General features: G+C 37.9%; 3 protein-coding genes, 1 long non-coding RNA gene and 2 other non-coding genes across 9 annotated transcripts in view; 3 read left to right on the top strand and 3 right to left on the bottom strand.

Annotated features, from left to right (window-relative positions):
* Positions 1-6,634: 6,634 nt before the first annotated feature.
* On the bottom strand, positions 6,635-18,150 carry LOC107104444. The gene is made up of 4 exons (XR_001482255.1): positions 17,997-18,150; positions 16,780-16,962; positions 14,086-14,338; positions 6,635-7,073 (listed from the first exon to the last, which is right to left on the bottom strand). It is a non-coding gene; the product is annotated as an uncharacterized LOC107104444 (long non-coding RNA).
* A 3,450-nt stretch (positions 18,151-21,600) lies between these two features.
* Positions 21,601-21,673, bottom strand: trnar-ucg. Its single transcript has one exon. It is a non-coding gene; the product is annotated as a tRNA-Arg (tRNA).
* A 212-nt stretch (positions 21,674-21,885) lies between these two features.
* polg (polymerase (DNA directed), gamma) lies at positions 21,886-33,229 on the top strand. Of its 3 annotated transcripts, none has more exons than XM_015404236.1 (23): positions 21,886-21,986; positions 22,774-23,368; positions 23,605-23,800; positions 23,894-24,061; positions 24,189-24,335; positions 24,420-24,499; positions 25,122-25,304; positions 25,723-25,862; positions 25,941-26,064; positions 26,140-26,361; positions 27,402-27,513; positions 27,677-27,757; positions 27,840-27,956; positions 28,040-28,200; positions 28,286-28,339; positions 28,410-28,527; positions 29,619-29,754; positions 29,849-30,095; positions 30,168-30,290; positions 30,384-30,552; positions 30,968-31,176; positions 32,307-32,467; positions 33,032-33,096. In XM_015404236.1, exons 2-23 carry the CDS (start codon positions 22,800-22,802, stop codon positions 33,094-33,096), a joined length of 3,582 nt encoding a protein of 1,193 aa, XP_015259722.1. In that variant the 5' UTR covers positions 21,886-21,986; positions 22,774-22,799. The 3 variants fall into 3 exon arrangements, with proteins under 3 accessions (XP_015259722.1, XP_015259726.1, XP_015259714.1); XM_015404240.1 differs by having other exon boundaries at positions 21,911-21,976; XM_015404228.1 differs by lacking the exon at positions 21,886-21,986 and having other exon boundaries at positions 22,800-23,368; positions 33,032-33,229.
* fanci (Fanconi anemia complementation group I) lies at positions 32,540-44,925 on the bottom strand. Its single transcript, XM_015404250.1, has 37 exons — positions 44,631-44,925; positions 44,448-44,520; positions 44,204-44,334; positions 43,356-43,509; positions 43,213-43,270; positions 43,079-43,120; positions 42,556-42,679; positions 42,043-42,128; positions 41,836-41,968; positions 41,677-41,754; positions 41,450-41,586; positions 41,131-41,311; positions 40,686-40,773; positions 40,464-40,594; positions 40,299-40,369; positions 40,101-40,215; positions 39,898-40,020; positions 39,692-39,760; positions 38,572-38,673; positions 38,302-38,487; positions 38,098-38,219; positions 37,648-37,809; positions 36,303-36,482; positions 36,061-36,227; positions 35,910-35,980; positions 35,699-35,815; positions 35,570-35,621; positions 35,352-35,479; positions 34,694-34,759; positions 34,525-34,621; positions 34,243-34,427; positions 34,106-34,162; positions 33,971-34,030; positions 33,828-33,896; positions 33,571-33,666; positions 33,364-33,465; positions 32,540-33,233 (listed from the first exon to the last, which is right to left on the bottom strand). The coding sequence occupies exons 1-37, from the start codon at positions 44,721-44,723 to the stop codon at positions 33,171-33,173; spliced, it is 3,969 nt and encodes a 1,322-aa protein (XP_015259736.1). The 5' UTR covers positions 44,724-44,925; the 3' UTR covers positions 32,540-33,170.
* Positions 44,926-45,387: 462 nt separating this feature from the next.
* Positions 45,388-45,460, top strand: trnar-acg. The gene has a single exon. It is a non-coding gene; the product is annotated as a tRNA-Arg (tRNA).
* A 5,037-nt stretch (positions 45,461-50,497) lies between these two features.
* The window catches only part of LOC107103788 (liver carboxylesterase 2-like), a 17,417-nt gene continuing 2,597 nt past the window's right edge, over positions 50,498-65,317 (top strand). The window contains exons 1-21 of one of the 2 annotated variants that reach the window (XM_015403616.1): positions 50,498-50,636; positions 53,344-53,536; positions 53,618-53,759; positions 54,042-54,175; positions 54,278-54,431; positions 54,511-54,615; positions 54,685-54,783; positions 54,884-55,027; positions 55,108-55,185; positions 57,371-57,518; positions 57,622-57,771; positions 57,992-58,064; positions 58,134-58,309; positions 63,001-63,193; positions 63,276-63,417; positions 63,697-63,830; positions 64,052-64,205; positions 64,287-64,391; positions 64,457-64,555; positions 64,651-64,794; positions 64,893-64,970. In XM_015403616.1, coding sequence (XP_015259102.1) covers positions 50,555-50,636; positions 53,344-53,536; positions 53,618-53,759; positions 54,042-54,175; positions 54,278-54,431; positions 54,511-54,615; positions 54,685-54,783; positions 54,884-55,027; positions 55,108-55,185; positions 57,371-57,518; positions 57,622-57,771; positions 57,992-58,064; positions 58,134-58,309; positions 63,001-63,193; positions 63,276-63,417; positions 63,697-63,830; positions 64,052-64,205; positions 64,287-64,391; positions 64,457-64,555; positions 64,651-64,794; positions 64,893-64,970 — 2,727 coding nt within the window. In that variant the 5' untranslated portion in view covers positions 50,498-50,554. The remainder of the gene's footprint in view (positions 50,637-53,343; positions 53,537-53,617; positions 53,760-54,041; positions 54,176-54,277; positions 54,432-54,510; positions 54,616-54,684; positions 54,784-54,883; positions 55,028-55,107; positions 55,186-57,370; positions 57,519-57,621; positions 57,772-57,991; positions 58,065-58,133; positions 58,310-63,000; positions 63,194-63,275; positions 63,418-63,696; positions 63,831-64,051; positions 64,206-64,286; positions 64,392-64,456; positions 64,556-64,650; positions 64,795-64,892; positions 64,971-65,317) is intronic. The other variant, XM_015403624.1, reaches the window with a different exon arrangement.

Raw genomic sequence — 65,317 nt, 5'->3', positions numbered from 1 at the left:
TGTATATATTTGTACATCTTGCTGCTATTTCTGAATATCCATTAATAGAAAATACTGGTTATTAACTCTCCAGGTGCACAATTTTGTTAAACACTTAACAGTACAGTATTTTATTGTTTATCTTTTAACTCTTCACTATTATGTTAATCTTATATACTTTTCTAAGGTCCATATTTGTGTGACCATTTTTTCTATTATCCTTTTGTTGCTGGAAAGACCAGAATTTCCCCATTGTTGGACAATAAATGTATTTTCTATTCTATTCTATTCCTTTATAATGTAAAGTGCATCACAGACAAAATGTATTATTATTATTATTATTATTAGAAATAAATGTATTTGCGCTTGGCTAAACCGTTTAAAATTATACAATATGAAAGAATAAGAACTACAGTCAGTAACTGCAAGACCTGCAGGAACAGTAATGATACAGTGAAACCTAAAGGCTGAGCTTCACACTGAGGCAGTTGATAAAACATTGTCGATTCAATAAGGTTTGATGCCTTCATCAAAAGTCAAGTTTTACTTCTACTTCTTTTTAAAGTGACAGGAAACAATGGCGGTATCCAACTATATCATAGGGGAACAGAGACTTCAACAATTAAGTTGGACTTAAGGAGAAAAACCAATTCAAATAACAATATTGTAATAGAAATAGGCCTAAATAATCTTAAGTAATTCATGGGATAGACATTTATAAAAACTTTTAATTTAACTAACTTCTAAAAGCTTTTTTACTCTGAAAACACTAAACTCATAAAACGCGTGCAAACAGTGAAACATGTTTTATTTGTTAAACTCAAAATGAATAATTTGCATTAATAAAATATAAACCAATTAATGGAAATAAATTAAAACAACAGAATACAATATCATATATTCTTTAATCTAATAATATATAGCCCACAAAGATTGTATTAGAAATGTGTGAAACACAAATATGGGTTAGATTATTCTTTTAATATTTGCCAGCAGAACATTTGATCATTCACATAGAAAATGTATATTTCATAAAAAAAAAAAAAAAAAAAATACTGGTGTGGAATGGAAAGACAATTTATGCATGATAAAATGTTATTCTTAGCATATAAGAGGAATACACATTTTACTTGGGTAAGAATATCTAATCATTTCCAAACTGCCTTTCTTGTAAAATTGTACAAGTTTATTGGATCAATATTGTAAAACTATCTAAAAGTTTCTATGACTAAAAAGAAAAAAAAACATGCAGTATTTACATGGATTTGAATTACAACAAATGTCACCTGAAGGCCGTTTACAAGATAAACTGGTCCAACTATCATCGAATTATCATGATTACAAATTCAACTTAATTCAATGCAATTCATAGCAGTACAATCAATCATACATTCAGATTCAGATGATATTCACAAAGTCCATTTTTTTGTTGATGTTGAGTTTTATCCACAAAGTGCAAAGATCCTCAGAGTTCTGGTCCCATTCTGCAGAAGAAAGATGAAAGGAATATTTAGATTGGGATTCAAACTTAATTCCCTAATCTCTTTCACTATGCATGATAGAAATTATGCCTCCGATTCGTAGCAGACTGAAAAAAAAGCAGATACAAATGGGAAGAGATAGCACTAAAATAAAATTTTTAGAGCACTCGTTTAAGAAGGTATTTATAAAAGGCAACAGGAATAATGCATAACCATAAAAGTTATAGAAAAACTGCTTTTATGGGGAACAAAATGCAGAGTCAATGATGGTCAAACTGAAGCTCTTTGGTTTTACAAAACTGTCACAAGTCTGTTTTGGCAACAGCAAATTTAATATTGTGCTCATGTTTTTTATTTTCCACATCAAACAGTGGAGGAAGTGTTTCAAGGGAAAAAAAAACCATCCTTTTCATGCACTGTAAAATGAAAGCCTCCTTAGCTCTGCATGTTGTTCTTCTCCTCCATTTTCAGGCAGTAGCGCTTAATGCTTTTATCCCCGCAGGGAATCAGCACAAACTCTTTCTCTGCCAATTTTCACCCACTCCCCAATTCAGATGAGTCCTTTCTCCCACCATGCCCACAATGAAGGATTTGTCCTCGATCTCTTTGTCCACCTCTGATATCTTTTTTTTTTTCCTTCTTAAGGGTGGTGGTGGTGGAGGGGTGCTCCTTCTCTGCAGACAGCATGCAGCGTATGCAAATACGCCTTCTTTTATTTGCCGTACCCCTTCCTTGAAAGAACACCACCTTAAATGAGGCCACACTCGCAGACGTTTGCGGAGGGGCTGTGGAACGTACACGCATTACGATCCGTGGATTTTCATGCCCACTCTGACACGCAATGAGTCAAACAACGATTGCCGAGCGGCTACTGTGTGCAGACACAGAAAAAAAAAAATGCTTCCCAGCTGTAACATCATTGTTTTAAATTGATTTGAGGCAAAACTGTAGGCTAAAATGTGGCTTTTTATCAACAACATGGAGCTTTATTATGTTAATTACCCCTTTAATGTGCACACTTTATATCAAGACAGAAAAACACCTTGAAAATAATTTTTATTTGTGAAGATTGTTGAGATTTTTTATTTAAACAGGTCCAATTAATGTTTTACCAAAGTAACTTGCACCCAGAAAACTGAATGCATCAAGGAAGGGCTACAGCGTTTGCAACTGGATGAATTATGGCAGCGTCTGATGAGCATAAAGCATTTTCTCTCTTCCTCTCATGCAGCTAACATTCCCAAGCTGGCCCGTGCCATCTGTGAGTAGGTGTGAATGGGTTTTAGTTTGTGTGTTTTGCAGAGGAGGTGGCGGGTGGTTGGTTGGAGGGGGGGTTGACGTCTGCTGGACAGCTCTGACAATTTGGCCTTTTCAATCTTTCATTGCTGAACTGAGCGGCCTCTATCCCATAGCAACCCTAAAAGAGGTCAAAGGCTATGTACTCTTCCACACACCACCTCCTCCTCCTCCTCATTCTTGTCTTCCTTACTTTCAGGGTGGTCACAGACGCTCCCAACTCTCCGCAGACAGAGAGATGCATCCATGAACTTGAACTTGACCCAATTCTCGGTATAGTTTCTGCAAACTTGTGTGCAGTGAAAACCAAATAGAAAGAGGGGGAAAAAAAGGTCACATAAAGGATTTCTTGGCCATCTTTTACCACAAGACCTCCTTCTGCATGCTATGATTACGAAGGGATGTTGCATTAAAGGCTCAGTCACCTAATTCTTCTCTCCTTCCAAAGCAAAGAGGACCCCCCCTGAAAAGCCATCCTCTCCTGATATACTTAATACTCAGCTTCGTCCTAGATTATTCTCAGCCAAAGTTGCATTAAAGACAACCAGTGAGCCTCGCTTGACCCACATCAGGGTCTCATCTAAAACTAAGGCCAGCCTATGAACTACACATTATGTCTATGCATGTGTTGCTATATATATATATATATATATATATATATATATATATATATATATTCAGTGAATGGGGCTTTTCAAACATTAATACTGTCCACACGTATAGAAAAGGTAGCCCAGGAGCAACGTGGTATTAACATTTTATCGCTACTATGGCTACACAGCTGCACCCACACAGAATGGGTAGTGTGCAGCGGCTGCTGTCACTTCATCATGTCATACATTATAATTTCCACTGCAGTGAAAATCCAATGTAGAAGAGGTAATACATAGTTAATAATGGATAACACAGGTAGAAAAGAGGAAAGGAGAGGTAATCTTATGTCCCATTGTGTCCCTTTCTTTAGGGGATATGCCTTTTTAAGTCAAATTTAAAGGTATGCACACACAGCGATGGATTTTGTGGTGTTAGCGTTCTAAATCCTTTTTGACTCTATGTCAGACTTGCTGACCTCGCTCCCCCCAGCCGCTGTGGTTTCAGACCGTCTTGATTTAAGAGCTCTTTGTTGAGGAGCAGATTAAGAACCGATCTGCAGAGCAGTGTTAGCCAGTGTGAAAAAAAGGGACATCAGAATCAATATGAATTTATGCTATAATTTTAGTCATTTCAACTCTGACTTTACTCCATGCATTTATTAGATAACAGAAAAGGGGACTATAGATGCATATGCCTCCTTAAGATATACCCAATCTGTGCTGCAACCATTCAAAAAATTGCTAAATGGTTCTGCTCTTTTCAGCTGCTAAATGTTGCAGCACCGCACACCAACATGGCTGCCCACATGTTCTACCATCTCTTTTTTTCTGCCATCTTTCAACCTTTCCTAAGGGGGATTAATATACAGTCTTATCATTCAAAACCGAACTGTTTCTGCTCCTCTGCATTTTCAGACATTTTCAGAACGCTATGCTCTCAGCTACCTTTCCCTTTTTTTTCACTCGAAATGGCCTCGAGCAATAATGCTGTACCTCACAGATGAGCTACTCAAATGCAATTATAGAGACAGCTTAGAGTCCTTTTCTGTGAATAAAGACAGGAAATAATATGATGACATGTGGGCTGCTCATGCTTTACAAACCGTGTGGAAGTGCATATACAGTGTGGGGTACCATTAATAACTACTATCCGCAGGTTACATCACTTAGCTCCTTCAGGCACAACCAGCACCTTAGCTGAGTCAGTCATAGTGAAACAGGTGCCACCAAGTGTCTTTTGGAATTTGGTGTGAAAATAGGAAATTCATTTATTCAAATTTTAAAGAAATGTATAGTTAAGTTAGTAAAGAGAAGGTTTAAAAATGTTACATTTTGATTTATGTCATCTATTAATTCTGTCTGTGTAGAAATCCCACCTAATCATGGAATTAAAATTAAGTGACTTTTTTTTTTAACCAAATCTCAGGTGTTCTGTTCATTCTGTTATATGAAATCTGAAGTGAGTTTTGACTATTATTTTACCACCTTAGATTTTACTTTTTGAAGAAAAAAAGCGCTAATAAGATTAATTATTTATTTTTTTTAAGTTCTGCTGGATGTATTATTTTTGAAGTAATGCTATTCTTAAATGAGAAGTATTTCAGGTTACTCTACCTACCTCGAGTTAATTTACTGAACAGAAAAGGATTATGCACATAAATATATTTTTTTCCGTATGATTATCATTTTCACAAATTATTATGTCATTTTCTGGATGACTGTTTTTTAACTTGAGTAAAATCTATTGAAGTAACAGGAATGTGCTTTTTCCAATAACCTATCAACCTCTGCAGCTTTGTTAAAGTTAATAAAATTGAGGTTGGGAGTTTGTCAGTTGAAGCAAGAAATAAAGTTTGTATCAAGCTTTGATTAGCTTAGCCACAGCACTAACACTATAGTTAAGCTTGCACGCCATAGTTGTCAGGGAAATGGCTTAAATAAATCTAAACGGTGAATGTATGGTTTACAGAACATAAATGTCTTTGCTGGAGTACATTTAAAAGGTCATTATTTCAGTGACATATTATGCCTTAATCTTGGGTCTTTCTGACATTAAGGGCAAACCACTGTATTAAAGAGAAATTTAGACATTCTCTGAATACAATTTAAGGCCAAACATATTAAGATCTTTAATCAAATTAGTTTATTTCTAAAACATTTTTATAAAAGAATTGAAAGAAGTCAAACTGAAAATGTTGGTCTGGCCAACTGTTATTGTAATTTTATTGATATTAAGGATGTGCAATGTTGTCTTTTAAGAAAATATATCAACTTAACAAAAGTTAATTTGATCTGAATATGGAAGTTAGTGTGTAGGAACTCTGATGGTGCACACAATGCAATTTCTGTCAAGGACTTGCAGTCTATGTTTGCTAGATGAAATTATAATTAAGGCCGGATGAACCTGTCTTGATATTTGATTGCAATGTTTTGAATTTGATGCGACTACCAGGAGCGTCCACGGTTGCACCAATAGGATCCGGCAGGTGCTGCAGTGGAACAAATAGACAATCCTGCTGTACAGCCTGCTTAAGATTTGGACTACAACTCTTTGTGCTCAAATGTAAAGATTTCACATAAGCAGAAGTCATAAATGGGATTAAAGTATGGAGGGCCAAAACTGCCACATATTCATTAAATAAAAAAATGGTAGAATTTCTATTTATAAATGTAAAAATGTCAATGTTACTTATTCTAAATGAATAATCTGTTTTAGTAATATTAAAGAAAAGGTTACTTGGGTTACTTCTATGAATGGGCCCCCAACCATCGAGTCATAAGTATTAATCAGCTGACCTGTACTGTAACTTAACTCCCATATGACCTGTGGTTGAGAAACTCTCTGTTTTTGAGCTAGAATGTGACTTCTATCGGATTTTACTAGTTTAATGGGATTGCTAATGCTAAAGTCAAACATGCTCGCAAAATGACCTTAACCGTGAAGTAGTCATGGCCAGTCACCTGAAGCTCATAAGCTGTGTTTGCAAACATATTGGAAAATGTTGCCTAACATTACTTTTCATGGCTTAATCACTGTGCAGTTCTCATTTTTCTGTTTTGTTGTTTCTTTTAGATAAGGATGACTACATAGACGAAAGAAGGTGTTTTTGCATGACGATTCTACTACAAAGGAAGACCTAAAAATGTCTGTGTAGAAAGCTTGGTGTGCACAAGAGCTATGAACCGCGATCCCAATTAAACACAAAATTATTTGACATCAACTAGTCTGATGTAGGTTTTAAATATAGATTGAAACGATAATTCAAAAAAATCTCATNAAAAAAAAAAAAAAAAACTGGGGTGGAATGGAAAGACAATTTATGCATGATAAAATGTTATTCTTAGCATATAAGAGGAATACACATTTTACTTGGGTAAGAATATCTAATCATTTCCAAACTGCCTTTCTTGTAAAATTGTACAAGTTTATTGGATCAATATTGTAAAACTATCTAAAAGTTTCTATGACTAAAAAGAAAAAAAAACATGCAGTATTTACATGGATTTGAATTACAACAAATGTCACCTGAAGGCCGTTTACAAGATAAACTGGTCCAACTATCATCGAATTATCATGATTACAAATTCAACTTAATTCAATGCAATTCATAGCAGTACAATCAATCATACATTCAGATTCAGATGATATTCACAAAGTCCATTTTTTTGTTGATGTTGAGTTTTATCCACAAAGTGCAAAGATCCTCAGAGTTCTGGTCCCATTCTGCAGAAGAAAGATGAAAGGAATATTTAGATTGGGATTCAAACTTAATTCCCTAATCTCTTTCACTATGCATGATAGAAATTATGCCTCCGATTCGTAGCAGACTGAAAAAAAAGCAGATACAAATGGGAAGAGATAGCACTAAAATAAAATTTTTAGAGCACTCGTTTAAGAAGGTATTTATAAAAGGCAACAGGAATAATGCATAACCATAAAAGTTATAGAAAAACTGCTTTTATGGGGAACAAAATGCAGAGTCAATGATGGTCAAACTGAAGCTCTTTGGTTTTACAAAACTGTCACAAGTCTGTTTTGGCAACAGCAAATTTAATATTGTGCTCATGTTTTTTATTTTCCACATCAAACAGTGGAGGAAGTGTTTCAAGGGAAAAAAAAACCATCCTTTTCATGCACTGTAAAATGAAAGCCTCCTTAGCTCTGCATGTTGTTCTTCTCCTCCATTTTCAGGCAGTAGCGCTTAATGCTTTTATCCCCGCAGGGAATCAGCACAAACTCTTTCTCTGCCAATTTTCACCCACTCCCCAATTCAGATGAGTCCTTTCTCCCACCATGCCCACAATGAAGGATTTGTCCTCGATCTCTTTGTCCACCTCTGATATCTTTTTTTTTTTCCTTCTTAAGGGTGGTGGTGGTGGAGGGGTGCTCCTTCTCTGCAGACAGCATGCAGCGTATGCAAATACGCCTTCTTTTATTTGCCGTACCCCTTCCTTGAAAGAACACCACCTTAAATGAGGCCACACTCGCAGACGTTTGCGGAGGGGCTGTGGAACGTACACGCATTACGATCCGTGGATTTTCATGCCCACTCTGACACGCAATGAGTCAAACAACGATTGCCGAGCGGCTACTGTGTGCAGACACAGAAAAAAAAAAATGCTTCCCAGCTGTAACATCATTGTTTTAAATTGATTTGAGGCAAAACTGTAGGCTAAAATGTGGCTTTTTATCAACAACATGGAGCTTTATTATGTTAATTACCCCTTTAATGTGCACACTTTATATCAAGACAGAAAAACACCTTGAAAATAATTTTTATTTGTGAAGATTGTTGAGATTTTTTATTTAAACAGGTCCAATTAATGTTTTACCAAAGTAACTTGCACCCAGAAAACTGAATGCATCAAGGAAGGGCTACAGCGTTTGCAACTGGATGAATTATGGCAGCGTCTGATGAGCATAAAGCATTTTCTCTCTTCCTCTCATGCAGCTAACATTCCCAAGCTGGCCCGTGCCATCTGTGAGTAGGTGTGAATGGGTTTTAGTTTGTGTGTTTTGCAGAGGAGGTGGCGGGTGGTTGGTTGGAGGGGGGGTTGACGTCTGCTGGACAGCTCTGACAATTTGGCCTTTTCAATCTTTCATTGCTGAACTGAGCGGCCTCTATCCCATAGCAACCCTAAAAGAGGTCAAAGGCTATGTACTCTTCTACACACCACCTCCTCCTTCTCCTCATTCTTGTCTTCCTTACTTTCAGGGTGGTCACAGACGCTCCCAACTCTCCGCAGACAGAGAGATGCACCCATGAACTTGAACTTGACCCAATTTTCGGTATAGTTTCTGCAAACTTGTGTGCAGTGAAAACCAAATAATAAGAGGGGAAAAAAAGGTCACATAAAGGATTTCTTGGCCATCTTTTACCACAAGACCTCCTTCTGCATGCTATGATTACGAAGGGATGTTGCATTAAAGGCTCAGTCACCTAATTCTTCTCTCCTTCCAAAGCAAAGAGGACCCCCCCTGAAAAGCCATCCTCTCCTGATATACTTAATACTCAGCTTCGTCCTAGATTATTCTCAGCCAAAGTTGCATTAAAGACAACCAGTGAGCCTCGCTTGACCCACATCAGGGTCTCATCTAAAACTAAGGCCAGCCTATGAACTACACATTATGTCTATGCATGTGTTGCTATATATATATATATATATATATATATATATATATATATATATATTCAGTGAATGGGGCTTTTCAAACATTAATACTGTCCACACGTATAGAAAAGGTAGCCCAGGAGCAACGTGGTATTAACATTTTATCGCTACTATGGCTACACAGCTGCACCCACACAGAATGGGTAGTGTGCAGCGGCTGCTGTCACTTCATCATGTCATACATTATAATTTCCACTGCAGTGAAAATCCAATGTAGAAGAGGTAATACATAGTTAATAATGGATAACACAGGTAGAAAAGAGGAAAGGAGAGGTAATCTTATGTCCCATTGTGTCCCTTTCTTTAGGGGATATGCCTTTTTAAGTCAAATTTAAAGGTATGCACACACAGCGATGGATTTTGTGGTGTTAGCGTTCTAAATCCTTTTTGACTCTATGTCAGACTTGCTGACCTCGCTCCCCCCAGCCGCTGTGGTTTCAGACCGTCTTGATTTAAGAGCTCTTTGTTGAGGAGCAGATTAAGAACCGATCTGCAGAGCAGTGTTAGCCAGTGTGAAAAAAAGGGACATCAGAATCAATATGAATTTATGCTATAATTTTAGTCATTTCAACTCTGACTTTACTCCATGCATTTATTAGATAACAGAAAAGGGGACTATAGATGCATATGCCTCCTTAAGATATACCCAATCTGTGCTGCAACCATTCAAAAAATTGCTAAATGGTTCTGCTCTTTTCAGCTGCTAAATGTTGCAGCACCGCACACCAACATGGCTGCCCACATGTTCTACCATCTCTTTTTTTCTGCCATCTTTCAACCTTTCCTAAGGGGGATTAATATACAGTCTTATCATTCAAACCCGAACTGTTTCTGCTCCTCTGCATTTTCAGACATTTTCAGAACGCTATGCTCTCAGCTACCTTTCCCTTTTTTTTCACTCGAAATGGCCTCGAGCAATAATGCTGTACCTAACAGATGAGCTACTCAAATGCAATTATAGAGACAGCTTAGAGTCCTTTTCTGTGAATAAAGACAGGAAATAATATGATGACATGTGGGCTGCTCATGCTTTACAAACCGTGTGGAAGTGCATATACAGTGTGGGGTACCATTAATAACTACTATCCGCAGGTTACATCACTTAGCTCCTTCAGGCACAACCAGCACCTCAGCTGAGTCAGTCATAGTGAAACAGGTGCCACCAAGTGTCTTTTGGAATTTGGTGTGAAAATAGGAAATTCATTTATTCAAATTTTAAAGAAATGTATAGTTAAGTTAGTAAAGAGAAGGTTTAAAAATGTTACATTTTGATTTATGTCATCTATTAATTCTGTCTGTGTAAAAATCCCACCTCATCATTGAATTAAAATTAAGTGACTTTTTTTAACCAAATCTCAGGTGTTCTGTTCATTCTGTTATATGAAATCTGAAGTGAGTTTTGACTATTATTTTACCACCTTAGATTTTACTTTTTGAAGAAAAAAAGCGCTAATAAGATTATTTATTTATTTTTTTTAAGTTCTGCTGGATGAATCATTTTTGAAGTAATGCTATTCTTAAATGAGAAGTATTTCAGGTTACTCTACCTACCTCGAGTTAATTTACTGAACAGAAAAGGATTATGCACATAAATATATTTTTTTCCGTATGATTATCATTTTCACAAATTATTATGTCATTTTCTGGATGACTGTTTTTTAACTTGAGTAAAATCTATTGAAGTAACAGGAATGTGCTTTTTCCAATAACCTATCAACCTCTGCAGCTTTGTTAAAGTTAATAAAATTGAGGTTGGGAGTTTGTCAGTTGAAGCAAGAAATAAAGTTTGTATCAAGCTTTGATTAGCTTAGCCACAGCACTAACACTATAGTTAAGCTTGCACGCCATAGTTGTCAGGGAAATGGCTTAAATAAATCTAAACGGTGAATGTATGGTTTACAGAACATAAATGTCTTTGCTGGAGTACATTTAAAAGGTCATTATTTCAGTGACATATTATGCCTTAATCTTGGGTCTTTCTGACATTAAGGGCAAACCACTGTATTAAAGAGAAATTTAGACATTCTCTGAATACAATTTAAGGCCAAACATATTAAGATCTTTAATCAAATTAGTTTATTTCTAAAACATTTTTATAAAAGAATTGAAAGAAGTCAAACTGAAAATGTTGGTCTGGCCAACTGTTATTGTAATTTTATTGATATTAAGGATGTGCAATGTTGTCTTTTAAGAAAATATATCAACTTAACAAAAGTTAATTTGATCTGAATATGGAAGTTAGTGTGTAGGAACTCTGATGGTGCACATAATGCAATTTCTGTCAAGGACTTGCAGTCTATGTTTGCTAGATGAAATTATAATTAAGGCCGGATGAACCTGTCTTGATATTTGATTGCAATGTTTTGAATTTGATGCGACTACCAGGAGCGTCCACGGTTGCACCAATAGGATCCGGCAGGTGCTGCAGTGGAACAAATAGACAATCCTGCTGTACAGCCTGCTTAAGATTTGGACTACAACTCTTTGTGCTCAAATGTAAAGATTTCACATAAGCAGAAGTCATAAATGGGATTAAAGTATGGAGGGCCAAAACTGCCACATATTCATTAAATAAAAAAATGGTAGAATTTCTATTTATAAATGTAAAAATGTCAATGTTACTTATTCTAAATGAATAATCTGTTTTAGTAATATTAAAGAAAAGGTTACTTGGGTTACTTCTATGAATGGGCCCCCAACCATCGAGTCATAAGTATTAATCAGCTGACCTGTACTGTAACTTAACTCCCATATGACCTGTGGTTGAGAAACTCTCTGTTTTTGAGCTAGAATGTGACTTCTATCGGATTTTACTAGTTTAATGGGATTGCTAATGCTAAAGTCAAACATGCTCGCAAAATGACCTTAACCGTGAAGTAGTCATGGCCAGTCACCTGAAGCTCATAAGCTGTGTTTGCAAACATATTGGAAAATGTTGCCTAACATTACTTTTCATGGCTTAATCACTGTGCAGTTCTCATTTTTCTGTTTTGTTGTTTCTTTTAGATAAGGATGACTACATAGACGAAAGAAGGTGTTTTTGCATGACGATTCTACTACAAAGGAAGACCTAAAAATGTCTGTGTAGAAGGCTTGGTGTGCACAAGAGCTATGAACCGCGATCCCAATTAAACACAAAATTATTTGACATCAACTAGTCTGATGTAGGTTTTAAATCTAGATTGAAACGATAATTCAAAAAAATCTCATGCTATTATGTTATAAATGATGTGCAGGTCTTTTATTCTTAAATTTTAAAATCTTACATTTAAAAGATGAAGCTTGTGTCAATTGAGATAACAGTTTCAATCAAAATGATGTTTTTAAGTTGTTGAATGATTTAAAATAATTCTAAATAAAATTATTTGAAAAATTGAAGCAATTTATGTTCAGTGTGGTCAATTTATATGTTGTTATTTTTTAGTGGGCAAACCTTAGAGATTTCTACACTTATATACTGATAAAATCTATGTTTATACACTGTTTGTTTGATTGGTGTCTGATAACTTTCTTTTTATAACCTGACACAAGCATTCAGGTTATGTTTTAAATACATTAAGAAACATTTAGCAAGCAAAAACGTATCATAGATTATAATTGGAAATTGTATAATTGTTGTTGCATAGAACTCTTTGAATGAAATGCATTTCACTATGTGTGTGTGTGTGTGTGTGTGTGTGTGTGTGTGTGTGTGTGTGTGTGTGTGTGTGTGTGTATTATGTCTGAATGCATGATTAATTCCTAGGAAATTCCTCTCATTTAGCAGAAGATGTGCCATCTCCATGTTTTTTAGACATGCAGAGTAGTCTGAATAGACTAATGAACAGTCAGGTGGCACTCCAGGGTCTGGACCAATCCCCTCCCCAACCCCCTTTCCCATCACCATCACACACATATCAAACACACATACACTTGCCCACACATTAAAACTCAGCGCCTCGTCCGACCTGGTGATCCGCACAACGGTCTAATGTCTCAGGCATCTGCTCATGTCTAGTCTGGAGGGTCTTTCCCACCCTGCCCCCCATCCCAGGCCCGCCGCACCACCAGTTCCCACAATGGTGAGAAAGCAGGCTTTTTGCGAAGGGGATGGGGGGTAGGGGGGGGCGTCAAGCGAGCAGCTATTGAGGTAGGAGAGTACGGAGCTGAATGATAATGTGAAAATGCATGCCGCTGTTCATTAACACACAAGCTTTGCAGCTGCACATGTTGGCCCCTGACAAACATGCTCATGTGTTTCACTTTTTCACCTCCGGATGATGCCAGTCTCTACAGGCCAGCTAGACGGCTTGATAGCGAGAGCTTGGCAAGTAAATGTGGGCACGAAGTTAAAGCCGTCAGGCTGGTCAAAATCTAAAGCCTTGATATTTGTTTGAAAAACATTTAGCATTGGACTGGTTTGTCATTTTTTTACTTACTGTAGCCATGCTTATGTACAATTACACTTTTTGGCAAAGAGCTCACTTCTATTTATAAAGGCTAAGATATGTTGTCAGAAGATCCACTGGGAAATATTTGGATTATATGTGTGCAGATGCAACCAGTGCATTACAAGTGTGTATGCTAACATGCAGCTGCAAATGCAGCAATTAAACATTTCTTATTGATGTTAAACTCAAGAAACTGCTTTATATAAATATTTTTTTCATCATAAATTATTTTTTTTTGCTTTTTTTATTTGATAAAAAGCCCAGTTTTGGCATGCATTACTGCGATGTTTATCAGGTGGAAACACGGCGTGCTGAACTGCTTGGTGTGCTGCGGGGAATAAAGAAGCACCATGACAAGAGAGGATGGCAGGTTTCCTTCAACCTGTGCCAGCTCATTAATTTTGTTGCTACCCACTACCCCCACCACCAACACCAACCATCCTCACCCGCAAACCCCCCCACATAACTGCTAATTAGCAGAAGCAGAGCACAGCAGACAAGAAAGAGGCCATGTGTGACTGTGGAGGAAATGGGGAGGAAACTCTTCTTCTCTTCCTCTTCTATAAGTCAACCCCCACCCTGAAACCCTCTGACCATCCTTTGTACCCGACAGCTAACCATGATGCAGCTCACCTTATGTGCCAGTCCAGCCATTTTAGATGTCTCAATGAAACATCTCCCAAGATGGCTTCTCTTTGCATGCTCCTGGGATCTTGGGGTGGTTCTTTGTCTGTCTCCTGGCACAGCAGAGCGTCCCCGCCGGCTGTACAGATGGCATCGGGGGGTTCTGGGTAAAAGACAGCCGAGGTTGTCGGAGAAGGAGGCAAATCTTGGGCCGACCATTTCCTTCTCTTTTTTTGTTTGCTGATGGCTCTGTTAAAGAATCCTGCATGTTTTCAACAGAAAAGGGAGGAAAGATGTATTCGTTTAGGGAAATCCATGTAACAGAATTTTAATGAAGGTTTTAACAATTTCCCCTTAAAACCAACTTTGCATAGTATAGGACAGTTTTTAAATCTCTGGGAAGATACAAAACTCTGTTAATTTTCAGGATGTGAGTGTATATTCTGCAGCAATTAAAGACACTGAAAAAAAGAAACAAAAAAAAACTCATTATACAGGTACAAAGGTAAAAATCAAGGATGCCTTGATTCCATACATCAGCCTCAAGTGTTTTTTTTATTCCCTTGCTGAAAGAGGTAGACCAGGTTCACACACTATCTATAAGAGAGGAAAGCTCCAGAAAGGACTCAGGCCGCAGCCTTTTCACATATCCAATATCTGACTGTGAAACGAAGCAATTAGTCCGGGTTGACAGCGAGCTCCGCTGCAACAGCTAGTTACCAGAATGAATGAAAACTCATCTCACTTTGGTGCTCTTTAGGCTTTAGTGGCATTCTCTAAACCGAGTGCATGCAACACGCAAAGAGCTGAAGTACCAAGTTGAGAAGTTCAGCTCCTGTCTGTACGACGGCCCCAGGCTTCTCATTGAGCCAACGCACAATGTATCCCAAAGGACTTGAGATTTTAAATACAGACGCCAAGTGTTTTTTTTAACCCTGTGCTTCACCACTCAGGGGCTTTATAGGAGGTCCTACAAGCTCTGGACAAAGCATTGGCTTTTCTTTTCTTTTAACCAAACAAAGTTGGAATTGAGGCAGTGTTTTCTTTGCAAAGTAAAGAGTAAAAAAAAAAAAAAAAATCAATATAAGCTCAAGCAAGGTTGGCGGGAAGTGTGTTATGAGTCGACACTGTTTGGTTGGTATTAAAGGATAACTGTAGAAAATGACGGAACTACTAAAATTTATTGCAATATCGCTTCTTCTGTTCAAAGTCCTGTTCTTGTTTTTATTGCAGCATTGCTGCCCCTCCCCTATCTGTTGCTCTGAGCTGCTGGTCAGCTGGCTTAAAGAGTGGTCCTAAATCTCCTCTGGCCTCCAAGCAAAACCAACGTAGCAGGTTTAAGAATGTATTTGTGGAATACATTGTCGGGTGTGGTGTGTCAATTGAAATAAAGCACCACTTATCTTTGATTGGTGTATATATATATATATATATATATATATATATATATATATATATATATATATATATATATATATATATATATATTAATGTGTGTGTGTGTCAGTTAAGCTCCTGAATGCAGGCTGGCTATACATGCAGAAAGCAATTCCTTCACCTTTACCCTATAGATATGGAGGTATAGACACCAACCAGTCTAGTTTTACACTTGATTGGACCAGTGATTGGCAGGTCACATGCTCATAAAAACAAAACATATTTTTAAATGCCTCAAAATAAAAACACAGATTGTTTTGGACCACTGATGCATAAAAAGAGACTTTGGTATGACAATCAGATCATAACTACCACTTTAATATTCTGTGTAAGTTGAGCTTAATTGTGTGTTTTTTTTTATATAAAAAAGGTTTTTGTATGTTTGAGGGGGGTGTAAAGTAGTTGGAAAATCTGAGACGCCCTAGAATTAGGTTTCTTTCTTTAAATTAGAAAAATAAGGGCCGACTAAAAAAAGGAACAATTGGCCATAAAAATGCCTTATCACATGACAGGGGGGTAAAATGATGCATTAAATTGATCTATTTTACATGGGAACTAAAATGAATCTGTATATCTACTATATTTTCACGCCAATTCAACAAACAACCCTAATTTATAAATCCACTGGTCTTTACATGTAATCACATTGTGGAAAGATAAACAACAAGAAAAACAATGAAAATAAAACAAGAGAAAATTTGAAAGAATAAATGCATAAATATATTTAAAATATATATATAAATCAGTTGATTGGTCCTCAAAGAAATACAAAAACTTCCACCAGCCTGTAAAATCTTAATTTGTACACTTAATATCAATCAGCTTGAATTCAAAATGGAATTATGTACTTCAGGACTATTAAGGAAAAACCATTTCTTTGTTTTGTTTGAGTATATTTGATTTGAACAGATAACAGACTAAACTAAAATGAGGTCAAGCTGACAGTTGGTAGGCCTAAACCAATTAAAAAAATCTAAATCAAAAATAAAAAAGACAATGTTTTTAATTATAAAGTACCTCAAAATCATATCTAATAAAACAAAAAATTGTTAAAAGTCCAAAGTCTTACTTCTTTATCTCACGTGCACATATAGAAAATATGTGCACAATTTTTCTGATGGTTGAATTAGTTTAACTTTTAAATAATTTCTCATCAAATATATTGTTTCTGTGAAACTCATGCCACGAATCATTTTTTAAAATATATTTTTTTTAATCTAACATCAATGACCAGTCAGACACAGGATAGCCACAGCTGTTTCTTACCTTTTTCATGTGAGAATCCTGAACATGCAGCTAATGGAAGCCATTTCTACTTTCGGTTATCTAGCTTTATGACAGGTATTTAAAACTCATACAGCTAGATAACCAAAGACAGAGACGGACCCCCCCTCCTCACTTTAGACATGACTGTCTGTCATCAGGATCAGGATGAAGCTGCATTTTATTCTGAAAGATTAAGAACACACATCCAGCTAATTGAGCATCAATAATAAAGAAAGAAAAATATCAACAATCTTAATAATAGAAAAAAAAATTATAAACAACTATTATTATTTTTGTTTAGGAAGTTTTTGAAACGATTATATTACTGTTTGTTTTCTCGCGATATCTTCAGTGAAGGCCTAATGACATTCCTCATATCAATTAAACATATTTCCTATTTAGACGTCTTAGAAATATAGGCTGTGACAACACTTTATGTTCATTTGTAATCACTAAAAATAAAAACAAAAGGATAATAACAGGTAAACATCTCAGGTGTACTAGAACATGCATCTTCTCATTATCACTTATTTTATTCTTATTTCCGACGTTTGCAATAACTTAGTACCGATTCAGTCCTTTTAAAGTAAAGTCTTCATTTAATTTATTTTGATAATTTTGTTCAAGGATGCCATTTTGGCCCATGATGCTTTAAGAGTGCATTTCGCCTCACTGATGAAGAAGAATAAAATAATAATGAAATAAGAGAGTTGATTTTTCTAACAATAACAAAGATCTCTCCAATCTAAATTGAACTGAGCTTTAAGATGCTCTAATTATCTTCTGGCTCTTTAGTGCTCCTGAGGGCAAAGATTCCCTACTTTTAATGAGAGTTGTGATTGGCCTAGTTCTTCTGAAACTAGATTATTTTTACATCATAGGAACTAATCCTCACAAGCTGTTATAAAAAAAATGTTAAAGGCCTGAGGTCCTAAACGCCTTTAACATTTAATGCATTTATATTTATTCCTCGATGGTTTTTGGGTTGTTTAAAGATCATTTAGCTCCATGCTGCCTTATTATTTTATATATAAAAAAACACAAAATTTTTCCATCCTTTAAAGGTGTCTGCTTTTGCAAAAAAAAAAATAATAAAATAAAATTATCTATACGATACAACCACCGATCTGAAAAATGTGTATGTTGGACCAATGAATTAAATGTAAAATGTCAGGAAACCTAAGCAGTTTTTGCAAGAATCCAGAAGCGTTTCTTACCTCAGTAGCAGGGAAAGAAAAAAATGCATAAATGTCTTTAAGCTGAAGTCGAGCCGAATTTCCCGACTGGATTTTCTCTGCGTTTCCTTCTGGTTTCCATGCAGACAGAGGCATTAGATCCTTCTCCATCCTCAGTCCTCCAGTGTCTGACTCTCCTCCAGCCTGCGCTCTACCTCCACTGTCTGACAACCAGCTCCAGCGCTGACATCACTCCAGGACCAGGGCCGCGAATTGACCAATCACAGAGCGCGAACTCTGTAGAGATCTTCAAATGATGGAAAGATGTCCCACTACACGCTGATTTGTATGCAGAAGGGTAAAGAAGAGAAGAAATAGAAAAAAAAACTCAACTGATTTTTATGTTTTTTTTGTTTTTTATGTGGAAAAAGTGTGAGATTTGTGTCTCTTCTCGGAGTTTTGTGTTTTTTCTCTGAGTTTTGTGTTTTTTTTTTGTGTTTTGTGTTTTTTTTCTGAGGTTTGTGTTTTTTCTCTGAGTTTTGTGTTTTTTCTCTGAGTTTTTTGGCTTTTTGTAGATGGGCTTCTTTGCATATTCTCACATTCAATGTGTTATGTGTAGTGGTTCTATATGTATTACATTTGCAGCTGTACCATACTATTTGTATTAAGGGATGTTAAACAGTGTTTTGCAAATTTCAAACATAAGGGTTATGGTTATATGTTGCAGGTTGTGGTTATATAGTGTTGGAGCACGAGAAAAGTGAAAGCTTTTGCAAAAAAGAATCAATTCTCTCAGTAATCATAAAAACAATAACTACCAGACATGAAAATGCTTTTATCTTTTGAGATAAAAACATATTTAGAGATGCTTAAAAAAAAATAAAAAGCCATTTGTTACATATGGATCTAAAACTCCCTGTTTCCACAACTCGAGACACTGACTTGAGTCTTGAAACTCAAAAAGAAGATAAATCAAGATAAATATTTAACATAATTCTACTAATAGTGATAAGATAAACAGAAATAGTGGTGTTTTTGGTTATAATTTATACAATGGAACTATAATGCTTTGGGTATATTCTCAGAAGTCTGGGAAATATTTCAGTAGAGCACATCATCATCAGACAAAGTAAAGTTATGTTAATATCTTCACTAAGTTGCATAGGATCTTAAGAGTCTTTACTCAATTGAAGTGGGAGCTCCCTTCAGAAATACAAGATCTTTGAGGCGTGAGGCTTTTTATTCATTTTGGCTAATGAACATGAGGACCTGTGACCAAGATTTGAGTGAAAACTTCCCTCCAAATTTGTTTCTGGACAATTTAACTACTTTTAATAATGTCAAATTTTTAAACAGACACTGATAGCAGATTAGATTCATTTTCCAGACCATGCCAAACTCATTATGGCTGGGATTTACAGTATATTTAAGGTTCTAATCTTTTAATCTATATGGTTGTTTTTGAAAATAACTCATATTTTTCATGTCTTTTGGACTATGCATATTCTAAACTGCATAGTTAAAAATTAAACTGCTCAACCAAGTAAGCTAAACCCTCACATATATTTTAAGTTAAAGCACTTTAAACTTAAAGTTGTAGTAAAAACACATGAAACAGGATTTTAAAGATAATTAACATCTAAGAATGTGTGTTTGCTTTCAAGCTTAGGTTGCTTATGTATTCATTCCCCTGTGGTGATTTAAGGAGAAAGCCTGCATGCTATAAGGAACAGACCAAAATAAATTTAAAAAAGTGAAAATATGTCAATTTACTGACGTCATCCATTATCAACATTTGCATGACATGAAATAAAATTAATCCACAACATTCAACCAATTCATGTCGGAGGGGAAACCAGCTAGTTATGTTTATGCATGTTTCTCATCCACAGAATCTCCAGAGTGACTGGAGAACCACAGTTCCTACAGCATTCCAAAGATAATGTCTGTCTGAAAGAGGAAATATATTATCTTAATGTTCTCAGGCATATTAACAAGACAATGGAAGGCAGTGAATTATGCAGCTATACTCACAAACCAGGAGGAGGCTTTGTCTGGTAAAAAGGGGCTTGTCCGGAGGTTGGAAATCAAGTCCAGCAGCCTTTAGGGGAAAGGAAACCAGATTCACCACTTTGTGATGGGACACTAAACAGATTAGTGCTGCATTTTACAAATTTTGTCGATATATCTAACGTACAAACGTGTTTTGATGAGAACTGCCGAAAAACTATGTAAGGTGGAAAGCTAGCATATTTAAATCAACCTGAACAAGCCTGCCCTGCAATCAAACATGGTGGAGGTAGCATCATGCTGTTGGGATGCAGTTCTCCAGCAGGGGACAAAAAAAGAGCAATAAATTGGATGGGTTAGATATAGATAGACACCTCTAAAGGCCGAGCCTTTTAAATCTTCTTTAAATGCTTCTCCTGTTTTATTATTTGGAATTTCCAATAGTTTTCTCTGTTACTACTGTTTCTTGGAAACATGGTGGAGGTAGCATCATGCTGTTGGGATGCATTTCTCCAGCAGAAGACTAAAAAGAGCAAAAAATTGGTTGGGTTAGATATAGAACAACAAAACTGGAAGAATTTCTTTAAAACAACCTAAATCTAAAATAAGAGCATTAGTTACCATTAAAATGTTAAGATCAGTCACTCTAAGTCGTAATGAGCCTTCTGTACTTCATGTTTTAGATGCATCCCTCTTCTAGCGCACCTCGTTTTGAATAAATGCATCACCTCCTCATTATAGCATCAACTAAAGGAGAACCCAGTTTTAGTATTTTAGAGTATGGTTTCATGTACTTATTCTTGCCTGGGGGCCTCTAAAGGACCAGGCTCCTCATCATTGATGTCAGCCTTTGACTAGAAATTGAGCAGCATTTCATCTCCAGCCAAGAATCCCCTGGTTGTACTCCATAAGGCTAAAATCTATCTTTCTCTCTGTGTCTCCCAAACTGAGGAATAGTTTTCCTCTGCTGCTTTGCTTTATTGACTCTGTGGGGCTTTTAAAAAACACCTGGAAAACCGTTTTGTTGTACTTGTAATTTTTTTTATTTCTTTGTGTTTTTTGTTCTATTGATAATTTTAATTGGTCTTCCTTACTTAATAATTCAAACATGTACTAGAATAGTCCTGGCAAAGTTCAGAACTTGATCCAACAGAAAATTTGTACCCAAACTAAAAAAATATTTCTTTACAGACATTTACCTTGCAACCTGGCTTAACCTTTCCTTTACAAAAAAGGAAATGCATGTCTTTAGGGTAAATGCACATCACATCTTTAAGATTTTTATTTGTAAAATAACCTTGAAGATTAAGCATGACTGATCTTCCACTTTTACATTTGCCTCAACTATTGGAAATTCCAAATAATAAAACAGGAGATGCATGATTTGAAAGGATCAGCCTTTAGAGGTGTCTATGGGTCTCTTATCCCTGCAGCTCTCTGCGCCCTCTCCTGTCCATCTGCAGCCTCCTCATCATCCCACAGCTTTACAGCTAACAAAAAAAACACAGTGACAAATAACCTACAATAGCCTGAGTACATTTACAGCTTATAAAAATCTAAATTTGTGCAAACTAATTCAAGCTGACCATTTTATGGATTTTATTGAAGATTAAGTTTAAAGCCGGTAAGAAAAGAGCGACCGCGGCAGGACTCGAACCTGCAATCTTCTGATCCGAAGTCAGACGCCTTATCCATTAGGCCACGCGGCCCCCACATACCGTAGGTCGGTATTTAATGAGAATTAAATTATGAAACATTGTAGGCGATATCTTGTTAAAATGATCACGATATACCAACGGGTTGATTTCTAACGGAAAGAAGAAGCATTATCCTCGTGCATGACAGCCGCGCAGTCTTCAATTGTTCATTCAACGTGCTTTAGAATTATGAATCATCCAAACCGCAAGGGGTCGCTGAAGTTGAGCCTTGTTGTTTTGACGTTACAACTCCAGTTTGTTAAAAGAAGAACGCATGATGCCTCACTGTTCGATTGGAAACAATCCAAAACCAAAGTAGGCTAAAGTATGCGTTTTTACCTTTGCCACGTGCTTACTTATGACCTCTAGGTATTGTTATTGTGACGTTGTTGCTTATAGATGAGTATTCGGAAGCAGTGTTGGTTAACACGTGGTGCTGCAGAGTTCAGCACATTCGCAATTATTTTATGAACTGATTATAGAAGGGGTGTCAACAAAAAGAGAGAGCGAACAAAACAGCCCTACTGAACTGCTGATGCTGTTTATAGTGCCAAAAAATTTATTTGTTTTAATAGTTCAATACGCTATTATTACAGACAGGGGTTTGCTTTTATGTTTAGCATATAATGGCTAAAGGTTGCATTAACTCTAGGTTATATAAAATAAAACCTTCTAGAAATATTGGCTTCCACAAATATGGAAACCCAACAGACAGTCACTAACAACCTTCAAAAGGTGGGGAATCTGCAAAGAGTCCTGGCTAAATAAATTAGCTATATCCAATTATATTAATGGAAAGTTGAGTGGAAGGAAAAAATGTGGTAGAAAAAGTTAAACTACATGCATAGCTCCTCAGTTGAAGGAGGAGGAGTTGAAGCACAGTCAGTCCAGTGGCCACCTGGCCTTAGTTTTCGCCTTCCTGCTGTGAAGTTTCTCCTAAATGAAAAAAAAAAAAAAGTAGCTTAAATGGGTTAACAAAATAAAAAGATCTAACTCTTTTTCTATGATGTAACATTTTGTTTTAAAGAGATAGTGGTGGCGTCACTGATTCAAATATATATTTATATTTTAAAGAAACCTATGTCAGGATAGTTATTTTCTTTTCTCCACAGCTCAGTTGAGATGTCCGCATGAGGTGATGTTGCATCTGTTACGCTCTCCTCTCCAGAGGACGTTTTTCTTCCTGCGATGGAGGTGTTCAAAGTCTTACTCCACCAGAACTTGCTCGCTGCAGGGCGAGGACTCAACAGAGACCCGCATGAACCCCCTTAACATCCAGATGCTTTCCAGAAACCTCCACGAGCAAATCTTCCATGGCGTTGAGCCAGATTACAGGGAGGAAGCGGTGGAGCGTAGCATAAAGCACCTGCAGACTCACGATCTCTGGGGTAAGGAAACATCACTGCTGCCTGAGGTGGAGCTCAAACTTCCCCGGATGTACGGCAAAAACATAGACGAGCACTTTCGCATCTTGGCTGAGAAGCAGAGCCTTCCCTACCTTGAGTCCGCCACAAAGCTGCTGCAGGCCGACCTCCCACCCATGCCTCAGGAATGGAGCTGGGAGGTGGGCTGGACCTGCTACGGACGTGAGGGGGACAGTCAGAAAGTGGATTTCCCAGATGAGTCTGCACTCGTGTTTGATGTGGAGGTTTGCACGACTGAGGGACAGTGCCCCACACTGGCAGTAGCTCTTTCTCCCACCAACTGGTGAGAAATGATCCAAATGTACACATAGAAGTGCATGATGCGTAGAACAGGAAAACCATTTATAAAGTTCTTCCTTTTCACATTTTGGTCGGATTTTATGTCACATTAATCCCAATGAAACCTATTGAAGTTTTAGGTTGTAGCTTGATAAAATGCGAAAATCTACTGTGAGTACTCATGCAAGGCAATTCTATGTTTGGTAACTAACATCCTCCTTGGATGCTTGGTTTGGTCAGGTACTCCTGGTGCAGCAAGCGTCTAATTGAGGAGCGATACTCCTGGTCAAACCAGCTCACTCTTGCAGACCTCATTCCTCTAGAGACCCCCTTTAACTCTTCCCGTCCTCCGAGGGGTGAGTGGAAGGAGAGGCTCATAGTGGGTCACAACGTTAGTTTTGACAGATCTTTCATCAAGGAGCAGTACCTGCTAAAGGTTAGTTTGGATGTTTGGTGTTGTTGTTTTTTTTGTTGTTGTTGTTTTTGTAACACTATATATTGATCAAGCCACCATCTCTATTCCATTCAGGGTCCAAAGGCACGCTTCATGGACACCATGAGCCTTCATATGGCCATCTCTGGGTTAACTGGCTTTCAGCGTACGCTGTGGATGGCAAATAAATTGGGTAAAAAGAGGGGTCTGCAGGAGGTTAAGGAGCATATTAAGAAAGCTGGACAGAAGAGGGAAGGCCCAGCGGTTCGTATTCCTGATTTATTTAATTTGCTGAGTAAAATTTTTTAATTTTAAGTTTTTTTTGTTTTTTTTTGTAAAATGAACTCTTTTTTGCATCACTGCAACTTAAAGTGACATGTTTTGTGCTCAGATTGGCTCCTGGGACTGGGTGAACATCAGCAGCATTAACAACCTGGCGGACGTTCATGCTCTTTATGTGGGAGGACCACCGCTGCAGAAAGAGGCCAGAGACATCTTTGTGAAAGGAAGCATGGTTGATGTCAGGAACAACTTCCAGGTAAATAAATACATAAGGACTTTGTTTTGCTCATCTTGAAGTGACCTTAGGGGAGAACCTGTGTGCTTCTGCTGCCACCTACAGGAGTTAATGCAGTACTGCGCATTGGACGTTGAGGCGACGCATCAGGTTTTCTCAGAGCAGCTGCCACTCTTCATGGAGAGGTCTGTAAATGTTAACCTCCAACTTTTAACTACCTAAACCATGCAAAATTATCAACCCATTTACCTCATTTTGTCAGGTTAAATCCTTAAATTCACTGTTACAGGCCATCATGGGGCAACGCACAGTTAAAATGCAGCATAGAATAGAAAACCGATGAATGGGGCTCTGTTTTTTTTTTGGCCTACTTGAGTCAGAACCTCGCAGAACAGTTTTTATTTAAAACTGGAAGTCTCTCTGGTTATGTCTTTAACAGCTTTAAACATCCAAAAAATATATGTTATTTTATGCTAAATCATTGAGACGCACGTGTCAGGTCTCTCTTTAAATTCTTATTTCACTTTAGGGGAACATTTTTTTTTCTATGCTTACTCTATTTCCCCACATAATGTGTGATCAATCTGCCTAACCTGCTAATGTAAAGCTTCCCCACAGCATGATGCTTCTACTGTCGTGTTTCATTGAGGTTTGCTCTGTGATCTGCACTGTTAGGTTTCTGCCACATTATGGTCATATAAATTAGTTTGGTTCTTAGGGAAACAGCACATCTCTGAACTGAAAAATGAAAATGTGTTTAAACTAGCTGCTTTTAAAAACTTGCTCTACTCTCCTCTGTGTGGTAAGGTGTCCGCATCCGGTGACGTTTGCTGGGATGCTGGAGATGGGTGTCAGCTACCTTCCCGTCAATCAGAACTGGGACCGGTACCTGGAGGATTCTCAGGATGTTTACGAAGAGCTCCAGAGGGAGATGAAGAAGTCTCTGATGACTCTTGCCGACGATGCCTGTCAGCTGCTGCAGGATGACAGGTCAGGAAGTAACTGATTAAAGCTCCGTGTTGCTGACTGTTATAGCATCTAATTCCAGGTTGTGTCATAAAGTGATGTATTTAGACAGGCTAAATGGTTGAATGCCGTCTTTTCTATATATCTCTAGAACCTTGAGTAAAAAATATTTGATAAAAACGCTATTCTTTTTTTATTTTCAAATTGTTTTCATGCTATTTTCACATTTTTAAGTAACTTTTATTTACTTATTTAGTTGTAATTTTTAGATACATTTTTTTCCATTCTTTCTCTTTCTATGAAATGAACATATTTTCTTTTTTTTTAAAGGGTAATTTAGCCTTTATGGCATGTTTTATCTAACAGGGTTGAAGACAACAATGTTTTTTAGGTTGTAAAGTTGGCTGAGCCCTGATCTGGAGCTCATGGTTTTCATTCTAAGGTACAAAGACGACCCCTGGCTTTGGGATCTTGAGTGGGACGTTCAGGAGTTTAAGCAGAAGAAAATGGCTGCTAAGAGAAAAAACTCCAAAAAAACAGATGAGGCAAAGACTTCCACCCCTCTTCCAGATTGGGAAGATGGTATAACCTTTCTTTAACTTTTACTCCATTTCTGCAAGTTGTTACAATTCCAATAAAGCAGCCTGTTTTGGTTTTCAGACCCAGGCCCACCATCTGAGGAGGAGATGGCAGGTCCGTGCCCCAGCAGGCTGGCTGTTGAGAAATTAAAGGAAACAGTGACTCGTCTTCCTAAAAGAAGGCAACATCTTCCTGGACATCCAGGGTAAGCTTATTCTAAAACCACCACAGTCATCTATTGATGATCATCTTACACTTTCTTTGGGCTGATTTTCTTCAGGTGGTACCGTAAGCTGTGTGAGAAGATGTCGGAGGACTGCTGGTCACCTGGAGCCAGCCTCATCAGCCTGCAGATGAGACTGACGCCGAAGCTGATGGGTCTGACGTGGGACGGTTTCCCCCTGCATTACACAGAGAAACATGGCTGGGGGTATCTGGTACCGGGACGGAGGGACAATTTGAATTCTCAGGAGGACACACTGGAGTCGTTGTGCCCACACAGGTACATGATTTAGTGCTGTTCAGCTAAAACACAAACGCTTGCATTGCAAGAAAATAATTGGAAGTGTATTAGAATATCTATAAAAAAAGAAAACGGCCAAACTCAAGCAGCAGTGTGATGTTGAAAGTAAAAAATATTGCAAATCTCTTCTTGGGACGAAGGAATACCAAAGCATTGATTCTTGGTACCACTCACCCTCACATGGCTCTGGGTCCACTTGCACGGTCCTACCAGAAAACATTCAGCCAAAGCATAAAGAAATAAACGTTTCTTTTAAAAATAAAGAATCAGCCTTTGTTTCTGAGCTGCTTTCTTATCATGTTGCCGTCTGGTTTTCTTATCCTGCTGAAACAATCAGTTCATCACCAAACTGCTCCTGTATCGTTGCTCCTGGACCATGTTTTGAGTGCCACTCTAGCAGACCATCAGTCCATCGTTGATGTTTTAGCCGCTCTTCTTGATCACAGGTCAGCATCAGGGTGTTCCCCTTTTTCTGCCTGCAGAAACTCGCACAGCTGCCATCTGCGGTTCCTGAACAAGCTCTGCACTGGCTCCATGGCCCTTTGCTACACTTTGTTTGACACCAATTGAACCGTTGATGAAGGGTTGATTCAGATGTTGTTAGTTGATCAAAGATTTTAATACCACTCCTCTGTAGAGCAGCAATGACTTCTTGATTGAAGTGAGTTGCTCTGTCCTTGATAACACCCAGAAAAACTAAAACAAAAGGCAAATTAGTTTTTTATTAATTTTACATGAATTTAATTGAATGAGATTTCTCTTCATAGCAGCCTTGAATCTTTCCACCATTAAAAACTCATTGTTTATTCTTCTTTATAGTCTATGAATATGTATGCAGAGTAGCAATGACTGTAGTTTTCATTTTCAAGGAATTTTCTTTTTCCTTAATGTGATTCTTCCTCTGTGGATGTTTCACTTTGAAACTTTTTTGTAAAACTCAAATAATCTGCAACAGAATTCATCCTCTAATATTGTGTTGTTGTTTAGCCTTAGTTTTCAGAGTGTTTCTATTTCCACAGAGCAATTGAAAGGGTATACAAAGAATATTGTGAGCAGAACAGCAAGGAGCAACCTGAGTGTCTGAACCCTTCAGATGAGCTTGTGTGGACCGACAGCGCTGTTTGGACAAAGGTGCTGAGCTTAACAAATACAGAAAAACAGCATAGAAATATTGTATTCATAACGGAGCTTTGGTGTAATTGCTTGACCCTTATTAGTAATCGATCCTTGCTACTTGCTCTGACTTAGATTTTTAATTTTTTTGTATGTTTATTTGTTTCTTTTGCACTTAAAGGTGGAGGAGTTAAGTTCTTTAGAACGTCTCTCTGAAGAAAATGGAGCTGGAGTGGTGAAAAAGGAGAAAAAGTTGAAGAAGGTCAGTGTAGATCAACAAAGTCTCTCTCATTGTGAAGATTTAATGGCATTCATTGTTTTGCTCATCTTTGATTCTTCACCAGGTGTCCCAAGATCCCCGTTTCGTCAGTGAGGAGAGTCACTGCCACTATCACCATGGAAACGGCCCCTACGAAGATGTAGATATTCCAGGATGTTGGTTTTTTAAGTTACCTCACAAGGTAAGCAACGGTTTTCTCTTTTCTGTATCGTCGATGGTTCTGTTGGGTCGGTTTTCCTCACTCTGACTTTTTATGAGTTACAGGACGGTAACCACAACAACGTGGGCAGCCCTTTCTCGAAGGACTTCCTGGCTAAAATGGAGGATGGCACACTAAGAGCTGGAAGAAGCGGAACCAACGCAACACGAGCGCTGGAGATCAACAAGACGATGTCCTTCTGGAGGAATGCTCACAAGCGGATAAGGTACCTGGTTCTGCTGGATGTTCTGATCCAAGCTGATTACTTTTTAAAAGAGATGAATGTGGATTTTTTTTTTTTTTAATCTCAGTTCTCAGATGGTGCTGTGGCTAAGAAAGGGAGAGCTTCCTCGTAACGTCAGCAGGTTTGTACGGCATGTTGAAATAGAACAAAAAAGGTTTCTTTGTTTGTCTAACTTTAGGATTCCTCTACAGGCATGAGGACTACGATGAAGAGGGCCAGTATGGTGCCATACTGCCTCAGGTCATTACAGCTGGGACGGTAACCCGGCGGGCCGTGGAGCCAACCTGGCTGACCGCAAGTAATGCCCGGGTAGGAAGCTGGGTTTAAGTACACATTTAAAGACAGAGTTCTTTTGTTCATTTTCTTAGATTATTGTTAAACATTTGAATTTCTCTATTTCTTAGAGACTTGAATTGGTTTAATAAACTTCTTAGTTATACATATGTAGTCTTGAACAGACATAAGAACATCGGATGTGTTTGTGTTGTTGTATGTTTATACCATCCGACTCAAACTGTCCTCTTTTGGAGGGAAGAAAAATAGCTGACAAACTGGAAGCTGCTGGAACACCAGAGTCATAGTCTGAGAGGGCTGAGAGTGCTGACCAAAATATTTAAAATAAAGATTTATTTTTATATACAAGACAAACATTGAGCTGTTTATCCATAATGACAAACACTTTACCAGCTTTCAAGCATGGTGGTGGCTACATCATGCTATGGGTTAGTTGGTAATGGCTGCCAGTAGTACTAGGGCATTTAAAAAAGGACTACCTTAAAAACCTGGACACAGGTGGGAGTTTCACCACAAACCTGATCAAACATCAAATACTTTCATCTTCTTATATTTAGTAATTTTACATATTTATTTTTATATTTTTCAACTTATTTTTTTCCCTTTTTATCCTTACTACTTATTTATAATCCATACTTTCACTAAATTGATTTCATTGTGCAATTTGTTGAACGATGACCATGGGGGTCTTCTGGTTTTGGACTTAGGCTAATATTAAGCTTGAAAGATACTCTGACTTTATGGTAATTAAACATGCAAATAGCCAATCTTTTAAAGTGTTTGTGTTAGGAAACCAAGTTTCTTAAATGAATTTAAATTTTGCCCAGGATAAATGATACCAGAACCTTCTTGATTTCTGTGCAACATGCAGAGAAAAGAATAGAGAACCTCCAAACAGATCTGGGAGAAATCTGCAACATAGTAAAGTCAAAGTTGAGCACCCAATCGTCGTACTTTCACACCCTAGATGTCATCAGTTTAAATATTCAACACAGGAAAATTAATTTTGAAATTACTCTTTAAAAGTCCTGAGTTGGACTCATATTCATGAGTGTGAAATCATTGTTTTACCAGACAGCTTGGAATAAATCATTTTTTTTCCTCAGAGGGACCGGGTAGGCAGCGAACTAAAAGCCATGGTGCAGGTACCACCTGGATATCACCTGGTTGGAGCAGATGTAGACTCTCAGGAGTTATGGATTGCTGCTGTACTTGGAGAAGCTCAGTTTGCCGGGATGCATGGTAAAAATAACCCCCATTAAATTGGGCTTCATTGCAGAAAAATGCTTTTTTCTTTCTTTTATTCATCTAATATTGCCAAACATCTGCGGTTTAGGTTGTACAGCCTTTGGGTGGATGACCCTTCAGGGAAAGAAGAGTCAGGGTACGGACCTGCACAGCAGGACGGCAGACGCTGTGGGTATCAGCAGAGAACACGCTAAGGTGTTCAACTACGGGCGAATATACGGGGCGGGGCAGCCGTTTGCAGAGAGGCTGCTGATGCAGTTCAACCACCGCCTCAATCAGACAGAGGCCGCCAGCAAGGCCAGGCAGATGTATGCTTTAACCAAGGGGGTACGCAGGTGAGACCAGCAATTAAATAATTATTTGTGGTTGTTTGGAGGCTGTCTCAGTTTATGTATTTTTCTTGTCAGATACCATCTATCAGAGGAGGGCGAGTGGCTTGTCAATGAACTGGGCATAGATGTGCAAAGGGAGGAGAATGGCAGCATCTCGCTGGAGGAGCTGCGAAGGATCAGTAGACTTGCATCGCAAAGGTAACTTAAGCAAATCAAACACTATAAATCTCAGAGGCTGTATTTGTTCCATCTTCAATTACAGTCTACTTTTTATTTTTCATTCCATGTCAGCTCACGGCGGAAGAGGTGGGATGTTGTTGGCAAACGTGTCTGGGCAGGAGGCACGGAGTCAGACATGTTCAACAAGCTGGAGAGTATCGCTCATTCAGCCCAGCCGGCCACTCCTGTTCTAGGCTGCAGGATCAGCAGAGCTCTGGAGCCCAAGGCAGTAAAGGATGAGGTGAGACGTGCAGATCTAGTTCATTTTGAACATGGCTGGGGCATCAGAGGCATTATATTACACACGCTTTTGGTAATTGCCACTTTACCAATAATTCTGATATTATCTATCTTTATGTGCTTTTATTTTTCCATTTTGAAGAATATGTAGGAGAAAAGACTCCATGTCGCTTCACATTCCAACTCCTGGGAAGCAGGATGTTGCAGATAACTTACAGAAAACTGACTCTGTTTGTGTCCCCCACAACTTCCACACTGAAGAGTGTTTTCAGTGCAGATACAGCCTATGTACGATACAATGTCCGCTCATTAAACAGATTTTAGTCAGCTGCTAATTTCTCAGTGGATTCCTCATTTTTAACTAATGGGATACTTGCCTTGCTATCTTGTTGACCCATGTTATGTTATTTTCCTAGTTTATCACTAGCAGAGTGAACTGGGCGGTGCAGAGCTCGGCGGTGGACTACCTGCACCTAATGCTGGTGGCCATGAAGTGGCTCTTTGAAGAGTACAACATCGACGGCCGTTTCTGCATCAGCATCCACGATGAAGTGCGGTACCTCGTTCGCAGCGAAGACCGTTACAGAGCAGCGCTGGCGCTCCAAATCACAAACCTGCTTACAAGGTATTTGTGCAGAACAGTTCAGGGGTCTCATTTATAAATGCGTACTCATGCAAAAAAAACAACAAAATGTGGTACGGCAAAAAAAAAAAAAAGTAGAGTTATAAACTATGTGCATGCACAAAACGCAGAAATGTTTTCTTTATAGATCAAAGCTGTGCATCAAAGTTTGCATCCAAAGCTGCACTTCATGTTTGGCCCTTACACGGCCTCATTCAACCATAAATGATCTAAAGACTGCATGAATGTTATAGTGTATTTAAATTAACCAGCTGATCAATGTTATTTAATGGTTACCGATGGCAACCGCAGCAGTGAGAGCGGAAAAAAGTGCAGCTCCGCTAAGATGTTGGTGAGAAGTGGAAAGTCAGATACATATATTTGGTTGCCACTGTAAATAAATGGCCTGATGTGGAGGGATCAGATTAATAAAGTCACCAGGCAGATTTGCACTGGTTGGTCTCTCCAGGACTGGACCCAGTTCAGCTCATAGATATGGCAGCAATGCTCTATGGAGTCTGATCAGCTGATCCAGACCCATTATTGTGGTTCAGGAAACATTAATCCCTGAAAATCTTTCACTCCTAATCTTTCCATTTCCAAAGTCTCCAGTATCGTTTAATCATCCATTACGCAAGGGTGGTTTAAATGTTTACAGTAATTTGTGTGAAATCCTCACACCTCGACATTTATTCTTTAAACTGTGGTACAACTCGCCCTGATGATCATTGGAGAGAGGAAGCGATGATGAGGAAACGTTTATGTGGATTTGGAGGTCTAATTTAAGCTGGCTTTTGTTTGTGATGGATCAGATTAGCAGTGCCAGCATGCACTCAGCAAACACGCTGCATTTGCTGATTAAAGACGATCTACGATTTGATACGTAGTGAACTTAAACATCTAAGTGAAAAATTATGACGCAAGCTGGCTTCAGTTCTCGGTAAACATTTGTGTCCCAAATTTCCCACTTTTTTTACCGCCATAAATCACAACCTCTGCGTGGAAGTCAGTGTTTGCATGTTTCAGGTCCCGTTTTGTCCGACACAAACTTTATAAATTAGACCCCTGATATTTACCGACATCTCCATTGTAGGACTGTGAAAATAAACATTTGCTGATGCTTTTCATGGCAGGTGCATGTTTGCCCATGCTTTGGGCATGGAGGATCTTCCCCAGTCTGTAGCGTTCTTCAGTGCAGTGGATATCGATCAGTGTCTGAGGAAGGAGGTCACTATGGATTGTGTGACTCCTTCTAACCCCACCGGTTTGGAAAGGAGATACGGTATTCCACCTGGTGAGCTCTGAACAGCTTTGTGAGCTATTTTGGTTTAAATACCAGGATTTGTTAGTTGAGCGCTTTAATACAGAGAGAAGACAGGAGGAAGTCTAAGATTTTAAAGAACAATTTATTTAGCCAAGAATATTAAAATATTCACAGCACTAGTTGATGTTATTCAGCTGTCGGATTTCTCCATTAGTTTTATTGTTTTAAATAGCTTAAAAATAAGATTTTTCTTCTTTGTAACTTAACTAGCAAGAAAGTTAATAATCAAACATGCAATAATAAAAGAAAACATTGTGTTTGCACCCATTAGTGTGTATAAATCATCTTGCTATGCAGCACATTTACTGGTTTTTTTTATTATTTTTTTACTCAAATAAAAGGAGAATGTTTATAAGGGAATCGAAAAGAACAAGCTAAACTATTTACACATTTTTCAACAATGGAGAATAAGGAAAAACTAATTCCAATTTTAATACCGTTTAAACTGTTTTGTTAATATTTAAGGAATGGTCTTATAACAAAGTGACATAACTGTAATTGCTTATTAAATAAAGTGTGCAAAATTTCCCACAGGCGAGGCCCTGGACATCTACCAGATCATCAGCATCACCAAAGGCTCTCTGAGCAAAGGGAGGTAGCAGCTTCTGGGGCTGCTCCTCTTAAACATCAACAGGTTGGGTTTAATGATGCAGAGAGGAGAAATCCTTCCAGATCACTGTTTCCTTTTCTTCTGTTTGGGCTCCTGTGCCTCCTCTGTTTCCTGTGACTCCTGAGTCTGAAATAAGAGAAAAGAGACATTAATGGAGCAGAATCTGGAAAACAAAAATCATATACTTTTCTCTTTTTGTAACATTAGGAGTAAACTTGTTAGAGACTGAAGGTAAGGAAGAAAGCTTTCTGTTGACCTCCTCTGGTTCCTCCTGCTCCTGCAGAGCTGCATCCAAGGTAGCAGCGTTGATGCGGAAATCTCTTGAAGTGCTCAGCTTCATGTACTGCATCAGATTGACCTGGAAGAATGGACCCCAATCGTTAAACACTGCACAAGCTCTGTCTGAACAACACTTATTTTTGTTAAATATGTATTTTGTTTCTATAAAATTGTTTCCAAAAACCTTTGATTTCTTGGAGAGTGTGATGAGGTACTTCTCATACTGCTCAATGCTGAAGATAAGGTTGGGGATGGCCTTTGTTTCACGCAGCAGCTTTGCCTGCCAAGAAAACGACAGGGTTCAATGTGGAACATTTGGGGCTTTTAGTGACCCTCTAACAGTTCAGTTAAATTATATTTAGAAATGAAACTTCATGAATTAACCAAACATCATAAAAATGGCATTTAGAGTTATAACAGGAATGTGGTTTAAGTCCTCACCGAAGCAGCGGTATTCACCTCGTTCCTCTTCTTTTTCTTCTTGTCATCCCCGAAGCTGGACTCTCCACTCTAACCAAAGAAAAACAAATAAACATCATGCTCCCCAGCTAGTTTTTATGACACCGATCTGATGGGGATGGTACCTGGGCATATGTGATAAAGGAGTAGCATTGAGGCGTCAGGTGGGAACCGGAGAGTTTAACCTGCATAGAAAAAGCATCAAATTAGTGTGATACAAGGAAAGAATAGAGGAATTTCAAATGATAGTTCAAACCTACCAATTTTTCAAATCTATTTGGCAAATATCCATGCTGGCTGGCACACATCTGGATATACTACAATGTGGATTTAAGAGAAGGAGATGTCAGTAAAGTTTGAGCACAAAGGATCGCTGTAAGGGTCAGATGATACGCACATATTTGACCAGGGTGGTGAGGATGGTGTAAGTACGGCTCAGCTCTCTCAGCAGTGTTATGGTGCAGTTTCCAGGCAGCAGAGCCGTCTGGACCAGCTCATTTAATGCGGTCAGGAGGGTCCCCAGCTGCAGAGTCACTGCCTTCTCAACTGGATCCTGCTGAGCTGCAGCCTGGGAGGCCTCGGCTATAAGCGGAGAAGATCCACGGCTGTTCAAGCTATGCAGCTTTGATACATCATACAACTAGGCATCTTTGAGAAAATAAATAACTACAGATCCTACCAGAGGCAGGTTTATCAGAGGCTGTTTGAGTTTTCTTTCTGGTGATAAGCCAGTCTACTTCATCAAGAACCCGGTCAACTTGAGACAGGACCAGCAGCTGGGGCGAGAGGTAAAGGTTAAAATAGAGACAACAAATCCAAACGTTTTCAGTAGCAAATACCACACTTACTGCTGCAGTCGTTGCTGTTTTCATGTTGATGATGCTAAAATGAGACTGTTTTTCCACCTCCACATCCTGATAAGAGAGATAAATAGTCATATATAACGTAGGGCCAGGCGATATAGAAAAAAAAAATGCATATTGATCGATATCAATAATTATTGAAAAGATTTGAAACCATATTTTATGTGCAGCTCTGCCTGGACTTTTTATGATATCGCTAAATGATTTAATTTTAATAAAGAACACAAACACAGACTGCGAATTAAATCTTGATTTAACCAACTTTTTTAACCATAACAGAATTGTTTTAAAGAAAAATAACTTAAAAGACCTGAGTTATGTTCTTAAATACTGACAAAGAATAAACTAAAGTGACCAGAAAAGTGACCAAAATAAATATAACAAATAAATAAATGGAATTTTCAATTGCGCCACACGTCTATCGATCGATATATATCGTTATTGAATTATCGCCCAGCCCTACTTTAAAGTGTAGTTTGCTTCCCATAAGGAGACTACACAGATAGGAAAGTAAACCATTTTAACGCCGTATAATAAAAGGCTGTCAGCATCCCCCAGTTCTGCACTCAAAACTAATTCATTTTTGACTTATAAAGCCAAAGTAAATGTACCTTAAATCTTCGAACAGTGAAATTTTAATCACCTGATCAATATCTCCCAACTGGCTGTGAATGTCTTGACAAAGCTCCAGCAAAAGGCCCGTTTGACTCTTGTAGAGGACCTGCAGGCTGAAGAGAAGGGACAGGAGCCCCTTACAGAAGGCAGAGTCCTCTAGAACAGCAAAGACAAAAACACAAGGAGTTCAATTCCAGGTTTGTTTCTGTGCCCTTAGTAAGCTGACAGATAGAAAACTGCACCAACCAAAACTAGTTTCCTTGCAGATCTTTACTGTCCAGGTGATCATCTGAGTAAACTGTAAATTGAAAGAAAACCAGTCAGATAAAACAGTTGCTTCTCTGACTGACGTTTCCATGCATCAGGGGGACGTGCCTGTTTAGAGGTGGGCTTCAGCTGACGGGAAAGCACGGTCAAAATGCTGACCAGCAGCTGAGCTTCTCGGCTGTTAAATTCCTCCTCTCCTCCACTCAACTGAGTGAACAGCGCCCTCTGTTAACGAGCAAAAAAAATACATTCAGAGAAAATGTTGGGAAAACCACATGTCATCTGAGGTGGATCTTTAGTAAAGGAGGACGATTCAGACCTGGAACTGTCTGATGTAAAAGTAGTTCATCTCTGCAGCATCGTCCTGCTCAGCTTCATCTTCTGCCATGTCTGCATGAGATTCAAATATAAATGTCTGGTCCCCTACTTTTTAGCAAGAACTTTCAGTATCTTCACAATGTATATCTAACCCATGGTAGAAAGCAGCTGGGCCATCCTCTCTGGGTAACGCTGCTGGCAGGTGGTGAAGATCCGCAGCAGACCCTCCAGACAAAGCTGGGACAAGCTGCAGCGCTTCTCCTTCCTCCCTGCCTCCTCCACCGCAGCAGGGATATTAGTGTAACGCCACATCAGCACACTGCCAAACACCCACACACTCATAAACTACAAACTACAAAGTCTAAAGCACTAATAAGACGCGGTGATGTCGGACCTAGTCATGTCGCAGAGGAAGCGGAAGGTCTTGTCTGAATGCTGCCCATCTGGACCGTCCGTGTGACCGCTTTCCTCCAGCTGTTGGATCTTCTGAACCGCGACACACAGAGCGTAACGCACAAACTCCCCGCTTGATCGGAGCACAGACAGAGCCTCCTCTCTGCTTTGACTGTTATCTCTGGAGAAGAAAAACATTTCAAGGGTTCAAGCTTTCAGGGAAAGTTCGTAAAAAAATATTTACGATAAAAGAAGTCGCTTTTATGGCAAAGATCATGTCGTTTGGTATAAAATACCTCCACTGCTGTAGTGACTACAGCCTCCCCCAATATTATTTAAACTCAGTTAAAATGTCTGAAAAAAAGCCTTTAATAAAAATCTCCTGCTGTACCTTCCATAACTTACTATCCCTCATACAATAGCAGAAGTGAAGGTCTGATCCTCATCCAGACACGTTTGCCTCGGGTCAAGTAAAGTAAACCTCATTTGCTTCTGTGGTTGATCATTATTTCCATTTTATAACAGTAGCCAAAACAAATGAAAAACTTTCCATTTTGAATCATAGAGGAAATATTTATTTTAAGATCATCAAAACTTGCACTATAAAGCAGCGTTCCCCTTTAGGTGCGGCTCATCCTGAACAGCAGAAGGGATAATCTGCTCATATCTGAATAAATCCGAACAGAATCATTTTGATGTCTGTTATAAACGGAGTAATAATTTTTATTTTAGGCTTAATGTTGCATTAACTAGTTCATTTATGCTTTAATGTATTTGATTGGCTAAGGTTTGCTCTTTTTTTTCATGACAAACCATTTTATAGAGGCAAACATGACAGCAATTGGTAAAGAATTAGTGTGTATATTTAGAAAATTTTGCACATATATTTAAGGAATGTAAGGGTTGCTAATAAGCTGTTAATGTTTAATATAATTTTATGTATAAAATACATAATATATTCATGAATTATGTTATGATGCAATTCATTCATCACATCCATGCACAAGGTGGTATTTCACTTGTTTGGTTCATATCTGAATAATCCTTGTCAGTTCTGCTATCTGACAGCAGTCCCTCCCTGTTCTTGGAAACTTACATAAATTAATACCCATGTAGTGTATTATATCATGTCATTACCTATAGGTGATTATATGCTTAAAAAAACAGATATAGGACCTTTAAAACTTTGTTTGTTTCTACATATTTTAGTCTGAGACAATGATTCTGCAATAAAGATTAAAGTCATTTAAAGGCTTTGAAAGGGACCTTTAAAAACAGAAGGTTCTGATCACCACTTTTTGAAACACAGTGACCCCACAGAAAGCGTTCCAGTTAAGAGATCTGACCTGAAGAGGACGGTGATGAGAGTTGAGACGAAGCCCATGGAGAGTAAACTGCGTGGAGTCTTGTGTGACGGCGCTCGACCCTTTCCAGATTTCTCCTTCAAGATCTCGGACAGCTTGTGGTGCTTGTTGAAGAGCTCAAGAAGCTCCTCGAAGCGGCTCTTACTGCAAGACAGAGACAACAGCTCATTAGCACTTCTTTTTAATTCAACTACAAAACTGTAAAACAGAAGATTTTACAGAAGTTTCACTGATTTCAAGAAACCAAGATCTTGTTCTTTCTACTATCGAGTTATTATTTTGAAAGTAAATCCTACTAATAACAAAACAAGAACTGTTCTCAGCCTACAACAATAGAATTATATTAAGGACAAAGTATATAGAAAAGTTATCTAAGAACAATTGGATGATTTAATTTTTCTAACAAAAACCCTGAAAAGAGTGGATTTTTACTTGTAGTTTGCTTTGATGAAGTTATACTCCATCAGGACTTCATATAGTCCCATCACCAACACGGCGTAGATGTTATTCTTCACTCCAACGCTGGATCCCAAAGAAAACTCTGCAGATTTGTCCTGATTGAAAAGGCCAAAAAGTTTTAAACAATGCTTCAACTTCTCAAGTAAAAAAAAAAGAACCCAGTCCTCCATGTCCTACCAATTCAAAGTCCTCCAGTTCACATTTGATCATGCGTCTAGTCATGCTCTCCAGCATTGCCTGTAATTCGGCTCTGTATCCCTCCTCCTCTTCCTCTTCGTCGCTATCATCGGCGTTAAGGTTTGCAGCTCGCTGTGCATTCTGCAGCCACATCAGGCAGTGAACAGTGCAGCTCACTAAATGCGCCTAACATAAACAATAAAAAAAACATCTTAAAGCACTTATCAACAAAAGCAAGAAATGACAACAAAACCTCAAAGCCTAGAGTACCAGTGGCTCCTGCAGGAAGACCTGGTCGCCGTGAGCGGTGATGCATGGCTCCAGTTTGATGGGGGGGAGCAGATCCTGTTCCGGTTCATAGTACCGCCTCACCTGAGGAAGTAATGTTTATTGTTAACTTACTGGAAAACATGAATGAATTCTTCTTATTTTATGTTAATAAAGTAAAGCAACACAGAGGCCCGTTTCCCTTAGCTCCTTTAGGAATGGGAAAGACGAGAACGTGTTGCTTAAAATTGCAAATCGGGAGAATAAGAAGGAAACAGCTACTAGGCTAAACTTGCCAAAGCCATTTTTAGCCTTCTTACGCATATGTACAGAAATGTTCATGAATGTGGAGATGAGACCCCTTACATAAACACTTCAAAACAGGAATAATGTGCCTCTTTCACATCTCCACAAATTTAATTTAGAGATCTAACGGGGGTTGAAGTCCAGCTGACACATCAGGTTGGTCACAGCCCTCAACAGCTGACGTAATGCTTCATCTGGTATCATTGTTTTTAAAACTTATAATAATAATAAGTTTTAATAATAATAATGTACCATTACATCTGTGTTTAAAAACCCGAGCCATTTTGCATCTAAATAAAAGTCATTTAGAACTGCAAAATATCACATGACCTTTGAATAAAACACAACTTATTACTCTTGTTAAATACATGCCATTACAAATCTGCATTTTAAACAGCCAACATTATATTGGATGTTAAGCTTTTAAAATAAGGAAAATCATAAAACAATTAAGATAAAGCATTGATTTTCTTCTGCAGGGTAGTAGTTGACATAAACAAAAAACAGCCATAATTTCCAAGCTAATGTCAAGAAAAATTGCTCTAAAACATATTTTCTGTTTTTTTTGTTTTTTTTAATGTCATTCTGTTGTGTAAATTCAATTCAAATATTCTTCATAAAAGCTTCGCAGAATGCTATTTGTTATTATATCATGTTAGTTGGTTCTTTATATCATTTTTAGCCACTATTAATACAGACCCCTGATCTAAATGCGGTCAGCCTGGAATCTCACCATCTATTTTTGAACTACCCAGAGGCGGTCGGTCATTATGGAGACAGTCCTCCTTTGCTCTGTGGAAGAGGCTTCAGTACGTACCTGTGACAGAAGAGTCTGCATGATGGAGCTCGCAAGCTGAGAGTTGCGACGTAGGACATCATAGAAACCCTGAAAAAAAAACCATTAAAAATAATTTTCTTAATCATTCAACAAGCTTTAAAGAAGTTTAAAGCTATGTGCTGCTTTCCCAGACAATCTTTTTCGGAATAAAAAATAAAAATAACTTACTTTTAAATATTTCCTACCTCATAGAGCATAAGCCTCACATCAGCCTGCTGACCAAGGCAGCGACGCAGGCTGCTGAGAATCTCCAAGCAGAAGGCTTCATTGGCAGCAGAGTTGTAGCGAGAGTGAACATCCACTTGGACCTAATCAGTAGTGAAAAGAAACTATTAACAGATCACAAAGAAGTGATTTGAGTCTGTAATTAGAGATGCTGGGACAGTACCTGGCTGGAGGAGATAGCTTGGCTGCACTGACTTGAAGACAAGCTACCCAAAACCTTAAAGTTTTTCAGCAACAGCAAAAATCCAGTCACTGCTGACTTCCTGCCATCCAGCTGACTGATGGAGAGCAACATAAAGGGTTAAGAAGGAAACTCATTCACGTGTTGGATTGGTCTGATTAGGAGCAAAGCAGCTCATACCTGGAAAACATGGCCTTACGAAGAACCAAGATCAGAGAATCTTTCAGAGACATGCTGACTTTAAGCAGCGGCTGAAGATGGAAAACAGAAATAAAAGTTTCACTTCAGAAACCTCTGAATGTAAAAAAAAAAAAAAAAAAAAGATGAATCGGTCTGTTTAGATACCTGGACAGCTTTCAGCAGGCCTTGAACGGTGGCCAGAGGCAAGTAGGTCAAGTGGTCAAACGTCTCCGTAACCTTGGAGGACGACTCTAGGAGAATCATTGGAGCGGAGGTCACGAGGTCAGAGAAAAGGTCTGAGGAGACAAAACATTCCCAGCAGCATCAGTTCCTGCAACATAACTGATAGGAGCCATTTTATCTGTAAACTACTGAAACCTTTATTACCCAAGTAATGAGTGACAGGCGAGGCGGTCTTTGTGACCAGACGGTTCAGGACCTGCTCCAGTATCTCACCTCTAATTGGCTCGTGTATCTGTACACGGTGAGAAGGTAAAGAAACATTTTAGTCAGACAGGCAGGCAAAAGTATTAACATTAGGTGAGCTTTAACAAAAAAAAATTCTGTGTTTCATTTGGATTTTATGAAAGAACAACAGAGAAGTCCTAGTTAGGTTATAAGGTAGATTATAAGACCATCTTTGCTGTAGATGGAAGGAAATACTGAGCAATTCTGAAGGAAACACCTTTTAGAGGGTGTAAAAGATGAAGCCCATAAAATCCCGATAAATTATACTGCAGTTTGTGTTTTTTTAGGTGTGAACAAATGCAAACGATTTTATGATTCTTCCGTATGACACGGCTGACTGCATAGGGGGAAAACTTTATCGTACTTTGAAGCCCTGTAGGAGCATCTGTCCGCCCAACTTGCACGCCTGCTGTTGGGGGGTCCGGGCAGCGCTGACGGGTCCCTCTGTGGACTTGCCAAATGGTCCAGGTTTGGGTCCAAATGTGTCCATAAGAACGAACCCGAGCTGCACCAATCCTTGAGTGACATGATCCCATCCAAACACACTGTTCAGAAGGCAAAGGTGGACACAGGGGAAAACAAAATCGTTTATTTCAACATTAAAGATTGCTTGATTTGTTTTGTTTGTTTTTTTAATTAAAAGGCAGATTTGATTTAAGGGGAAATATGAGACATTTCATTACCTGTTCTTCACTGCATCTAGTATCATCTTCGCTACACTGCAGTGACCCGGCAGGACGTCTTGTAGAAACTTTGACCCTTGCTGCAGCTGCTCATCCTTAAAGCTCCTGATTACAGCCCCTTTCAAAAGGTCAAAAACCTTCGAGCAATAGGGGAAATGAAAAAACAATTACGCAACAGATTTTAATTTCAAAGAGGAAAACACAAGGAACAAGGAAGCTTTTCTTGCCTGCTCCTCGTATCGCTGGATACGTGCAAAAGAGAGCAACAGGGCAACGCTGAAAGGACACAGGTTCCCATAGGACGTCTGTAGAAAAACAAACTAACTTTATAATGTCATGTTTAAAATAATCATCAAAAAAGAGAGAGAAGCTCTGCTGCATAGAACCTTAAAGCTTTTCAGGAATTCCCTCCCGAGTTCATGGTCCATTCTTATGGCAAAAACTATATGGAGAATGACGGTTCCCTCTACATGCCTCAGCTGGTCCTGTGGGATAGTCTGAACTTCTAGATGCAGGTTTCTAAGAACAAGGATTTGTATAATTAATAAGGGAGTTTGCAGTAGAGCAAAGAAGGAATTCAGGAAGTTTCTTACTCTCCATTTTTCTGCTCCTCTTCCTGGCGAATATCCTGGTCCCTAAAGTAGCTGACGATTCCATCCAGAATCTGTTTCTTACAACCCTTGAAAACAAAACATGGGAAATTACAGAAAGTATTACAATGACTTAGCAGTAGGAGGAACATGTACACTAGTAGCCATTCAAAATTCCCCTACTTGATGGCCTTCACTGGTCCCCTATAATTCCTTTTTAAACATCAATCTTTGTGCTAAAATATGCTTTCTGTCATGATTTGTGGACTTTAAGATCAAGAAAGAAGCTTAATCTCCTGGTCAGACTCTGTAATTCAGTAAAAGGGTGGAGTCAGAGTGAATAAATATGCAGGCCAAGGAGAAGGACAGTGGCTGGAAGTTGGAGGGGATTTCGCTGGGAGTTGCAGGGAAGTAGACTGCCATTCGACTGGGAAGGGCCATTTTGAATGGCTGCTACTGTGCATGTATGTGTAAAACATTACCCGCCCCCACCAAAAGACAAGAAGAAACACACACTTTAGCAGATAAAAGCAGCAGCTGGTAAACCAGTGGCGGGATCTCCTGCAAATCCAGTTTGGAGAACATTCTCAGGACTTTCTCAACCAGAAACTGCAGCTCCTCTGATGACATGGGCACATCCCTAAAAAAAGAAAAAACAAAATGCTTTTTCTATACCAGATTTCTTATGCATCGTTTTATTTACAGCAGACATTCCCGCAGAATAAAATTTGTACAGTTACACTAATACTGAGACAGAGTATGGATATAAACAGAACAGTAAAATAAACACCTAATTGTTGTCCTCTATGCTGTTTATGCATTTGGAAGATTTTTTTTTTTATCAAAAAGCCATTTCCTCTTTTTATGTTCATACTTATCAAAAACTGGAAATAATAGGGTCAAATGTCCCCTGAGGGATGGAAAACATTTCATTGTAATATCAAAGAAATAAATGTTTGTAAGAGTAACAAAAGATCATAAACATTGGATTCATGAGGCTGTCAACATAGACTAATAGAAAATGAACAGTCGTTTTTACCTAAACATGGTTGTCAAGTGGATAACACACTGTGGATCCCATCTGCATGAAAAATAAGAAGAAAGACAACCTATGAACCACATCGTAGTTATTAGTTAATCCCAGTTACTAAAACAGAGCAAACATGTCTTTACCTGCTGGAGCAGAGGCTGTTAATGAGCTGCTTTTTGTATTCTTCACCGCTCAGCTCCCCTGTTAATTACAAGAAGTCATGTTTTCTCTCATTCATACCTCATATCTGACTGCCATCAAGGAAATCAATCAGTTAGCTTTTAACCTTTGCCGTATGACAAGGCTTCACATGCAGCAAGGGCAGTGAGGATGGTAGGAAACAGCTCCAGGGATTTCCCGCTGCCCATTTTCCCCACTCTAATGGCGTCGACGAAGATATTGGCCAGTTTGGCAAGAGATGATCCAGGCAATGTATGAGTCTGTACAAAAACACGTTACAACCACACTGTCATGTATTTTATGTAATAAATTGACTGAACTCAATATAAAACAATAAGAAATCTTCTACGGCTGCAACTAACGATTATTGTGCCAATCGATTTATCTGTTGATTATTTTTTCCATGAATCGATTAATAATTGGATAGTTAAAGGTTCCTTAAAGAAGACTTTTTACGAAAAAAAAAAAAACAGGTGAAACTAAAAACTTTTCCCCTTGTGGAGTTCTGGATAGAGCTGACAGAAAAAGAAAAAAAAAATTATTTACATTAAATGCAAAATGTATATATAATTTATCACAATTTTGGTATAATTACTACTCTAAGTGGGATGTTCTGTCAGCTAAAATGCATTTTTTCAAGCCTCTATACTCCATTTGATGATTAACTGATTACTAAATTAGGTGACAATTATTTCAATAATCGATTAATCACGATTAATTAAAGTTTCAGCCGTAAAATCTTCACTATGCTGCTTATATATTAATGATATATAACAACTGGACAGGATTTTCCAGAACAGATTGATTTATTGTGAAATTTAGCTCCAATAACTTTATGTAAATGTAGAAGAATGAATTAAGTAAATACCAGTGTATTTCAGACTTTTCAGATTTTATACTTTAAAAGTAAAGATTAAAACATGTGTCTTTGCATTACCAATATGCCCTGCTTACCTCCAGCATCAGCAGACCGATGATATCAGCTGCCACCTCCGTCTGAAGATCCCCAGACTCACAGAGAGGAATGAGATGCTCATACACCAGGAGCCTGCGATTTGCTCCTTCACTGGAAACAGGTGGAGATCCTACAAACAAGGAAGCAAACTTTATTCTTACAGCACTTACAAGCATAAATGGCCATTAAATATATTATAGCAAGATCTAAAAACAAGCATTGAAAAACAGATGGGCCAGTTACCTTTAAATATTCCTTTGATCATAGAACAGACCTTCTTGCCCTTCAGTGCACTGTTGGTTGTCGCAGTTATAAGCTAAAATAGCCCATCATGGGGAGATAATATTATAACATGTAAACAACCAGACAACACAATCAGCACAGTCAGTCACAATTTAGTTAAATTCATTTTGTTAATCGACCTACTTGGTCATTAGTCAGTGAAGAGAGGTACTTCTGGAGTTCAGCTGTACTTTCTTCCTCTGCCAAGGAGACGATTTTATCCATTTCACCTTTCATAATCTTCCCGAAGACAAACACACGTCACAGGGTTAGTAAAAAGTAAACTAAAAATATGTGCTTGGAAAAAGCCTGTCTACAACGTTTGTTAAAAGTTGAAATTCAACTGAGTTTCTAGAGATAAATTACTCCGTTACATTGAAAACAAGCTGATTTAAGTAACGCTCAATAAATTTCCCGCCACTGAAAACTTCTGTTTTGGTTTGACGTCACCGTTCTTCTTCTATGGTAACGGGAACATTTTGGCGCATTACCGCCCCCACCTGGAACGGAGATGCCGGTCTTCCAGTTGCAACTTGCTGGAAAAAAAAAAAAAGAAAGAAAGAAAACGCAAAATAACCGCTTGTGTGAAATTAGAATGATGCTAAATTGAGAAATAGACACAGAATATATATAGACACAGCCCTGTTTTTTTTTGCACCACATTATGTGACCGTCAGTTAATATAACGCTAGAGGGTGCTGTTGACCATACAAAGACCATCCATAAATGTTGAACGGTTATCCCAGGGTAACTGTGGGCTCGTGCGTGTGTCTTCTTAAAACACAGACATGGGAAATATAAATGCGTAATCAAATTCGCGTATAAATCAATAATACAGAGCGTCATGGGGCTCATCAAACCGTTTTTCGAATTCTTCTTTGTACCTCCGCGGATCTGTATCGGGCCAGTGGCGCAATGGATAACGCGTCTGACTACGGATCAGAAGATTCTAGGTTCGACTCCTGGCTGGCTCGACTTTTTTTCTCCTTGGGATAGATTTATGTACAGTTTTTGTCTTTGACAGCATTTACCTGCCTGGGATCTATTCCAGTAGACGGGAAATTCTTCATTAAGATAGACAGATGTAAGGCCGCGGTGAAAAAAAAACGTATCAAGTTGTAAGACCCTACAATAAACTGTTAATTTCAATTTATTTCATGTTCAAAGAACAGTTAAAAATGAGTTCTTTCAGATAGTATGTTTTTGAACACTATTGTACGGAAGCGTATTATTGCCTGTTGCTTTATTTTGACAGAATCTTTCTAAGCTAATAGATCTTGGTAGCAACTTTTTTTTTCACTTACCCTCTTGTAAGAAAAACTGCTGCCACGTACAGGAATAAATTGAACAAACTAGTCTGAGTGAAAGTGACCATTCAGGATGTTTGGTGCAGGAAGTGATATCTAATTATAATCATCGGTTCGAATCCTGTAGAGATTACTTGCTAGGCGTCTAAATGTTACATTTCCTTCTACTTTACCTCACTTTCCTCCTTATTTTCTCTAATATATTGTTTGTCTGCCTGTCTCTCTGCACTTCCTCTGGTTTATTTGGTTTAATGACACCCCTGGTATTTCTTCAAAGGAACTATGTGAAAAAGCCCTGTGAAACACAACTGAATTAGATATTTTTAAAATTAGATATTATTTTTTAAAGATAGTTTAGATGTTTTCTTTAAAAAAAAGTAAAGTAATGCAAATGTAAAGTTAAATGCAGATTAACTTTTTTGTTAACATATTAAAACATGTTAACAAAAAAAAATGAATATAAGTGCCTTTTAAAAGAGCAGATGTTTCTGTCAAGTTTTTGTGATGCAAAGGGTGAAATTAACATTTTTTTTTTTTTTCAGCTTTTAGTGTCATTGTACTACTCTGTAATGCGTTCTCTATCTAATCTAATTCTTTCTCTTGTTCACTCTTTTTTCTAACATGAAGAATATTTTCAAAACATTTTAATGTTTTCAATAATTTATGTCTACTTCCACTTGTTGTTCTTTATGTAAGTATTATAATAATATAATGTTAGAACTGGTTTCTCTTGAAAATTAGATTTTACTCCTTAATAATTTATTCTGTATGAATAAAGTCAAAAATATATATTAAACGAGATATCACTAGTATAACTCAATCTAAAAACAGACTTTTTGTAATACATTGTAAAGAAAATCTTACCATATTTATTTAATTAAATATGTTAAAATACTTTAGCACCATTTTTCTAGTCTGCTCACATGGTATGGCAAAATATCTATAGATCTGCAAATCAACAGATCTGAAGACCTCCTAAGTTGTGATGTTGTTTTCAAACTAGAGACACATTTTAAAACCTGAATCCCCTGAGGACCGTAGACCGACGGGTAAATCAAGAGCTTTGCCTTTTCGCTCAGCTAGCTCTTTAGCACAACAAACCAGTGCAGAGTCCGCATTATAACAGCAGCTGCACTGATTCCTCTTTCAGTCTTACGCTCCACACCCCCCTCACTCACGAATAGGAGCCCAAGATGCTTGAACTCCTCCACTTGGAGGAGCTGCCTGGTGGCTGCATGGTGGCATGGTTTGTTGCACCGTTGCCTTGCAACAAGAAGGTCCAGGGATTGATTTGTGGCCTGCCATCTTTCTGAAAGGAGTTTGCATGTTCTATCTGTGCATGTGTGGATACTTTGAGTACTTCCTCACAAACACATGACTGTTAGGTTCATTTGTGTCTCTGCCTCCAGGTGTGTGTGGTTTTATGTCATTGTTTTGCTGCAGTGGACTAATGACCCATTCAGGATGTACCATCCTTTCACCCATAGACTGGTAGGGATAGGCAGCAGTTACCTTTGACTCTGATAAGCAGCAGAAGATTTAGTAGGAGTGTTTAAAAGTTAACACACAGCTTCAGTTATTACAACTAGAAAACACCAATCAGGTTTGATATGTGAATGAAATGATGCACTTAGATCTGAACCTTTAGTGGCACATAAATACAGAAACAAAGTCAGCCTTTGATTACAGACAGAAGACCTCCAGGATTAAATAACTTTCTGTAGTACCTTGAAAAAATAATGCATGCATTCATCTTTAGCAGAATTGATCAGTATGATGCAGTTTTCACATGTCTGCCTAAAAAGTCGATCGGCCAGCTGAGGCAGCTACTATTAGTTTATAAATTGTTGAATAGCTTAGCACAAAAGTACATTAAAAAGTGTATCATCCAATCAGATCTCTCAGGTCTTCAGGCTTTAATCTACTCTGCATATCCAGAACCAGACCCGAACATTGAGAAGCAGTTTTTAGTTCTTATTCTCCACCAGTATAGAACAAATTTCCCAGAAGAGTGTAAAAACACAAAAGCCCTAAGTAGCTTTAATCACGATTAAAAGCAGACTTTGGAGTGGTGTTTGACTGTGCTATCTAAATTTTATTAGTTGTAGGGAGTGGTGATCTAGTGGTTAGAGCAGTGCACTTGTGCTCTGAGAAGGTTGCAAGTACCCAGTTTGATCCCCATACCCTCAACTCTGGGTTCCTGAGCAAAGCTCTTAATCCCACACTGCTCCCCAGGCACCACACAATGGCAGCCCACTGCTCCCCGCAGGGGACGGGTTAAATGCAGAGTGAATTTCCCCATTGTGAGATCAATAAAGGGATTTACATTTACACACATTTGCAGTCCAACTTTGCATACATTTTATTTTTTGTAATCATTTTATTAATGTAATTAATTTTTAATATTTTTGATTATTCACATTTATTAATGATTCAAATGCATTTATACACAACAATGTACTTTTAATGTTCTTTTTCATGTATACCACTTTGAATTGTTTCTCTACTGAAACGTGCTATATATAATAAAAACGTACCTTGTCTTAAGTGCCAATGGAATATGGCTGCTGACCATCATTTAACAGGACACAATGGGTCATTTTATTTCTGAGCAAAAGAAAAAGTTCTAAAGATGTGTTTTGTTTGTAAAAGCTTTATGGACAGGTGAAACTAGTAATTCTTACTCAACCGGAGGAATAGTTTTGTGCAAATAAAGAAACTCTACATCAGATTGGTCATATGGAGGCAAAATGTTGTCACTTCTGTTTATAAAGGGCCAATTTGTAACTTGTGAATTAGAAAAATGTTAGGCATAATTCAAAGTATTTAATTTCTAATAGAGGTTTATTTGCTTTCATTTGATCTTTATAGCAGGTTTGTTAAAAAAAAAAAAGTCCTCCAATGAATTTTCCAATTATAGCAATGGCGTAAATATCGGTAAACATTGATTGCAGTTGCTTAGAGGCCCCATCACTGACACCCGGTTGGCCCGCTATGCAATTTTGGACTACGATGTCTCGTTGCAGATGTAATGGTGCGAAAAAATTCCTCGTAATCCCACCTAATCCTATGACCGGACCTTATTTATACTGCGACACATGGCAGATTTCGACATGATGGTGAGCCGTTTAAATACGGTACCAATAGCAAAGCAGACAGTGGTATTTTTATTTACTATGTTAATAAATGTGTATAGTTCATTAGGAGGTTGGTAAAAAAAACATTCATACAATATGTTTCAAACATATGGGTGTTGTACTTCATAGGGGGCCCACCACGATAATTTTGCTTGTGTCGTTACGCCATTAAATTACATTAAGTGTTTTCAAAGAAAGTTCTTGTTTTGTTGCTGGGAATTGCCTAAAAACATTTTCTAGACCAAAAAATATTTGAACTAAAATGATAAGGAAACCAAACATTGCTCCATTGCATATCTAATTCATTGTTGTTTAGGTGGAAATGAAAGATTTCATAATAAAAGGAAGGTTGTGTCTCTAATAAAAGAAGAAAAAAAAAAGGAACTCCCTTCACAGTGGGGGGTTTTTGCGATGGATTATAATTTTACTACGGTAAGAATGAGATTAAGTCTGACAATGTAGTTCCTCCCAATAAAAGGAACTATGCAATGAATACCATGTGGATATTAAATTTGATCCTTATATCTAACATTTAGCAAGTCTGTTCTTTCCACTTATGTTTACATACAAAAAAATCTAAATTATTGACTGTTTAGTTTACTGATTTATGTCAACACTGTTACTGTTATTTCTAAGTATTAACCCTTTATAGGCACTCAGTGAAATACTTTGAAAATCATAATTTCAAGCCAATAGTCTTATAGGAATCCAGGACAAGACCTATTTACCTTTGTAATATTCAAAAAATAGGGATATTTTGATGGCAAAAATTAATATCAATGTAAAAACAAGAAACGCCAACTTCTCGAATATATTAAGAAAAATAACAAAAGTGCTTCTATAAAAACAATTCATGAAAAAAAAAACCCTGAGAGTCAAAGAAACATCTTTTTTTGTTACAACATAACCTTAGAGGCATTAATGCTGATACTTGCATTTAAATTTTTTAGTTTATAAATCTAAATATAATTGTTAAGTAGGATTATTAACTTTTCACATTTTTTTTTATTAACTTGATAACTTATTTTTCAACTAGATTTAACCTAACAGTCATGTTTTTGGACTTTGGGAGGAAGCCGGAGTACCCAGAGAGAACCTACTGATGCACAAGGAGAACATGCAAACTCCATGTATGCAGAAAGACCCCAGGCCGGGAACAGTGCTACCCACTGCTCCACTGAGCATTTAAATTTGAATCCTTTTTTTCTTAACTTAATAAATTTCCAGTAGGTAATGTATCATTCAAGGCCTCATCTAATCGGTGAAATGCCAAAAAAAAAAAAAAAAAGATACAGCCATGTAGCAGGATCTTTGCTGAATGGCTGGATATAGATCTAGTGCTTCTAAACCTCACTGAGGGACGGAGGGGACTCCATTTGTAAGGGGTATGCAAGTGATCAAAAATGGTGCCTTATAAAGGGTTAAGGATTATTTCACTTCCATGTTTTACGTGTTCATGAAGGTGGCAGAAGCTGCTACCTGTAGCCGCGGTGAGTCACGTGACAAACCCCTCAGGTAAATAGTCCAGGTGAAGGTGCACAGCTGTCAGTTTACAGTGAAGGTCTACAGGAAGCGGCAGCCTTGCTTGCTGTGTTTCCTCCTCCGTGCTAACAACTCTGCACTGATGTTGCTGATTCCCACTATGAGGTTCCACCGTTACTTTCTGGTGTCCGCTTTGTTTCTAAGCGCCGCCGCTGATCCACAAGGTAAGAAATTAAGGCGTTTATTTTTCAGCTCGACATCAGTGGAAACGCAAAGCTCCACAATTCTGCACCGAAGATGCGGGTTTTGTTTTTGAAATTAGTCTTCTGAAGCTATTTGGAATTTAAAATCGTTTAGAGTGGGATTTTAACAGCTAATAAATATACAGATACAGTAATAAAAGCAGCATAGAGCTGACTTGTTATCTGATCTGGGTTTTGCTATGTTTACCTTTTACCCACTTAAACCGAAGTTGGCTTCTAGTTTCAGATTCGGGAAATGAGTAAAGGGGGATTTTTCCCAGCTTCAACGTATTTAATCTACACTAATTAAAAAACTACAACACATAGAAACATCACACCTGGACTAGATTATCCTAAACTACTTGTAGAATAATTAAATCCAGGTGTGGGATTTATGAAACCATTCTCTGATTTGTGAAACTTGCAATAAAGGCTGATTTTAACTTTATTTTAGTGTCCATGTCACACTAGAAGTGGTCTAGCTCTGAAACTACAATACATAGACACATTAAACCTGGGCCAGATTATTCTGAATTACTTAAAGAATAATTAAAACCAGGTCTTGAATTTGTAAAACTTTTCCCTTATACGTGAAACCTCAGACTGATTTTTTTACATTTTTTTTTTGTTTCCATGTCACACTAGAAGTGGTCTAGTTTTGAAACTACAACACATAGACACATTAAACCTGGGCCAGATTATTTTAAATTACTTGTAGAATTATTAAAACCAGGTTTGGGATTTGTGAAACCTTTCTGTGATTTGTGAAACTGCAATAAAGGCTTATTGTAATACTTTTTTGTGTGTCCATGACACACTGGAAGTGGTCTAGCTTTGAAACTACATCGCCTAGACACATTAAACCTGGACTGGAGTATTTTAAACTACTTGCAGAATAATTTAAACCAGCTCTGGCATTTCTGAAACCATTTTTTGATTTGTGAAACTTCAATAAAGGCAGATTTCAACAATTTCTTAGTATCTAGACTACATATATAATGAATCCCATCTGCTCTGATATTAATTACTTTTGCTTTGAATTGAAATTTTAACTTTCTTTTTACTCATAGTTTTTTATCGTCAATGTAGCAACATTTGGTGTTGCAATCGTTGCGTCTCTGATGCCTTCTTAAAGGAGGGCGTCACCTTATATCGTGCTTCCAACAACTTATTGCTCTATTTTTTCTGGTACTAACTTTTGCTTTTCTTTGACAGAGAAAGTACTCCTGTATAAGTTCTTCCTTTCAGTGTTGCATATTTGCTAAAACCACCAGTTGGCTGCGATAGATGGCTGCTCACACTGGGCCAGATTCTGATACCTTACACACACTTATTTGGTCTGGTCAATGGTGACAGTTGCAGTCATGGTATGGCACGCTGTTTTTACATTTATTAGCTTGACTGAATATACTGTATATATATTCCAGATGTCTCAAATGCATTTCTTCTTAGTCAAAATTAAAATTTCAGATATCTGAAATGACATTCCTCCTATCTAAGATAAACATTGCAGATATCTGAAATATAATTCATACTAGTAAAAATGAGGTCATGTTTCCCATTCATGTGTATTGGGCTTTTACTTCCAGATATCCAAAATGGCATTACTCCTATCTTAAATAAACATTCTGGATGTCTAAAAATGAAATTCAGACTGCCTATTTTATGTTAAAATGGAGTCTCATTATTCTTCTAAAAGTATCTAAAACAAAATTTTAGATGGGCATTATTAAAATTTAGATATCTGAAATTCCAATTTAACTAGTCATCTTTCAATAGTTTTTATCTGTTATTATATTTCTACTAGTAGAAATATATTTTAGATGTCAAGAATTGGATTTCTGGATATCTGTAATGTTATATTCATTTTTGATATCTGAAATAGTAATTTTGACTAGCAGTAACTCTGTTATGGAGATCTGAAATTAGAGTCAGTATTCATTTTAAGATGGGAAGAATGTATATTTTAGATAGGAATAATGTTATTTTAGATATGTGAAATGTTCATTTTGACTAGGATAGAATGCATTTGAGACATCTGAAATATATATATTTCATCAAGCTAATAAATGCTGAAAGGCCCGCTTAAACTTTGTAAAGATTTCTAGGTATTTGAAAGTTAATTCTTACTAGTACAATTATATTTTTGGCTGCCTGAAATGTATTTTTTGCAAGCAAAAATTTAATTTAGGATATCTATATGTACATTTCTGGCTAGTAGGAATGTAGTTTTGACTAGGAAGATTAACAAATGGAACAGTAGAGAGGACAGCACTTCTAATAAATGTCAAAACGGCCTGCCATACCTGCAGTCAGGCGGTTACTTCATACATAATAGTCTGAGTGAAGCAATCTGCCCCCCTATCCAGCAATAGGGGTAATTTCCGGGTCTGCATACGTCATTCAGATTTCAGTCAGTGTATTTGTAAAATACATTCAAGATCAAAACTACCTGGTTTAAATTTATATAGCAATTAAAAGATCAACAAAAAGTAGACATATTTAAAGCATGCAAAAGCGCCCCAAAGTATATACCAAACATGTGGCATTTTTTTTTAAATTTAATTATATTATTTATGGAGTTTATTAGGCAGTTTTTGATATCTCCCCTCACAGCAGGGGTAACCAATTAAAAATCAGCGGGATCCGAATAAAGAAAGATATATTTTTTATTTTTGTATCTTGATAGCCCCAGAGGTCCAAACAAAGCTCGGCAGATTGAGAGGACAATATGTGAGCGTTAAGGGGAAGGAGACGGGTGTCCATGCCTTCCTGGGCATCCCCTTTGCTAAGCCCCCCCTCGGTCCCACCCTCAGACTGGCTGCACCTCAGCCCACAGAAGGATGGTCAGGACTGAGAGATGCCACCAAGCAACCCAAGATGTAAGTGATAGGTTTCTGTGTAGGACCCTCTACATTGGCCAGGTTTGGTGATTAACTTTTCATAAAATGTTTATTTTACAGATGCATTCAAGATATGGAAGTTGTTAACAGTCTGATTGAACAGCTCAGTGGTATGATGGTGGATATCCCAGATGCTTCAGAGGACTGTTTGTACCTCAACATCTACACCCCTGCAAATAGAGCACCTGATGCTAAGCTCCCTGTAAGAAATTTTGAGTTTGAGTTACTCTGTTTACTTGGAAATTCGGCTTCATGTTGGTTTGAGATAAAGTTAAGGAGATAGGATTTCTGCTCTGAACTGGAAATGAGATGTTATTTTACCCTGCATAAGAACATCATTGAGATACAAACCTGGAGAGGTGGACAAAGAATTGACAGGATAAAATCTTACTTTTCTTTTACCTCTTGTATTAGACTTAGGAAATATCTTTCAATAATTTGCTCTGAAAATAAAATGGAGAATTTGTCCAACTCTTAATCTGAGGTCATGGTGTGGATCCATGGTGGAGGCTTTGCTCTTGGTTCCGCTTCAATGTTCGATGGTTCTGCTCTGTCTTCCTACCAAGATGTAGTTGTGGTTCTAATCCAGTATAGGCTGGGACTTCTGGGCTTTTTCAGGTTAATCCGTATCTGACACACATTTAAAACAATTCAATCATTTCTTTTTATTGTTTTTCCTGTTTTAAAACCTGTTTTTCTTCCATATTGTGTTTTATGCAGTACTGGAGATGAACATATTCCAGGGAACCTTGGACTTTTAGACCAGGTCCAAGCCCTGAGGTGGGTCAAGGAGCATATTCAAAACTTTGGAGGAAACCCAGATTTGGTCACCATATTTGGTGAATCTGCTGGTGGTGCCAGCGTTTCACTTCTGGTATGAAGTAATCTGCCAGCAAAATTTGTGTTGTTAAAAAACTATTTATCTTGATTTAATTTGCTCTATAACCACTCAGCTTCTGTCTCCCTTGGCTAATGGGCTGTTCCACCGAGCCATTGCTGAGAGTGGAACAGCTGCTTTGGATGCACTTGTTGGAAAAGATCCTGTACCAGTGATGCAGGTTAGTCGACGATTGTTAGGATTTTTCGTCTTGTATTATAAGATTTCTTGATCGTAAGTCTTTTTTCAGGCTGTAGCAAATGCCTCTGGTTGCAGCTTTGAAAGCACAGAGCAGATTGCTAAATGCATTAGGAACCTGGACATTGACACCATACTGGCATTAGGGAAGGTGAGACACTGCTTTGAAAAAACTATAGTTTTAGATCAAATTTTCCTGCTCTTTATTTCACTGTTTCCCTTTTTCTGTAATTTTTTTTTTTTCTTTTTAGGATCGAAATTTGGGATGTACTGTAAACATTGATGGACATTTCCTGACTAAACCTGTGCCAGAGCTGTACCAGAATCATGAACTACTCAATGTACCATTCATGACCGGGATTAATAATCATGAAGGAGGTTTTATGCTTGCCAGTGTAAGTTTTCAGACCACAAAAGCTTGGTTAAATTTTTAGTAATTCTTATTAATCCTGGTCTTTTTTTTTTTTTTTGGTAGCATTTTGGTTCTCCAAACTTTACAGAAGGAATGGATAAAGAGTCAATTGGAGAACTGCTGCTCATGTTCTTCCCGCTTGTAAGACACTTATTGTTTGATAAGCAAATTGTAAAGATATTCATACTCTTCAGATTTAAAAAAAAAAGTATTTTAATTAGTTTGTATCTGTAAGAGCTCACATTGTAGTGTATATTTTTGAGTTGTGAGGAAAATAGAGTTTTAAAATGTATAAAATTGTTGAGTTTGTATTAATATTAGGCGTGTGGGAAGAAATCGATTTGGTGATTTATAGTGATTTTCCAGCTGCCTAATATAATGCCAATCTTTCAGTCCCTAATATTGATTAAATTATTATTTTTTTAAATCTAAAACGGTGAGTAAAAATGGGCTACCTCTGCAGGGCCACTCAAGTAGATAGTGCTGTAGAGCCCTTTTGCTGCGCGCCGTAGCACCATTTCTGTATTAAAGGCAGTCGCAGTAGAAGACGTGGACTGACTCAAACCACAAACAACATGGATTCTGATAAACATATACGGCTCCTGCTTTTCTTATCTTTACATTTCCTTTTGATAGCTGGGTAAAATATCACAGTATATAGTGATATTGCAATATCGCGACAATATCGTATCATAACCCAAGTATGGTGACACGTATTTTTTCGCAACACAAATGCCAATGCTCACCCCTAATTAATATCCCTTCACTAATACTCTGAAATGAAATCCAGTGCATCCGCTTGCCTTCAGGAGTCACCAGATTATTAAATGTGGTTCATGTGTTTGTTATTTGAACTTGGTAGGAATTAGGGGTGTGGGAAAAAATCTATTTGGCGATATATCGCCAAATAGATCAATAGAAAAAAAGTAAAAAAAAAAAAAAAAAAATTTTTACCTAAAACAATTAGGAAAAAATGGGTTATCTCTGCACCGTCACACTGGCAGATAGGCTGTGGAGCCTGTGCGGCGTGGCACATATCTGTAGTTGAGGCAGTCACAGCGAAAGACCTGGATACACAATAACTAAGTGATCGATATCTTCTGATGAACATATGCAGCCCTTGCCCCCTTTTAGAGATACATTTAATTTTGATAGCTGGGAAAAGTATCGCTATATATATATATATATATATATATATATATATATATATATATATATTGCTAGTATTATCGTGATAATATCCCTTTGTAACTCAAGTATCGTGACACGTATCGTATCATATCACAACACCTATTCCAGTACTCACCCGTAGTATAAATCCAGCTGTTCTATGAAGGCCTCAGAGGTTTGTTACAGAACATTAGTAACAAAAATATATCATAACAACCATGTAACAGACCAGGCAGCTCATGAAAAAGGTTTTTTAGTGCTGTAAAATTGGATCAGGTTACAAAATAGCATTTACAGCTCTTAGCTTCTCAAATATCACTGTTTTCACATAAAAAAATGAAAATGGTAAAGCTGTAAACTTTACAAGACAGGGCCAGTCTCCTAAATGACAGGCCTAGTAAGGTCAGCATTAATCAGAGAAGAAATCAGAGACCTCACCACCCACTAGTAGGCAAGCAAATTGTGGCCTAGTGGTTAGAGCAGTACCATGAGAATGGTTTAATTACTCGGCTCAATCCCCATAGCCTGTATTCTGGTTCCCTGAGCAAGACCCTTAGCTCCCGATTGCTCCCTAGGTGCTGCAGAGCAGCAGCCCAGTGCTCCCTAAGGGGATGGGTTAAGATGCAGAAGTGAATTTCTCCAATGTTTTTTTGTAAATCCCTTTATTGCCCCACAATGGGGAAATTCATTGTCTGCATTTAACTTATTTCCTCGGGGAGCAGTGGGCTGTCATTGTGTGATGCCCGGGGAGCAGTGTTGGGATAAGGGTTTGGCTCGGGAACCAAGAGTGCAGACTGTGGGGATCAAACCAGGTACTTGCAACCTTCTCAGAACACAAGTGTACTGCTTTAACCACTAGGCCAACACTCCCCTTAATCTTCCAATCAGTGTCTACTCAAGTTTTTAGTGCAAACAAGACACAACTTTAAAATTAAATCATTCCCCATTTTTAACTTTGGACTAATAGCATAAGTCCCAATGAAACATGCTAAAAAAATGTTTATGTAGCATGAAGAAATCAGGATACATTCAAGGGCTGGGGATACTTTTGCACGCAATTTCCTTCCCTTATAATCAAAGTTTCTTTTATTAATTTTGTTTTATTGTTAATTTCTTTAACTGCTGTATTTTATTGTATTTATTTTTATTTGATCAGCCTGAAGCTGCACCCATCAGAGATCTGATTATTAAGGAATATGTTGGATCTGGTGAAGACCGCATCAGAAACAGAGATGGATTCACTGAGCTGCTTGGGGATTTCTTATTTACCTTTCCTGCCATTAAATCAGTGAATGCTCACAGAGGTGTTTTTTTTTCTTCCTTGCAAGATCATCCAAAATCCAGTGTTTGCTATATACTTTTGTTCTGTCTCCCAAACAAACATGATCCCTATTTGTTAATATATAGATGCAGGCGCTCCTGTGTACTTGTACGAGTATCATCACGCTCCCATGTTCCTGCAGAAAAAAAGACCCAGCTTTGTTAAATGTGATCATGGAGATGACATGTTCACTGTAATGGGATACTGCTTCACAACTACCCACGTAAAATTAGCTGGTAAGTAATCCAAATGTAGCAGTATGCCTTATAGGCTCTGCTTCCAGTTATAAATAATTTGTGAACATGTGAACTCTAGCTTAATGTGTTAAATATATTCTATCTGTATCATTATTTCAGTTTAAAATTCCAATTGTTCATTCCAATCAGGCTAATCCAGCCACATTAACTGGATATCCAATGTGTTTGTATCTAATATCTTTGCTGTTAACTGATTTAGATCCATGTCCCAAAGAAGAGGAAGAGTTTAGCAGAATCATGATGAGCTATTGGGGTAACTTTGCTCGCACAGGGTAAGAGTTGCTGATTATTCAGAGTACAGATTACTCACATTATAAAGTTTAAAACAATGTGTTCTATAGGTCTCCTAATGGGGAGGGTCTTGTCAACTGGCCTAAGTATGAAGCAGATGAAAAGTATCTGTCTATTGACCTGAAGAACCAGGCGTCTGCTCAGTTCCTCAAAAAGGATCGTTTCATCTTTGTAACTGAAACTCTGCCAGAGAAGATCAGGAAGTTTGAGGAGAACAGGGTGCATGGTGAGTTGTAGTGCAGCTTAAAGGCAGAGATATCTACAATTCAATGATTTAAAGCACTACCTAAGTCTATAACCTGATGCAGATAATCTAGTCTGTCTTTAAACATGTGTTGATTTAGGAAGTAATGTCCTGTTTGTAAATTATTGAGAATAATGCTAAAAATATAAATATGTAATCAAGTTTGGTGATACGAAATGAAAAATTATGAGCTGCTTTTAATGTCAAAGTTCTTGATGAATGTAAAAGAAGGTGCTCTTTTGGAGAAGAATGAAGTGTCTTTGGTTAAACCATAAACACCTTCTGTCTCATGTAAAGTTATTTGAAAACTATCTACATTAAAGGTATTGTTCCAATGCCAAACACTAGACACGTTGTAATTGAAATAATAGACTGAGTTCCAACGAGCTAAATTAAGCGGAAAAAACCAAAACTTATCGCTGTATCTATTTAACCTTTTTAATGTTGTTTTTTAAGATGTAGTGGCCTTTAGTTTGTATCATAGCTTGATTTCAAACTACGTATACAGAAAGGCATATAAATGAGATAGAGGAGTAGAAGGCATGCAGCAAAGGTCAGTAGGCCAGGACTTCGACACATGACATCCACATAGTGGATTAAAGCCTGCTTTTTAAAATGCACCGTCTGAAGTTCTTTAGTATAAAAAAACAAAACACTTATAAAGTGTTGATATGCAAACAGTACATAGAGATTAAGCTTAAAACCCTTTAAAGCCACTTTAGGAACACCTGCCACTATTACTCTAGTCAAGACCCTGCAATTATTTCTTTATAACAATTAAGAAGAAACAGATTTCTTGCCTTAAAGACCAGGGACCACATCTATCAGGGAGAACACTGCATCTATATAAAAAAGCCTAGCTAAAAATGCAGAGAAACGTAATCATGCAGGAGGATCAGTGAATGACTTAAACAGGCAATGTGGTAAAAAAAATCTATACATTTCAACAACTGCATTGTTTTCTGGGAGAAAAAAAAAATCCTCTAAAGACAGAAGGTTTTTGTCTCGATAGGTTCGGAGACACGCTTACATCCACTTTATGTGTTGTTAGAGTCTGGGATTATTCTGTGGTGTGGAAGTCTTCAGATCCCGATTAACTCTCAGCACTTAATCCAGACTTCCATCTCCCGGATTTTACTGACCACATGACACAACAACTCAAATAAATGTCACATCCCCAAACAATCCCCTTATTTTTGCAGGCCCTGCTAATAAACAAACTCCTTTTTAAATTTACAGAGCTCCCTGCCTTCCTAATCCATCTCCTCCACATATCACGATTGTTGAACGTGTCTATGCATACAGCAGGACTTTCAATACTTAACTGTGACACTAGGTCGTACTTTCAATAGTAAATATTTCTAGGAATTGTCCGCGCGCCTTGAGATTATCGAAAAATCTCTGTGCTAAAACACTGCAGAACAAAGCTAAAAGGATACGAAACAGTAATACATAAAGTGAAAAGTCATAAACTCAGGTGTAACAGCCACAGGGATAATATAAGTCAAACTGGTTTTCTGAAGCATTAGGATTTTGGAACAGTGTGGTCTTCAACCTGGCTGTGGAACACTGGACCAGTGCTACACCCTCTGCAGGGTGCTCAAGGAATCATGGGAATTTCTCTGTATCATCATCATTTTGGTAGTTCACAGACAAGTGTGAAGCGGTCTGGGTTAGGATAAACTCCTCCAAGTCAAATCCATGGTTCCCAACCATGGTTTTTGCCCTGTTCAGATTAGAGGGGCACCCGTGCCTCAAGAGGAGGAGTTAAAAAAATCTTGGGGTGCTATTCACTGTTGAGGAGGGAATGGAGGGGGAGATTGGCAGACAGATCGGTGCAACTACCACCGCAGTGTGGATGCTACACCAGACAGATGTGGTGAAGATAGAGAATGTGAGAGCTTAGCCAAAAGGCAAAGCTTGAAATAACAGAGTGGTCATGACTATAAGAGAGTCCCACATAAAAACTGGCTAAAATGGTCTTCCTTCAAAGGGTGACAGGTTGCTTGCTTAGAGGTAGAATGAGATCAATAAAGCTCATCTAATCTAATCTAACTCAACCATCAGGGAGGGGCTCAGAGTAGAGATGTTCGGCCTCTATATAAAAATTTATTTATTTTGGATTGTTCTATCATAATTTTGATTATCTGGTCCCAATCCGAGGAGGGGCTTTTCTCAGATAGCGTACACAAAGCAGGAAACCTCTTTAAGCATCAACAGAATTTATTCCAGTCATGTTTAACAAAATCATTGATATAAGCTCAAATTCCAGAGGAAGTCTTATACCTTCTTTCTTTGGCCTGCTTTCTTCTTAATCATTAGCTGTCAGACAGCAAAATGGTTTAGAACTTCTAATACTTTTCTAATTTATCTAAAAATGCTTCACCCAGCTTCTTCTAAAGTCTCAAGCTGCAGTATCGTCCCTTTTCTTCCAAATAATTAGCCAAATTATGGCATTTATTTTTTTTACAATGTTACAGTTAGTTTGTGGTGTTTTTCCTTTTTTCTTAACTTCCTTCGATCATTAATTTTTTCTAGACACAAATGAAATGTGTACTATATGAGATTGCTGACTTTGACCTGCAGCTATCATTGCTGTAATAAGTCATGTGACAGGTAAGTTGCCCATGTGCAGCTTTAAACTGATTACAGTTCTAAGTGAAAGTTCATTGGAGGCTGTATTGCTTCTTCTTGGGCATTGCCTTCCATGTAGTTGTTTTGCTAAGATTTTCCTGAAGCCCAGCATGAAGTTCCACATTTGCTTTCTTCTGTGTGTTTTGTTTCTAAACTGTATTGCTGATCTGCAAGGTAAGAGGCAGACTGTTCTTTCCTCAGCTCAACATAAATGGCAGCAGAGTTCCACAATCCTGCACGCAATATGAGATTTTCATTCATAAACGTAATATACTTGTTGATCTTTTAAAAACAAAATGTATTTTAAGGTTTGATTTTTAACTTAAAATGCCGTGTCACAGACAACCTGCTCTTCTTGATCTCTGATCTGGGTGTTGCCATGTTTGCCTTTTTACCCACTAAACGAGGTGCGTTCATGGGTGACACATTACATCAGAGCAGCTCACTGTACAGACGTGGGGCCAGTGCTCAAGTCAAAAAAGGCAACAATGCCAAATTAACTCACACAATAAATGTATAACTACAAAAACATACAAAAAGAATCGGTAGAATATATATGAGTATTTTTAACATGATCAATGCAAGACAAATCAAATGAGTTAACTCAAAATATTAAAATGAACAAAAACATGTACGTGCTGCTAAAAGGACAGAAATGTGATATTGTCTCCAACATGAATGGCATTTTCTGCTTTTAGCCTTTTTTATTTATTTTTTTTTTTTACATATCAGTACATACAGGTTTCTTTAGATAATTTTTGGATGATTTATACCTAAATGTCTGCATGCTGTGAAAACTGTAACCAAAGTGAAATTGCTTGATGGTTAAAAAAAAACAAAAACATGGCCAAATCAAGCTAATTCCAATCATTTTGATGCAGAACGGTAGCAGGTCATTTTTTTCTAATAAAATTATTTTTTATTCATAACAAAAAACATTGAAATTAAGCATTAAAAAAATTCTAACTTAAATCTTATAAAAACTTCAATGCAGAAATAAGAATAAGGGATCTAATATTCTCTATAACCTGCAACTGATTACAAGTTGGAAAAACACTGGTCCCCAATAATATCCTAATAAAATTTGAGTAGTTGTTAAGTAACTTTTTCTTTGTTATTCATAATATCTTGAATGCAGCTCTGTATGATTAAGAATAATTTTTACCTAAGGAAAATTTAGAGAAGCCAATTAACAGTCATGTTTTTGGACCTTGGGAGGAACCTGGAGTACCCGGAGAGAACCCATGCAAGCACAGGGAGAACATGCAAACTCCATGCAGAAAGACCCTGGGCCAGGAATTGAACCATGATATATATACATATATCAATCTCGTTATATTGTATATATAAATTGCAATTATCTGTTGATGGCATAGTGGACGATTTTTCAGCACAAGAGCATCCTACCTGCCCCTCCTCCATCATGTCAAAGAATCTCCCAAATTAACTATTGTCCTACTTCTTTTTTCTGAGGCCTTCCTCTTCTACTCATAAATTTATAAAAAATGTTTGCTTTGTGTGACTCATGGCCATTTTCAAACTATATATGCTGCAAAAAACAGAAGTCAAAATAAGTCTTTTTTTTTTAAATAAGTGCATTTGTTCTTGAATTGAGAAGGTAAGTGAGACACTTTGCCAATGGAACAAGACAATTTACATTGAAAAAAAACAACAAAAAAAACAATTGCATTGTTTTATTTCCAGTGCATCTTATCTATTTATCTTATTTTAAGAGTGAAATACTAATTCCATTGACAAATCATCTTATTTTCCTACTCAAATTATGGGTAAATACACTTAATTACAAATTTTTACCTATTGCTAGATGTTTTTTTTTAAGTGTAATAAGAGCAGTGGAGCCAGGCATGGGTTGAACTGTAGCTGGATGCATAAACAGAACTGTGCATCTACACCAAGAGGAAACAAACACTTTGGAAAATCAATTAATAAGCTGAACCTCAGAACTAGGAGCAGAAAGAAAATGGGTCCCTATAAAAAACGATCCTCATTCTGGTTTTTTAATTTTTTTTTCCTGATAGCCCCAGAGGTCCAAACAAAGCTCGGCAGATTGAGAGGACAATATGTTAGCGTTAAGGGGAAGGAGATGGGTGTCCATGCCTTCCTGGGCATCCCCTTTGCTAAGCCCCCCCTCGGTCCCACCCTCAGACTAGCTGCACCTCAGCCCCCAGAGGGATGGTCAGGACTGAGAGATGCCACCAAGCAACCCAAGATGTAAGTAATATGTTTCTGTGTAGTACCCTCTACATTGGCCTGGGTTTGGTGATCAACTTTTCATAAAATGTTTATTTTACAGATGCATTCAAGATATGGACATGGTTAACAGATTGGTTGAACAACTCAGTGGTATGATGGTGGATATCCCAGATGCTTCAGAGGACTGTCTGTACCTCAACATTTACACCCCTGCAAATAGAGCTCCTGATGCTAAGCTGCCTGTAAGAAGCTCTGCTTTGAGTTTGTGTGACTCTGTTTACTTGGAGATTCGGCTTCATGTTGGTTTGAGATAAAGGTCAGGAGGCTGGATTTCTGCTCTGAACTGGAAGTGAGATGTACTTTCATCCTGGTAATATCTTCCAGTTATGCTCCTAAGATATAATATAGTGATAAACTTATGATATAACTTAACAGAATTAGACGGCTTCTTCATAGAGACACATCCTGGTAGTTGACTGACTGAGGGTTAGTCTGAAAAAAAAATCTAATATCTCTCTCAGGTCATGGTGTGGATCCATGGTGGAGGCTTTGTTCTTGGGTCCGCTTCAATGTTCGATGGTTCTGCTCTGGCTGCCTACCAAGATGTAGTTGTGGTTCTAATCCAGTATAGACTGGGACTTCTGGGGTTCATCAGGTAACTCAATAGCTTGAACATCCATCCATTTTCTTACACGCTTGTCCCAGTTGGGGTCGCGAGGGGTGCTGGTGCCTTTCTCCATCTGTCTATGGGCTTGAGGCAGGGTACACCCTGGACAGGTCGCCAGTAGCTAAAACATGATTGGAGCAATTAAATAATTTTTTTCTGCTGATTTTTCTTTTATCAAAACCTGTTCTTTTTTTAATTGTTTGGTGCAGTACTGGAGATGAACATATTCCAGGGAACCTTGCACTTTTAGACCAGGTCCAATCCCTGAGGTGGGTCAAGGAGCACATTCAAAACTTTGGAGGAAACCCAGATTTGGTCACCATATTTGGTGAATCTGCTGGTGGTGTCAGCGTTTCACTTCTGGTATGAAGTAATCTGCCAACAAACTTGTTGCTTTCAATTAATGCTTTTAAAATAATTTATTTAATCTATTTCACCACTCAGCTTCTGTCTCCCTTGTCTGATGGTCTGTTCCACCATGCCATTGCTGAGAGTGGAACAGCTGCCATGGATGTGCTTGTAGGACATGATCCTGTACCAATGATGAAGGTAAGTTGTAATTTTTTTTAATTCTGTATATATTCAAAATTTCGTGAGTCCATATATTTTTTCAGGCAGCAGCAAACGCCTCTGGCTGTAACCTTGAAAGCACAGAGCAGATTGCTAAATGCATTAGGAACCTGGACATTGAGACCATACTGGCATTAGGGAAGGTGAGATACTGCATTGAAAAAACTAGTGTTTTGGAACTAATTTACTTGCTGTATTTTTCACCATATCCCCTTCTGTACATATTTTCTCTCTCTAGGATCAAAATTTGAGATTTCCTGTGAGTGTTGATGGGCACTTCCTGACTAGACCTGTGCCCGAGCTGTTACAGAAGCATGAACTACTCACTGTGCCATTCATGACTGGCATTAATAATCATGAAGGAGGATTTTCTCTTGCCCAAGTAAGTTCTGAGTGTTTAGAGGCATACCAGACCACAAAAGCTACATTGCTTTTTTTGTTTTTTATTATTGTTTACTAATCTTGGTTATTCTTCTGTAGCATTTTGCTCCTCCCAATTGGACAGAAGGAATAGATCGAGAGTCGATTGGAAACATGCTGTTAACGTTCTTCCCGCTGGTAAGAGATCTGTTGTCTGCTAAGCAACTTGTGAACATATTCATACTCTTAAAATTTTCTTCTTGGAGAGTTGCATCTCCTCCGTAGGCTGACCAGTCAGTTTGACTTAGACAGAGTATCAATCAGTCTGGAAAGGCTCAATAGTCTGCAGTCTAAACAGACCAGGCAAATCACACAGCAGGAGGAGGGCCCATAATGCAAGAGCGCTTTCTGTAACCATAACCATGAATTTTGCAGTTTCCCCGGTGGGATGTTTTAATGATGCTCTTTGGTAAGACCGCTGGTTATATCAGTAAGACTCCAAAAACTGGCCGCTGTATGATGGCAACAACAAAACAGGCTTTAAC

The sequence above is a fragment of the Cyprinodon variegatus genome, unplaced genomic scaffold (genome assembly GCF_000732505.1).
Source record: "Cyprinodon variegatus isolate N-32 unplaced genomic scaffold, C_variegatus-1.0 Scaffold35, whole genome shotgun sequence".
NCBI classification, from domain to species: domain Eukaryota; kingdom Metazoa; phylum Chordata; class Actinopteri; order Cyprinodontiformes; family Cyprinodontidae; genus Cyprinodon; species Cyprinodon variegatus.
Note: the sequence above shows the minus strand (reverse complement) of the source record. Positions and strands in the feature narration are given on the sequence as shown.

What these genes read in the sequence shown, in the direction of transcription:
- polg (XM_015404228.1), top strand. Translation starts at nt 22,800, where the DNA reads ATGTTGCATCTGTTACGCTCTCCTCTCCAGAGGACGTTTTTCTTCCTG. An exon ending in CTGCCACTCTTCATGGAGAG is followed by an intron (nt 24,500 to 25,121) that starts GTCTGTAAATGT and finishes CTGTGTGGTAAG; the next exon opens with GTGTCCGCATCCGGTGACGT. An exon ending in CCAAGGCAGTAAAGGATGAG is followed by an intron (nt 30,553 to 30,967) that starts GTGAGACGTGCA and finishes TTATTTTCCTAG; the next exon opens with TTTATCACTAGCAGAGTGAA.
- fanci (XM_015404250.1), bottom strand. Translation starts at nt 44,723, where the DNA reads ATGAAAGGTGAAATGGATAAAATCGTCTCCTTGGCAGAGGAAGAAAGT. An exon ending in AAACAGCAACGACTGCAGCA is followed by an intron (nt 34,622 to 34,693) that starts GTAAGTGTGGTA and finishes CTCTCGCCCCAG; the next exon opens with CTGCTGGTCCTGTCTCAAGT. An exon ending in CCTTTATCACATATGCCCAG is followed by an intron (nt 33,897 to 33,970) that starts GTACCATCCCCA and finishes TTCTTTGGTTAG; the next exon opens with AGTGGAGAGTCCAGCTTCGG.